This window comes from Amia ocellicauda, chromosome 7 (genome assembly GCF_036373705.1).
Source record: "Amia ocellicauda isolate fAmiCal2 chromosome 7, fAmiCal2.hap1, whole genome shotgun sequence".
Taxonomy (NCBI): domain Eukaryota; kingdom Metazoa; phylum Chordata; class Actinopteri; order Amiiformes; family Amiidae; genus Amia; species Amia ocellicauda.
Window position 1 is genome coordinate 38553797 of NC_089856.1, and position 72089 is coordinate 38625885.

The 72089-nt window shown below is 41.7% G+C and overlaps 3 protein-coding genes across 3 annotated transcripts; all 3 read left to right on the forward strand.

Moving 5' to 3' along the window:
* Positions 1 to 31093: 31093 nt before the first annotated feature.
* LOC136753917 (extracellular calcium-sensing receptor-like) lies at positions 31094 to 35557 on the forward strand. Its single transcript, XM_066710298.1, has 5 exons — positions 31094 to 31351; positions 31543 to 32349; positions 32433 to 32660; positions 33413 to 33536; positions 34644 to 35557. The coding sequence occupies exons 1-5, from the start codon at positions 31094 to 31096 to the stop codon at positions 35555 to 35557; spliced, it is 2331 nt and encodes a 776-aa protein (XP_066566395.1).
* Positions 35558 to 36273: 716 nt separating this feature from the next.
* On the forward strand, positions 36274 to 40603 carry LOC136753918 (extracellular calcium-sensing receptor-like). Its single transcript, XM_066710299.1, has 6 exons — positions 36274 to 36278; positions 37143 to 37437; positions 37688 to 38494; positions 38575 to 38802; positions 39467 to 39590; positions 39690 to 40603. Exons 1-6 carry the CDS (start codon positions 36274 to 36276, stop codon positions 40601 to 40603), a joined length of 2373 nt encoding a protein of 790 aa, XP_066566396.1.
* A 20705-nt stretch (positions 40604 to 61308) lies between these two features.
* Positions 61309 to 65557, forward strand: LOC136753919 (extracellular calcium-sensing receptor-like). Its single transcript, XM_066710300.1, has 5 exons — positions 61309 to 61596; positions 61727 to 62533; positions 62617 to 62844; positions 63164 to 63287; positions 64650 to 65557. The coding sequence occupies exons 1-5, from the start codon at positions 61309 to 61311 to the stop codon at positions 65555 to 65557; spliced, it is 2355 nt and encodes a 784-aa protein (XP_066566397.1).
* Positions 65558 to 72089: the final 6532 nt, after the last annotated feature.

Genomic DNA, 72089 nt, shown 5'->3' on the forward strand with positions numbered 1-72089 from the left:
TATAATCTAAAATAACTAGCTTCCAGCAGACAACCGTACGCATACTGCACAAGTCAACTTGCACCAAATGAGTAAACCGTGACGCGTGTATGACGTAGGAGTAGGAGTAGCGTAAGCTTAGATGCCTCTCACAGTTTAAACAAATAGGGCTGTGCAACAAACTGAAACTCCTCTGCTCTTATATCGAAATCCTCTGTCATTTCTCTTTGAGATTTCTCATTTTAGACTTCTAATTCGTGACCAGTGTTTTATTTTGCTCTATCCTCTGAGCTTCCGCGTTCGTCATCGTGTCATGCGTCGGGTCAGAGGCCATTCTTCCGCCGGAACTCGATGTGTACGGCCGTCTGAAGGAAGCTAGTTATTATAGTTAATGAAGTTTTAAATACGGATATTTTTCTTACACAAACGCATCGCTTCGCTTCAGAAGGCCTTCATTAACTCCCTGGAGTCGTATGGAGCACTTTTATGATGGATAGATGCACTTTTTTGGACTTCAAAAAACGGCCCTCCATTCACTGCCATTATGAAGCTCGGATAAGCCAGGAAATTTTTTAACTCTGATTGTATTCGTCTGAAAGAAAAATGTCATAAAGTATACACCTAGGATGGCTTGAGAGTGAGTAAATCATTGGCTAATTTTAATTTTTGGGTGAACTATCCCTTTAACAAGAGAAATTATATAAAGTATTCTAACCTATTAAACACATTTCCAAAGAAATAGTGGAGAAAGAAAAAAAGAGAGAGGGCACAAAAATGAAGATGAAAACATATTAAGAAAGAATATTAAACATGGTACATTCCTACCGGGTTTTATATTGGGGTTTTTCAATTTATGAGTAAAATAAAGCCTGTGGTAAACACGATTTATGTTGTAGAACAAAAATGTCAAAGTATCCTCAAGTCATGTTTACCACAGGCTTTATTTTATTCATAAATTTAAAACCCCATAGGAAAATCTCGAGGGAACCAGGGGATGGGGTTTTGACATCATACATGCACCACTCTATTCTGCATTAATGAAAGAATCGAGGGATTACACACACATCTCGTTTAACTTAATTGTCACTGGAATTGTAGTCCATTCCTGTGTTAAAGTCATTAAAGGGATAGTTCACCCAAAAATGAATATTCTGTCATCATTTACTCAACCTCAAGTATGCCTGTATAAATTTATTTGTTCTGCTGTACATAAAGGAAGATATTTGGAATAATGTTTGTAACCAAGCAGATCTTGCCCCCCATTGACTACCATAGTATTATTTTTTCCTTATTTATGTTATTTATTTATTTGTTATTTATGTTCAGCACCTTATGTGTACTTGGCTACCTGGATACTGTTTGGTGTACAAGATGTTGTCTCAATATAAATTGACACTGTTGTCAGCACCGAATAAAATGTTATGCTTCTCTGATTTGCTACTTCTTGTTTCTCATTTGGTTCAAATGAAGTTAAACAATGTAAAGTAGAAAACATAATTTAAAAAAATAGTTGTGTCAGAATGTCCTAACATTGTTTTCTAAAAATAAGAAACACAATGCTCTTAAAATAAGGAAATATGGCTTCAGGATGGACTGTGTCAAAATATACTGTACACTTTAAAAAGATACTTAATTCATTTAAATAAATCACCAGAATTTGCATTTTTTTCTAAGTAAGAAAATTTAAGTTATATTTTGTCAAAACAAGCAAAAAAACAGATGTATTGACTAATTTCAAGATTTTTTGACACATCAAGATTTCATTTTTTGCAGTGTGGCCTGACCAGCAGAGCAAGGGGTGGGGTGAAAGCGAGCTCTACTCTGCTATAGTACACAAGTGGGTCAAGAGGAGCCAAGCTCTTGTGCCCTTGTTTAACACAGTAACCCACACACACACCCGTGACAACATATGCAGCGGGCTACACGGGCCAGCCTGGGTGGCCTCCACTGAAACAGCACTGACTATACACAAGCCCTGTGTAGTCATGTACATGAGCACTGTGCTGCGGAGGCAGGCCGCTTGGGCTCCAGCCTTGTGAAAGCAGAGGCGGGCACCTGGAGCGAGAAAAAAGAGGGGGTCCGGAGGTGCCGCTCCAATGGTCTCCTTCTTCACACTGCTGCCTGCACGAGAGTGCGCACAACAAGAAGGGCAGGCACAGCTGGAACAGCGGGTGCATCATGCGTGGCTGCTTCCGAGGCTGCTGGCCTGGAGGAGGAAACGGGGGCTCAGGGAGAGATGGATCTCTGATCCATTGAACCCATACTATTGCTCGATAACGTGGAGGGTCTTAGGATGTGGCAGTGATGGCAGCAGCGTTCTGTAAGTGACTGGGACCCTAGGGTCTTAATGGGGTTAGGGTCCAAATTACAACTGCTCCTGTGGTTGGCAAACAGACAGGGAAGATGACCTCTCCACTACAGGGGGGTAAGATTTGATGGCCACAAGCAGCGCAATGGTGGGAGCCAGCAGAGGAGGAGCAGAGTCTCTCCATGCTCTGATGTGAGTGCCACACAGTTGGCAGGAGCATGCAGCTGTGGCACCGATCAGAGCTGCATGGCACAGCACAGCAACTGGGATGCCCTAGCGACAAGGTGGAGCACCTAGGGGGCAACAACACGGACAACTGTGGGGTCAGAGGGGGCCGAGGATAGTAGGCCACCAGCCGAAATGGGGCCTAGAACCGAGGCCTGCACACATGGATGGTGGACCGGAGCGGAGCTCTAACCCAGCAAGCTGAGGTGAGAGAGCGAGATCTCCTACAGACGCAGTCGTGGACTGTAGTGGGGGCACAAGAGATCTATTACGACAGACCGAGGCTTAGGCTGGGTGGCCGGGGCTTGGGTTTACTGCCGCTGCTGATGCTCTCTCTGTGGAGGACAAGCACTGTGGACAAAAACCAATACAGCGACTAATATGTAAATAATATATCACAATAATTATATTAAAACGAGATATATTGAATCTGAAACCGAAGCGCAGCTGGACCTCTGGGGCACAAATGGCACAGAATTTTGTTAGTTAACTAAAAAATACAGAGATGGACAAATGTGGCATTTCAGTGGGTGAACAGCACTGTTTTTTCTTCTTTTCTGCCACACCCAAATCGTTAGGATGCACACACTATGCAGCAGCAGATCAGTGGCAGGTTTCTAGCTATGATGAAATCATGATGTTTGATTCCATGATGCCCTGAGGCACAACTTGCTCATCAACACAATCTGTAAATTCTTTGAAAACTGACAGCAGTGAACTGACAATTTCATCTTTTATGAAAATCAATTATAGAACATATATATATTTTTTTTCTAGGCGTCCCCCTAGCGGCTGGGGGACCTAAGCAGCCACTTTGTTTCACTTATGTTATTTTTCACCTAGAAACTGCACTAGCAAATTTATTTCACAAAAACAAAAATGAATTTATTTAAAATTTTGACCTTTTTCCTCCATTAAAGTATATGGAAAATATTGATATGAACATTTTATGTTGAAATAATATTCAATTTGAAACATGAAATAACATAAGTAAGAATAACATAAATAAGAAAAAATGTGCGTTTGAAAGAACCTAGCCTATACGGAAACGTTTAGAGACAATTTGTACCACATAATACACACAAAAAGGCTATTTCTTCATTATAAGGGCCACAGGCATGTGGGGCCACTCAAATGAAAGCATACAAACTACATAATTAGTTTCTGCATTTTTTATTAGGCAAACTATACTGCAACACTATCACCCTGATTTTCCAAGATAAATAATATCATAATTATGAATTTTGTAATTTTTGGATTTTATCAAACACATTTCAGTGTAAACTTTTTTTAACAATATTCCATTAAAGTACTTGTGAGAATACAACTTTTAAATTATAATACAAAATTCTCAAACCCGTGTCAAATTTTCCTCCTACTTTGCAAGTCAATATCTCCACACAGCAAAGTCAGATCTTAACAATCTTGGTATGATTTGAAAACACCAAGAGACTAGATTTTTAAACTGGTCAGTTGAAATGGGTTAAAGGTCTAACTGTTTTACCTACATATCCACAACTGTAAATAAACAACATTTGATGTGTTACAGGTAATTATTTGTGTGATCAGGAAGCATTTACTTGTGAAAGGGTGTAAAAAGCCATTTGATTTGCCAAATGCATTATACTGAACTCATCCATGACAAGCATACCAACCTGGAAGAGGAGTAAAAAAAGCTGGAAGTGGAAAAAAATGATCAGATCTCAGATCTCTAAGTACTTTCGACTGGCCTAGGACTTCAAACTGGAGTTTTCATTTTTATCTGGTATCAAGTATCAGAAGAAATAATAATTGCTGAATAAAGTCCTGTTATCTAGTGACTCCCACACATACAACCCACAGCGGTCAAATCCTCTGAAAACAAGACCGGGTTGATGCGCAAGTTACCACAATACTTTAACTAATACGAACTCAGATAAGCGGTGAGGTTGATCTGCATGAATTCACCTTGAGGCTGTTTAGTTTTATACAGAGATGTAAATAGACAACATATATTTGCAAAGATAGGATAGAGACAAGCAGGGTGGATAATATTAAAAGTGAGATCTATCCAATACTCAAGTTTTGACTTGAGGCACAAAACATTAGGTTGCGTATGCAACCCCGGTTATCTGAAAAAGGAAGCACTGCTCAAGGGGGAAGGGTGTTTGCACACTGCCGTAGGAACCTGATCGAAACGTCACTCTATCAAAGCTACCATTGGCCTCTGCACTCGTCACTCAGAACAGGTCCCTTCCCACATCCTGTTCCATAAAACGTGACGACAGCGCAGGTTCATCCTCTTTTGCCGGAAGGTAGGACTCCCGACTTAGCAACCCTTGGGCAGTGCTTCCTTTTTCAGATAACCCGGGTTGCATCCGCAACCTATTGTTATCTTTCAAGTCAGAAGCACTGCCCAAGGGGGAGGGGTTACTATATAACCAAGCCATCGCAAGGGAGGAGGCAGCGAACTGATAAGGCAACTGAGGGGTACCGCTAGGAGACCTCGGTAACACATTTCCAGACAGTAATCCCAGGGGCCTCTTACCAGGAACTGTGTAGAACCAGCATATATAAAATGGGGCTACAGAGGTCAACTCTTACGCCCTCCACTCACAATAGCAAGGCCAGCTGCTCTACTAGTGCAGCTAGGAGCGAGGCCGTAATCTACTTGCACAATATATAGTGCGGGCAATCAAGCAACCTGTGTGGCCTCCACGCATATCATGGCAGTGGACCCCTGATCCATAGGAGTGGGGCCACAGACCCACTGAAAAAATCAACATAATACACAGTCAACTAGTCACCAGAGTAGCCAAACTGAACACAACAGTATATACAGCGTGGCAGCAGGAAGTTCATGCTACCTCCGCACAGCACAGAGCATCCTCGCTCAACTGACCAGTACAGAGCGGACAGCTCCACTGTGCTGTTAAAGTTACAATGTTGTTCAAACAAACTATACACCACGGGGCACAGGATCCAGCTCATGCGCCACATGCGGAACATCGGAATGGTGGCCGCTTGCTCCACTAGCAAAGCAAGGACCGAGTCCGCACCAACTCTACAATGTCATCACAAATAAACTATATACATTGCGGGACACGGGAAACTTTTCATGCACTCTCCGCACAACAATAGGAATGGTGGCTGCCAGCTCTACTTGCATAGCTAGGAAGGCCACACCAGCTCGATTGTGTCGTGACTGTAGAACCTGTCTCAAAAATAAGTGGAGAAGTCAGCAAGATAAAGCAAATAGAACTTTAATCAAGCTGACTCGGAAGCCCCACGTCAGGAAAATTCCTTCAGTGAGGACTTAATGTTTACAAACATGAGTGAAGCTTTATAGGAAAATGATGTAGAATCTTGTGGCCGTTCATCCAATCAAAGGCTTCAAAAGATGCAAGCTCTGGAAAGTTTGTAGGCTGCCCTTCCCAAGGGAGGAGGTCATCATAGAGGCAGATGTCTGGTCTTGTTACAGCATATAAACGGTACGATCTTGTGGTTTTCTTAACAATGAGGTAACATCTTTGGCTTTGAGAGGAGAAACAGGAAATCCACACACAGACAAACCCATGGGCGATACATTCGGACCATTTCCCTTATCATAGATTAAACAGAAGTGGAAGCAGAGAGAATAATTTCAATAGGATGTATCTTTAACAACCACCTTGTTGGTTTTGCTAGACTAGATATAGCTAATTTGCTGAGTCTGTATACAAAAAATTTCTAATGCTAACATCAATATAAAGCATATACAGAGTCTTCAGTGACAAACAAACTATTTACATCACGGGCCGCAGGAGCCAGCTCATGTGCCACACGCGGAACGCAGGAGCAGTTGACGCCTGCCAATAGCACAGCTAATGCAGGGAAACTACAGCTCTTACTGTGTGAATAAATGAACTATGTACACAGTGGGGCACTGGAGAAGCTCAAAGTGCCCTCCGCTGGAGGATAACAGCAGTGGTCCCCTGCTTCATGGCATAACACAGCCAGAGTAGGCCACAGACCTGCTGACCAAGGAGCTATATACACAGAAATGCAGTAAGAACAGCTTGAGTGAAATCAGCTGGGAACAGTGGCAGTGATGCTCCAGTCTACTAATCAAGAAATGTGCCGCAGACCTGCTGTTTACACAATATATACACATAACAAGGTACAGGCCAGACGCATGTGCCACCGCAACACAATGCATAAATGAACGAACTATATACAGGGTAAACTCGTAGGGCAATGTATCTGGAGGCTGCATGACACACACTGGAACACATTGACAGGGTTGTCAGCAAGTCCAGGAGCAGCTCGCGTGGGTGCTCAACTGGAAGGCATAGTCTGATGGAAGGGAAAAACATGGTTCAATAGCTCCATGCAGGACACGCTAAACAGGGGCAGACTGGGAAGACAAAACAGGAGCCAGAACCTGCAGGCTACCTGGGCTCGACTGAAGTCAACACCGGGTTTCCAATGGAAGGGACAGATCCCATCACATCCAGCCTGTAGAACTGGACAAATATAAGCGGTGAGCTCCAAGCTGTAGGCACACAAATGTCTGCCAAGGGGGCACCTTGAAAAAGGGCCCACAATGTGGAATGCCTCGAGTCTAATGGGCCACCAAGTGTTCAGACACTGGGGTCCCAGTGGACTCGTAGGCCATGGTAATAGTGCCCATGATCCAATGCGAAAGGTGATGTTTTGAATAGGCCTCAATAGGCCTATTGACATGAAATGAAGCACTTTTGGGAGGAACGCAGTGTTAGGCCGTAACGTGACCCTAGAGCCATCTCCTGCAAAAAACGAACACTCTCGATGTACAGACAGGGCGTGTAACTGGGGTGCCAAAGCGTGCCCTGCACCTGGAACAACAAGTCCGCTCTCACTGGGTGCTGCCAAGGCTCTCCATGGAGGAGGGCGATCAGGTCCGCGAACCGGAATCTGCGAGGTCACCGCGGGGCTATCAGCAGAACTGTCGCTCGTTCTCTCCTGACCATCTCCAGGACCACCGGGAGAAGGGGGAATGGTGGGAACACGTAAAGGAGACAGCGCGGCCACTTGTGAGCTAGCGCGTCGATCCCTAGGGTTCCTGAGCGGTCTTGGACGGAGAACCATAGTGGGCAGTGTGTGGACTCTGCTGAGGCAAAGAGATCCACGTCCGCCCTGCCGAACCGGCTCCACAGTTGTTGTACCACAAGCGGGTGGAGGCGCCATTCTGAGACCGGGGGGGCCTTCCCAAGAGAGGAGGTCCGCCGCCGTGTTGCACAGGCCTGGGAGGTGAACTGCTCTGATGGAGCGGAACCGTGGTTGCGCCCACAGAAGCAGATGGCACGCTAGACAGTACAGTCTGCGCGACCAGAGACCTCCTTGCCTGTTGATATAGGCAACCACCGCTGTGTTGTCCGTCCGGACCAGCACATGTCTGTCCCGCAGGACTGGCAGGAAATGAGATAGTCCAAGGAGTACTGCATGTAACTCCAGGATGTTAATATGGAGGGCCCGTGCGGGCTCCATCCACCTGCCTCGGACTCCACGTCCGTCGCAGACTGCTCCCCAACCCTGCTTGGAGGCGTCTGTCATCATGACTGCTCGGTGGTAAACTGGAGAGGCGGCCTAAAATCAGGTCCGTGTGGATCCAAACCTGCTCCCTCGAGTGAGAACAAACCAGCCAGTCGTCTTGATAATTGAGGATGCGGACCCCCTGGCAACACAAGGGGGCTAGCACGACGTCCATGCACTTGGAAAAAGTGCGTGGTGCTAGCGACAGGCAGAAGGGGAGAACAGGAAACTCGAACGCTTGGCCTTGGAAGGCGAAAAGGAGAAACTTCCTGTGCGCCTGTGCAATGGGGATGTGAAAGTAAGCATCTTTCAGATCTACCGTGGTGAACCAGTCACCGGGCTTGATGGCCTGGGACATGGTGCGCAGGTTGAGCATCTTGAAGCGCAGCACTTTGAGGTGACGGTTCAGGCGCCTCAGATCCAAGATGGGGCGGAAACCATCATCTTTCTTGGGCACAAGGAAGTATGGGGAATAAAATCCCTCGTGCTGCCCCAGCAGGGGCACTTCGCGGATTGCTCGCTTCTCCAGGAGACCGTTGATTTCGACGCAAATTGCCGCACACTGCAACGTGAGTGCAGTGAGACGCTGGCGGAGATCGGCAAGTGGGCGGGGCTGTGACCTGGGCTGTGGTCCGGCCTGTGGCCTGAGCTGTGGCCTGGGAGCCGCGGTCAGGGGGCCTCCCCACCGGCGAGCTGCCTCCCCGCCGGCGAGCTGCCGCAGACGGCCTGTGTTGCTGAGCCTGAGGTGTCACCGGGTACACTCGGGCCAGCTGCAGGGACTGCTCCCTCTCCTGGAGGGTGCGCGAGAGCTTCTCCTCCACAGAGGGACCAAAAGTAAAGCCCGGCGAGATAGTGGCGTCCATGAGGCGAGTCCTGTCCCCCTCAGGGACCTGCTGTGCCAGGATTGCCCTGTTGCCCTGGCCCCCTTGCCCCATCACCGTGACCAGCTGATCCGCCGCCGCTATCTCCGAGATAGGGGCTGGGGTGGGTGATGTGCCATGTTGTTCCGAGGGCTCTGCCAGCTGAGCCAAGTACAAGGCCAGCAGGCTTTCCGTATTTCGGAGGTGAGCCGCTTGGGCTCCAGCCTCATACGCCCTCCGGAGCAGCGTCTCCGTGACGCGACACTGCCTGTTGGGGCAGGCCAGGTTGCGTGGCTCCGCGGATAGCGGAGGTAGGGAGACGAGCGCGGCTGTGGTGGAATTTACGCAGGGAAATCCACCAAGCCCGCTTCAGCCGCGCCCTGGGTCCTGGCATAAGCCTCCCCTCTCCTGGCTAGGGCGGGGGCTGTTGCCGGATGGTCCCAGGTAGCCCTCAGCTCTTTGAGGAGGTCAGGCAGCAGCGGGAGGGCCCGTGTGGGCCACTGCGACCCCTCTCGAACCTGGACCGTGGCGGGGCAGGATCAGAGGGCCAGGGGAGCTGAAGAGACTCCACAGCCCTCTGGATGACTGCCCAGAACTCCCTGTCCTGTCCCATGGGAGCAGGAGGGGCGTCCACTCTCAACGGAGGAGGAGGGGTGGGAGCGACCAGCTCCTCCTCCATGAGCTCCGCCTCGAGCTCTGAGTCCTCGTGAGGACCCAGAGACAGGCGGTCCTCCTCCTGGGATGGGGCAGACAGACTCCCCTCAGTCTCCACCGTCATGATGTGGGGGGTGGTGGCACCTGTTGCGCTGCTTGCGCTGCCTGCGCTGCCAGGAGAGCGCAGATCTGGTCCATCCTGCTAGCAAGGATGGCCACATTGCGCTTTCTCTCCGCTGAGCCTGACCTCCTTCGTCGACGGCGCGGTGGGGAGGAGGCCAGCGAAGACCACGAAGAGGGGGAGGGAGCCCGGGGGCGTCGCTCCACCGCTCCTCCACATTGTTCGCGTGCACATGCGGGGGCGCGCGCGGCCGTGGCGGCGCGCACCGCGGGCACGTCAGGCAGGGGCGGCACAGCTGCCATGGCAGGTGCGGGAGCGACAGCCGGCGCAGCAGCAGGAGTAGGGGCGCAGCAGCGGGAGTAGGTGGGGACGCCGTCACAGGAGGCACGGCTGTCCCCAGCACTACCATCCTGGAGGAGGGGACAGAGGGGCTCGGGGAGAGGCGGCAGCAAGTGCGGCGGCGCCCGGTAAGATGGCGGACCTCCGGGAGCGCCGCAGCGGACCTGGAAGTCACGGCCAAATCGCGCCCGCTGTTGGTGCCCAGACAGACGGGGCATAAGACTTCCCCACTCCAGGCAGGCAAGGTGTGGTGGCCACAAGCGGCACAGTGGCAGGGGCGAGAGGAGCTCATCGCTGAGCGCACACACGCGTGCACAGGGAAACATGCAGCAGAGGCGCCGATCAGTGTTTGCACCGGGGGCACACAACAACTGGAACGCCTCTGCAACAAGTGGAGCGCCTAGCGGGCCCGCCGCTATAAGTGCGTCTCCACCCGGCAACGTTTATAAACACGGGGGCGCTGCGACACCAACCGCACGCAGCCTTGCTTTTGCCGGACTGAACACTGTGTATACCAGGTGCTGGATACAAGCGCCCCGTAGGCCCGTAGGCTTAACCACACCATGTGTGCCGGGGTTTCCGGGGACACCGGGTGACGCGGAGTCCGGGGTCCGCGGGGGCCGAGGGTAGTAGACCACCAGCCATAGCGGGATCTAAAACTGAGGCACGCATTAACGGACCGGGAGGGCTAGCATTCCTCGTTCTTGGCAAACCGAGAGAGCGAAATCTCCTACAGCCGCAGTTGCGGGCTGTAGTGCGGGCGCAAGCCAGCGGAGCAGCACCTCACGCGGGCGAGATCTCTTACAACACACCGCGCAGCTGGGCCATGGATTTTACTGCTGCTGCTAGCGCTCCTGCTGTGGAGGAAAAAGCCCTGTGGACAAAAAACCAACACAGCAAGCAGTCGGAATATATATATAGCACTATATAAACATGACTATTATTTTTAAAAGGCTCTTCTTGTTAACGAAACTGAAACCGAAAGTGCAGCCGGACCTCCGGTGCGCGGATGGGACAGAATCGGGATTAGCTATCAATAATAACTAAACACACACAAGACAGAGACGATGTGTAGCGAAAACGGTGGTGAACAACACTATGAAGTGAGCCAGCCAGCCGAAATACACAGTTTGAATGTTTATTACAAACACAGACACAGAGAGCTTACGTTCCTGAGTCAAGCGAAGAGGCAAAAGAAGGCGAATCTGCGCTGACGTCACGTTTGATAGAACAGGAAGTGGGAAGGGACCCGTTCTGAGTGACGAACGCAGGGGCCACAGGCAGCTTTGATAGAGTGACGTTTTGATCGGGTTCCCGCTGAAGTGCGCAGAAACCCCTCCCCCTTGGGCAGTGCTTCCGACTTGAAAGATAACAATTTTTGTTAGAACAAATAAAACAATGCAAATGCGATATACATAACTTTTTAGTTTACAATACTATACTTTATAATAATGATTTTTTGTAATAAAATCTATGCACTGATACATAACATAACATCCCAAAGGTTCTCAATTGGATTCAGGTCTGGGGAACGTGAGGCCAGTCAATGGCATCAATGCCTTCATCATCCAGGAACTGCCTACACACTCTGGTCACATGAGGCCAGGCATTGTCCTGCACCAGGAATAACCCAGGGCTCACTGCACCAGCGTAAGGTCTGACGATGGGTCTGAGGATTTCATCACGGTACCTAAAAGCAGTCAGGGTACTATTGGCTAGCATGTGGAGGTCTTTGCGACCCTCCAAGGCTATGTCTCCCCAGGCCATCACTGACCCACCGCCAAACCAGTCATGCTGGATGATGTTGCAGGCAGCATATTGTTCACAACGGCGTCTCCAGACTCCTTCACGTCTCTCACATGTGCTCAGTTTGAACCTGCTCTCATCTGTGAAGAGAACGGGGCGCCAATGGCGGACCTGCCAATTTTGGTGTTCCTTGGGGAAAGCCAATCGTGCTGCACAGTGCTGGGCTGTGAGCACAGGTCCCACTATCGGGCCCTCATGCCACCCTCACAGGAAGCTCACAGTGGAAGCTCTAAACAACGTGCGATGATCGCCCTCCGCCTCGGGGAAAGGAACATTGAAATAACACAGTGTCCAGTTGAAGGTCAGGTGTCCTCCTTCTCCACCAGCGGGTGACGAAGCTCGTTGAATATTCCGTTGAGTCTTCCTGGTGTCCCCTTGTTTAGTGGCTGGACATTTATTTGGTTGCATGTGTGAAAATAAATAAATAAGTAAGGAGAGAATTTAATTATTAACATTATTATTATTAATGGGGGGGGGGGGGCGGGGGGGTGAATACAAAATAATGTATGTGATGTTTACACAAATCAGGTATTGACACTTGGACTAGACAAGTTAAAACTATGCTTTTTACCTGGATTTGGTTTACAGAAAAATCACTAGGGATGAAAGCAAAGAGAAAATAACAATAATAATAATAATAATAATAAAATGTAGCACTACACTAGTTATACCAAAAGGGAAAAACTAATTAAAATTCACTCAAGATCAACAAATCAAAGACAAATCACTTCCGTGACCAAATCAAAGAACATGGAATCGCATATGATAACACACAAATCGTTAAACAAAATTATAAACACATTGACTACAATACCAGTTAGTAAGACGAAGGTGAGTCTCTCATTAGTATTGTTAGTCGGACATCAAATAACTATGCAGGTTAGTATACATGTCAAATAACTTCTCATTATATCTCATATATATCAGTCTCATTTACGTTTGGGTGCCGAGAAAGATTCTATAATTTCTTGTTACCAAAATTCCCCTTAATTTATTATTATTCAATGATTAAGGATAGGCAGGGCCACCTATAATCTGGTGTCTATTAATGTGTGTCAATTTCAGACTAAACAGTTAAACAGGAATGAGAAGATATTTATTTCTAAAATTGTCAAACAAAACAGGTTAATGCAGCACTCATTTATATTTAAGAAAATACTAAATTATATTACCCATTCTTAAGTTTATGACTCACAGAATAACATTTCTAATTGATTTCTCAAATGTCATGAATAATAAACTCCAACTGTTAAACTTATCTGAACTTCGTCGCAGAGAGGACTCTCTGCCTTCGGGATCAGATAAAAACACACGGCACAAGGTTTCACAGGGTGAGACGAGGTCCGTGTGGTTTGGAACAAAGGCAGTCTGGTTCAGCTTTGTCCAATAACTTCCTGAGTCAATGTTACTGGAAGTTGGGGTTTCGCGAAAGTAGAGTCTTTTCCAAACAGATTTTCCACTGGTTTGAAGGCTCCAAGGTTGTGTACAGGATTCTTCTTTGCAAGCAGGGTTTTCCACCATAGTTACTTGAAGACAAAGTCTTTGAGGAAAGCAGGGCCCTGTTAGTTTCCGAGGGTCAAGTTTCTTAAGACTCAATAGCTATTTAAATGACTGAAAACTTCTGTATTACAGTCAACTTGGTCAATTGTCCAGCTGTAGTAACTCCACTGATCAGGTGGGCACAGGCAGGCAGGTGCAAGTTCTAAAGTTCTTTACTTAGTAAAGTTCTTTAAAATAATTATTTGTACGGCTCAATCTCCTTCTCCCAATTTAATTCTTCTGCTGCCGGCAAAGACTTGGTTAGTTTCTGGTTCCGGTCTGGCAGCAGAGCTACAAGTTGAGTTGTGGCAGCGAGTTACCGGTTCGGGTGAGAGAGAGAGAGAGAAAAAGTGCTGTGCGTTACCTTTTATGCCTTTTAGATCATAGGCGATTGGTTCTTGAGTTTACGAGGTTGGATTCTGGTGCCAGCCCCCAGTCTCCTATTGGAGGAGGCTCGACTTATGCCTCATGTCAATCCATGCCATCTTTTGGAAATGCCGGTTTGCCTGGGTTCGTAGCTCTGTTTCGGGATTTTGGCTCTTGCCCGCTTCAAAGGGATTTATGAACTTCAGGCCAAATTTCCCAGACGTTTTCACAGCAGGGATTCCAAGCCATTTCAATCAATCAATCAATCAATCAAACTTTATTTATAAAGCACTTTAAAACAACCAAAGTAGACCAAAGTGTTGTACAGAAATATAAATACACATAAAATAGACCAAAATAAACAAATTATCAATGTCAATTGTCAAATGCCAAAGAAAAAAGGTGGGTTTTAAGAAATGTTTTAAAAAAAGACAATGATGGGGACTGTCTGATAAACAAAGGCAAATCATTCCACAGTTTAGGAGCTGCCACAGCAAAGGCACGATCCCCTCTGAGCTTACGCTTTGTTTTGGGCACAATCAGCAGCAATTGATCAGCTGACCTGAGAGAACGGGTGGGTATATAAGGGTGTAATAGCTCTGAAATGTAGGGTGGAGCCAGACCATTTAAAGATTTAAAACAAAACAAAATAATTTTAAAATGAATCCTAAAATGTACAGGCAACCAATGAAGCGAGGTTAAAATTGGAGAAATATGCTCGTGTTTACGTGCTCCAGTTAAAAGACGCGCTGCAGCATTTTGTACCATCTGCAAACGAGCAACAGAAGACCCACTAACCCCCACATACAGTGAATTACAGTAATCCAGCTGAGTGGTAACAAAGGCGTGGATTACTGTCTCAAAGTGTTGCCTTGGAAGAAATGGCTTTATTTTAGCCAGCTGCCTCAATTGGAAAAAACATGATTTAATGACTGCCCTAATCTGATTTTCAATCTTAAGGTCAGAGTCGATTTTAACCCCTAGGTTAGTAATAGTTGGCTTGCTGTACTGGGCCAGGACACCCAAATCAACAGGAGTGGTCCCAGCGGTGCCACCAAAAACCATCACTTAAATCTTTTTCTCACTGAAACTAAAAAAATTAAGAGACATCCAGGCCTTTAGATCATCAAGACACTTGAGTAAAGATCTAACAGTGTCAGTCTTTTTAAGAGGCACATAAATCTGACTATCGTCCACGTAACAGTGAAATGACATGCCATGCTTCCTGATTATTGAACCAAGCAGGAGCAAATAAAGAGAAAAAAAAGAGGACCTAAAACTGAGCCCTGTGGGACCCCACAAAAGAGAGGAGCAGAGGAGGACTCAAAGTCACCACAGCTAACACAAAAAGCTGTGACCATCGACCATCCAAGTAGGACCTGAACTATCCGAGCGCTATGCCCTTGATGCCCACCCACCGCTCCAAACGAGAAATCAGAATTTCATGATCCACAGTGTCAAACGCAGCAGTTAAATCAAGAAGCACAAGAATAACACAATCACCAGAGTCAGTAGCTAAAAAGATATCATTAAAAACTTTTAAAAGAGCAGATTTTGTGCTGTGTAGAGTTTTAAAACCAGACTGGAAAACTTTGAGATGTTCTCCTCCTCACTCAGCCACGTCTCAGTTACACAGAGAAGATCCAATCCCAGGGACGTGAAGAAATCCTTTAGGATAAAAGTTTTGTTCGCTAGTGATCTAGCATTTACCAGGCCAATCCTGGCAGTAGCCAGCAAGTCTGCGGTGCTAACTTTCCAAGGAAAGGCCGCAGGTCTCGTAGATTTACACCGCGGCTGCGGGGACGAGGAGAGCAGGGGGCACGGGGCTGAAACACCTCATCCAGGCCGACGACAGGTACCAGCCAGGCGTCGACAGGATCTAGTGATCACCAAGAAATTAAAAGGTGAGGCTCCACTCAGTTCTCAGTCCAGTGAGACCTGGAAAAATGCACCAAACAAGCCTTCATCTTCACCAGCCAACCGCCTGCGTTTACCACGGTGATGGTGGCGCTTACGTCAGGGATGTAGAACCGGGAGGCAGTAGAGGTAAGCTGGAATCACTGATAGGAGCGGAGGCAATGTCTTATGTCCACCATAATCAAACTTTACTAAATCTTTGGCAAAAAATCGAAGATCTAGTAATGTTTGGCGATCATAAAACAATGAAGAATCAACATTTTGAACAACAAATAACACAAACCGCACAAACCCACACAGTGTTAGCAAAAACAGATGACAAGCCAAACACACTGGTGCCATCTTGAGCATTTTAGCCCATTCTAGGTGAGCCGACTTCCAAAACTGTCACTTTGACATAGAACAGTTCATGTGTCATGGTTACCTCGCGGGAGGACCGTAAAGCTGTTAGAGACAGGACCCAAGTGCAGAGCTCCTTATAAAGGAGAGCAGAAACTAGGAAGACAAGAGCAGGACCAATGAGAACAAAGGACAGGAGCAGAAGTGCACAAGGGTGAGGAGGAATGTTAATTGATAAAATGAAAAAAGGAAAGCAGTGAAGGGAGCAGGAAAAGGCAAGGGAACATTGGCAGCCTCTAGTGGGGGAAGAGGGTCAGGGCTAGGGAACTGTGACAGTACCCTCCCCTCCACGCTCGGCGCAGCCAAATGGGACTGGACACAGCAGGGACAGAAGATCAGGAACAAAGGTAGTGGGGAAAACAGAAGACAAGAAGGACGGCAAGGGCAAGATTTCTAGAGTGGCCATAAGGCAAGGTCGGGAGGCCTGGGAGGTGGCCACAAGTCAGGGTCAAAAGGTATGAAGGACGGCCATGGGATAGGATCGGGTTCTGGAGGTCTTGGAGGTGGCCACAGGTAAGGAATGGGATCAGGAGGTCTGGGAGGCGACCTCAGGACAGGAACAGGTTCAGGAGGTCTGAGGAACGGCCACAGGACAGGAACGCATTCAGGAGGTCTAGGGGGTAGTCATAGGTCAAGGACAAGGTCTGGAGGTCTGAAAGACAACCGCAGGACAGAGACAGGATTCGAAGGGCCGGGAGTGGTGCCTTGGGAGGCAAAGCCGACGTAGCTTTGGGAAGCGGAGGTGGAGTCCTGGAAGGCTCAGGAGATGGAGACGGTGAAACAGTGGAAGGCGGTGCCGCGAAGGCCTCGGGAGGTGACGCCGTGGTAGTCTCAGGAAGCGGCGGCGCCAAGGAAGTCTCGGGAGGCGGCGCCAAGGAAGGCAGAACCAAAGGAGGCACAGTCTCAGGGGGCTGCGACAAGGAAGGCGGAACCACAGGAGGCGGCGCCAAGGGAGGCCGAGCCGTAGAAGCCTCATAAGGCAGATCCGAGGGAGGCGCAGTCTCATGAGGCGATACAGTCCATGCCTCGGGAGGCATGAAACCCTCAGTAGGGGGAGCCATAGAAGGTAGAGCTGTAAATGCCTCTGGAGGCGGAGCCTGGGAAGGCGGAACCGAAGAGACCTCGGGAGGCGGCGCCTTGGAAGCTTTGGAAGCCTCTGCCACAGGAGGCGGAGCCTCAGAAGCCTCAACCACAGGAGGCGGGATCGGGATCAGGACCTCTGGTTCAGTGGCGGTGGCTGGGATCAGGATCGGGACCTCTGGTTTGGCGGCTGGGATCGTGACCGATACTGGGACCGGTACCGGGACCTCTGGTTCGGTGGCGGCAGCCGGGATCGGGATCGGGACCTCTGGTTCGGCGGCCGGGATCGGGATTGGGACCACCGGTTCGGCGGCTGGGATCGGGATCGGGACCTCTGGCTGGGTGGCTGGGGTTGGGAACTCTGGCTGGGCGACCGGGAGAGGCTGCTGCAGGGGAAGGCGCTCAAGCACCAGGTTCAATTTGGCAATAAGCCCCTGGAGCAGCTGCGTATTCTCCCCGATCATGGCCCCCCGGGTAGCGAAGGCGGTCAGCATCGCTGGGTCCATTTAGTGGCGACGTGTTCTGTCACAGTAACCTCGTGGGAGGACCGTAAAGCTGTTAGAGACAGGACCCAAGTGCAGAGCTACTGCAATGAGCAGACAGAAACCAAGGAGAATCCAAAGGCGAGGTTGACCACACATGACCGGTTCACCACTTTTCCTTCCTTGGACCACTTTTGATAGGTACTGACCACTGCAGGCCTGGAACACCCCCCAAGAGCTGCAGTTTTGGAGATGCTCTTACCCAGTCGTCTAGCCATCACAATTTGGCCCTTGTCAATGTCGCTCAGATCCTTACACTTGCCCATTTTTTCTGCTTCTAACACATCAATTTTGAGAACAAAATGTTCACTTGCTGCCTAATATATCCAACCCACTGACAGGTGCCATGATAACGAGATTATCAGTGTTATTCACTTCACCTGTCAGTGGTCATAATGTTATGGCTGATTGGTGTATATATATATATATATATATATATATATATAAATATATATAATATGATATCACCACTTTCTAGGTGCCAAAGTCAGTCTGCAGTGAGAGCTGCCTTTCAGGGACTCGTAAGGCAATTTGCAAAGGAAAGCCAATCTGCTGCTTTGACTGCATTCCATGTGCTGAGGGAGAAGTCAGTAATACCACAGGTGAGTATATGAAAGATATGTTGTTTTTCTTCTTTCACCTTCAATGCAAACAATGTATCTACAAATATGACATAGAATTAATGTTGTGTATGTAATCAGTGCAAATCCATTACACTGAGATCTTACTTATGTGTTCTTAATGTACACTTTGTATATACTTATTGATTTATTATAGTTTCTGCAATTTAAATTGCACATTAAAAACTAGACCACCTATCAAAGTGTACAATTGGAAATAGCTAAATATTTATTCAGTTAAACTAGTTGTTTTTGATTTTTCAGATTCCAGTGATTGTTCAAAGTGCCCTGTGGAGTTCAACTCAAACCAGCAAAGAAATCAATGCATCTTAAAGCAAGTCGAATTTCTCACATTTGTGGAAATCATGGGGATATTGTTAGTTATATTGTCCTTGACTGGAGCCTGTCTATCAATAATGACAGCATTAATATTCTATAAATACAGATACACCCCAATAGTGAGAGCCAATAACTCTGAGCTCAGTTTCCTCCTGCTCTTCTCATTAACTCTATGTTTCCTTTGCTCACTTACTTTCATTGGCCAGCCCTCTGAGTGGTCCTGTATGTTGCGCCACACAGCATTTGGCATCACATTTGTCCTGTGCATCTCTTGTGTTCTGGGGAAAACAATAGTGGTGTTATGGCCTTCAGGGCTACACTGCCAGGCAATAATATTATGAATTGGTTTGGGCCCACACAGCAGAGGTTCAGTGTTCTTGCTTTCACACTCATACAGGTCCTGATTTGTGTCCTTTGGTTGACAATTTCACCTCCTTATGCACAACAAAATACAGAATACTACAGAGAAAAAATTATTCTAGAGTGTGATGTAGGATCAGCAGTGGGGTTTTATGCTGTGTTAGGGTATATTGGATTCCTCTCTGCCATGTGCTTTGTCTTGGCTTTTCTGGCTCGTAATCTTCCTGATAACTTCAATGAAGCCAAATTCATCACATTCAGCATGCTCATATTCTGTGCAGTCTGGGTCACCTTTATCCCAGCTTATGTCAGCTCTCCTGGGAAGTTCACTGTAGCAGTGGAGATATTTGCGATCTTGGCTTCAAGTTTTGGGTTGCTTTTCTGTATTTTGACCCCAAAATGTTACATCATCTTATTAAAACCTGAGAGGAATACAAAAAAACATCTGATGGGTAAAATGCCTTCAAAGTCACTTTGATAAACAATACTACAGGTTTTCTGTTCTACATAAGAACTAGGGGTGTAACAATAAAATCAAATATCGATATTGTTACCGATTTACTTCCTTATTATGTTGATCGATAATAAAAGTGGATCATCGATTTATTGTGTTTATAAAGTTACACGTTAAGCAAGCTTCTAATGTCATTGAATTTACATTACGCTACCAAGATGATGTAATAATAATAAAAGATTTTGAAATATCCGCCTCAAGTTTCCTGTTCATGGTTTACCCCGCTGTGCATTCATCAGAAATTAATTATCTTCTGGTTCATTTTCATAATTGAAAGATATCTGACGAAAGTGATACTGGATACCGCTCCTGAGCAGTCAGTTGTTACACCACCCAGTATAAAAAGCAAATACTGTCTTTATTTTGGATTTTGGACAATTGGAGGACAGACTGAAAATAAACAAAAAGTTGTATGTAAATTATGCAAACTCGAACTCCCTTACCATTCAAATACAACGCATATGAGAAGCCATTTGGAGAAACACCATCCCCTCGAGTGCAGCGAAATACACGGTAAGGATCAGAAACGGCTGGGCTTTCACATAATAAACAGCTATGATTGACAACGTGTTTTCAACACACTTCTGCTGCTGCATTATCCGGTCAACGGAGTGAAGCAATTACGAAATCTCTTGGGACTCATATCTTTGCAGATTATTTGTACATCAGCATTGTCGAGGGTGATAGTTTCAAGGAATTTTGCAGTGAAATGGAGTCGAGATACCAAATTCCGAGTCGCACAACAATTTCAAGGAACATAATTAAACTGTATGACACCACTCGTACAAATGTAAAACAAATGCTGCATGATTGTAAGGACATTGCTTTAACTACAGATGGTTGGACCTCTTTAGCCACCAATGCTTATGTTACCATAACAGCACACTACATCACTGATTGTTGGGAACTGCGAGATTTTGTTCTGCAAACCAAAGATCTTCAAGGAAGTCACAGCAGAAAATGTTGCGTTGCGTTGAGCGTTGAGTGTATTTCCGAAATTCTAGATGATATTCATATACGCAAGTCAGTAATTACTGTACCTACTGAAAATGCACTGAACTACGTCAACGCAGTAGATAGATATCTCAATTTGGTCAACATCCCATGTGTGGCTCACACAATTAACCTTGCTGTACGGAAGGGACTGAATACTAGACTGACGAAAAAAACACTTATGGCTGCACATTTCAATAAGTCAGCAACTGACAAATGTCTTCTGGAGTTGCTCGGCTTAAAAAATGACAATGTAATAATTGACTGTTTTACACGTTGCAACAGCACATACAACATGATTTGCTGAGCATCAGAACAATAGGTTGCGTATGCAACCCCGGTTATCTGAAAAAGGAAGCACTGCCCATGGGGGAGGGGGTTTCTGCGCACTGCCGTAGGAACCTGATCGAAACCACACTCTATCAAAGCTGCCATTGGCCCCTTCGGTCGTTACTCAGAACAGGTCCCTTCCCACATCCTGTTCCATAAAACGTGACATCGGTGCAGGTTCGTCCTCTTTTGCCGGGAGGTAGGACTCCCATGTGACCTTGCAACCCTTGGGCAGTGCTTCCTTTTTCAGATAACTGGGGTTGCATACGAAAACCTATCTTTCAAGTCGGAAACACTGCCCAAGGGGAAGGGGGGTTACTGTATAACCAAGCCTTTGCAAGGGAGAAGGCAGCGAGCTGATAAGGGAGCCTGCCATGAGGTGTACCACTAGGGGCCTTGGCAACACTCCAGACAGTAAGCTCAGGGGCCCCGTAGGGCCAAACCTGAGCCACCCAGGACCAAGGACCGTAGTCACGCTCTTACCGGGAACTGTCTAAAATCAGCATATACAAGGCGGGGCTACAGAGGTCAACTCTTATGCCCTCCACTCACAACAGCAAGGCCGGCTGCTCTACTAGTGCAGCTAGGAGTGAGGATGAATCTACTTGCACAATATCTGGCGCGGGCAATCAAGCAACTTGTACAGCCTCCGCGCAATATCATGGCAGCGGACCCCTGATCGCATAGGAGCGGGACCACAGACCCGATGAAAAAACAACAGAATACATAGCTGGCTAGTCAACAGAGTAGCCGAGCTGAACAGGAATATACAATATACACATATCTCTTGACAGCAAGACCTTCATGCTTGTCAGCGTGCAGCACAGGAGCATCCAACTCAACTGAATAGTACAGAGTGGAAGAGCTCTATTGTGTCTCCATGAGTGAGCTCCATGCTGCACAGGTCAGACAGAGCCACAGTCCTGCTGTTTAACATATTTATATATATACAGAGCGGGGGACAGGCCAGACGCATACCCCACCGCAACACAATGTATAATAAACAAACTATATACAGGGTGGCCTAGTAAGGCAACGTGCCTGTAGGCCGCATGACAGACCCTGGGAACACATCGACAGGGCTGTCAGTAAACTCGCATGAGTGCTCGACTGGAAGGCATAGTCCGGTGGAAGGGAAGACACGGTTCACTACCCCCCTCAGGATGCACTTAACAGGGGCAGACTAGGAGAGGAAAAGGCAGGAGCTAGAGCCTGTAGGCTACTGGGGCTCAACTGCAGGCAACACCAGGTTCCCAATGGAAGGGACCGGTCCCGTCACGTCCGAGCAAATGTAAGCAGCGAGGCCCAAGCTGCAGCCGCACAAATGTCTGTCAAGGGGCGCCTTGAAAAAGGGCCCAAGATGTGGCAACGCCTCGAGTCGAGTGGGCCACCAGGTGTTCAGGCACCGGGGTCCCGGTGGACTCATAGGACATGGTAATGGTGTCCACAATCAAATGTGAGAGGTGCTGCTTTGAAAGCACCTGGCCCTGTGTCCGTGCTCCGTAAGACACAAACAGTTGGTCTGAGCACCAAAAGTCCTTAGTGCATTCCAAATAGCACTTGAGGGCCCACACAGGGCAGAGCAGGTGAAGCCGGCTCTCTTGCTCTGAAGCGAAGGGAGGAGGATGAAAGCCATCAACTCAGTAGGCCTGTTGACATGGAATGGAGACAGGACTTTCGGGAGGAATGCAGGGTGAGGCCGTAGCATGGAGCGATCTCCCCCAAAACGGACACACAATGGGTGTACGGACAGGGTGTGTAACTCGCTCACGTGTTTTGCAGAGGTGAATGCCAGCAAAAACGCAGTCTTAAGTGATACCAGCTTCAGCTCAGATGAGTTCAGTGGCTCAAATGGGGCTTGGGAAAGTGCGTACAGCACTACATCAAGACGCCATGCGGGCAGTGAAGGGGTGCGAGGAGGCCACAGCTATCTAGCTCCCTTTAAAAACTGCACAGCCAGGAAATGAGCGTGGATGGGGACTTGCCCTGGTCCACCATTTCTTGTAGAAATTGCAATATGATCCCGATGGGGCAATGAATTGGGTCTTGACTGCCGTATTCGCACCTGGGACAAAAAGTCCGCTCTCACTGGGAGCTGCCAAGGCTCTCCGTGGAGGAGGGCAATCAGGTCTGTGAACCAGAATCTGTGAGGCCACCAAGGGGCTATCAACAGAACTGTTGCTCGTTCGCTCCTGACCTTCTCCAGGACAACCGGGAGAAGGGGGAATGGTGGGAATGCGTAAAGGAGACAGTGCTGCCACGTGTGGGCTGGTGCATCGATCCCTAGGGTTACTGACCGAGAACTATAGTGGGCAGTGTGTAGCTGTGTGTAGCTGTGATCCGGCGTGCCCGATTGCAGTGAGGATGCATCCTGAGAAACCTGAACCATGACTGCAGCGGCCTCGACTGAAGGAGGCTGAGGGGGAGGGTCTGTGATGCAGCCGCTAGGATGCCCAGCAGCCTCTGGCAAAGAGGGAGAGACACGTGCGTATGGAGGCAACTCTCTCTGGCGCCAGTGTGGCGAGCATGGCAACGGAATCGAGGCGCAGTCCGAGGAACTGTGCCTGCTGAGTTGGCATCAGGCAGCTCTTCTCTTGATTGACCCGAAGGCCCAATGCGAAGAGGCAGCCTAAAATCAGGTTCGTATGGCTCTGAACCTGCTCCCTTGAGTGAGAACAAACCAGCCAGTCGTCTAGATAGCTGAGGATGCAGACCGCCTGACAATGCAAGGGGGCTGACACAACATCCATGCACTTGGAAAAAGTGTGTGGGGCTAGCGACAGGCCGAAGGAGAGAACAGCAAACTCAAATGCTCGGCCCTCGCCGTAGCGCACCCGGAAATTGCGGCCAAATTGCGCCCGCTGTCGGTGCCCAGACAGACGGAGCATAAAACTTCCCCACTCCAGGCAGGCAAGGTGCGCTGGCCGCAAGCGGCACAGTGGCGGGGCAAGAGGAGCTCATCATGAGCCGAGTGCACACACATGTGCACAGGGAAACGTGCAGCAGAGGCGCCGATCAGTGTTTGCACCGGGGGCACACAACAACTGAAATGCCTCTGCAACAAGTGGCCCGCCTAGCAGGCCCGCCGCTATAAGTGCATCTTCACCAGGCAACGTTTATATACACGGGGGTGCTGCGACACCAACCACACGTAACCTTGCTGTTGCCGGACTGAACACTGTGTATACCAAACACCAGGTGCTGGATACAAGTGTAGGCCCGTAGGCTTAACCACACCGGGTGTGCCAGGGTTTCCGGGGACACCGGGTGACATGGAGTCCGGGGTCCGCGGGGGCCGAGGGTAGTAGACCACCAGCCGTAGTGGGATCTAAAACCGAGACCTGCATGCATGGACCGGGAGGGCTAGCAGTGCTCGTTCTCAGCGAACTGAGAGAGTGAGATCTCCTACAGCTGCAGTTGCAGGCTGTAGTGCGGGCACAAGCCGGCGGAGGAGCACCTCACGTGGGCTAAATCTCTTACGACACACCGAGGCTCAGGCCAGGCAGCCGGGCCTCGGATTTTACTGCCACTGATAGCGCTCCTGCTGTGGACAAAAACCAACACAGCAAGCAGTCAGAATATATAAGGCACTATATAAAGCTATTTGTGGCCGAAACTGAAACCGAAGCACACCAGAGCCCCGGATTGCGGATGGAACAGAGTCAGGTTAGCTATCAATAATAATAACTAAACAATGCAAATAGACACAGAAAATAAACGGTGGTGACAGCACAGCCTTGAAGCCAACCAACCGGATAATAATAATAATTATTGTAAAAACAATAATAATAATAATAAGTCTAATGCACAGATAAGGCACAGAGAGCTCACGTTCTCGATCCAGGCGAAGTGGCAAAAGACGACGAGCCTGCGCTGACATCACGTTTTATGGAACAGGATGTGGGAAGGAACCTGTTTTGAGTGACGAGCGCAGGGACCAATGGCAGCTTTCATAGAGTGACGTTTCGATCAGGTTCCTACGGCAGTACGCAGAAACCACCCTTCCTCCTTGGGCAGTGTTTCTGACTTGAAAGATAACAACAGGTTGCAGTGGCCACTGTAATCTTTGAAAAAAAGCTCTCGCATCTGGAGTTAACCAGTAACGAATGGAATGTTGTTGAAAATATACGTGACACTCTGAAGCCATTGAAAATGGCAACCGCTGCATTATCAACAGACAAATACCCCACAGCTTCAGTGGTTTTACCCCTTCAGGATATCATGATAAATCAACTTTGCATCATCTGAAATTCCTGTAATGAAGGAAATGAAAAACAAAATCTACAGTGATCTGAGTTTGAGGTACAACGAAGAACGACGATCAACAATCATGCTTTTGAACAAAATGTCATTCTTTGACCCACGCTTTCACTTTTCACCATGGTATATTTCTAACAGTACTTAAAGAAATTAGGGAAATTATTTATAGGCCGCGATGTCAAATATTCCAAATGACACTTACAACAGGGGATGTGCCAACTGACTGGAAGACAACTGACTGCAAATGTCATACCAATCCACAAGAAAGGGGACAAAACTGAGCCGGGAAATTACAGACCAATCAGTCTCACCTGCATCACCTGTAAAAGTTGCAAAAAATGATTAGACAGAAAATAGAGGAGCATCTTAATGAAAACCATATTCTTGGAGATAGTCAACATGGGTTTAGACGAGGCAGATCATGTCTTACTAATTTATTTGATTTTTTTTAACATGCAACTGCAGCTGTAGATCACGTGAAAGCATATGATATGATATACTTAGATTTTCAGAAAGCTTTTGATAAGGTTCCACACCAAAGACTGATCCTCTAATTGGAATCTGTAGGCATTCAGGGTAATGAAAGTAGATGGATTATGAACTGGTTGATGTATAGGAAACAGAGGGTGTTGATTAGAGGAGTCACTTCTAACTGGAGTGAGGTTGTTAGTGGAGTTCCACAGGGATCAGTACTAGGGTCTTTGCTTTTTCTAATCTATATTAATGATTTGGACTCTGGGATAAAATAGGTGGCTCAGCAGATACAATCTTGGCAGCACAGGCTATTCAAAGGGACTTAGAAAATATTCAGTTGTGGGTCGACACGTGGCAGATGAAATTCAATGTGGACAAGTGCAAGGTAATACTGCAGGTAACAAAAATGTCCACTATAATTACACTATGGGAGGAATAGAACTAGATGAAATAACGCATGAGAAAGACCTAGGAGTCTATGTGGATTCCTCACTTTCTCCATCCAAACAGTTTGAGGAAGCAATAAAAAAGGCAAGCAGAATGCTAGGGTATATTGTCAAAAGTGTAGAATTTGAAACAAGGGCAGTAATGTTAAGACTGTACAATGCACTAGTTAGAGCTCATCTGGATACTGTGTACAGTTCTGGGCTCCACACTTCAAGAAAGATATCGCTGCTCTAGAGGCAGTTCAGAGGAGAGCAACCAGACTTATTCCAGGTCTGAAGGGAATGTCCTACTCGGAGAGACTGAGGGAACTGAACCTTTTCACCCTGGAACAGAGGAGACTACGTGGGGACTTGATCCAAGTCTTCAAAATCATGAAGGGCATTGACCACATCAAACCAGAGGAGCTTTTCCAGGGACAGGGACAGGGACACATGGACCCGGGTAGACAAATGGAAATTGGACTTCAAGGCATTCAAAATGGAAAACAGGAGATGCTTCTTTACACAGAGAGTAGTCACAATCTGGAACAAACTCCCCAGCAATGTGGTAGATGCTGAAAATTTGGGAACATTTAAAAATAGACTGCATAGGATCCTTGGATCACTATCACCAAACGAGAACGATGGGTCGAATGGCCTCCTCTTGTTTGTAAACTTTCTTATGTTCTTATGTTCTATGTTCTGCACTCTCAGCAGATAGCAGGAAACAGCAGGAAAACATTGTAAATAAAAAGCGAGTATCCCTGGATCCAGAGCAAGTCAATCGGCTTGTATTCCTGGTAAACAACATTTAAAATATGCCCGTTTCAATGGACACTGGATTGAATATACTATACATAGTTTTTGTTTCTTTTTAGACCTTTACAATTATGTGATCTAGTTGGACATGTCATAAGGACAACACGAAGTAAGTTAAATATTGTACATTAACTTATGTCTTTTTTTATTTTAAAGTTTATATTTTGTGTACCTGGCTAATAATATATACGCACATTTTATAACGCATTTTTGTTTTAGTTTGACTTTTGACTGTCATCTCGTGTTGCCATCACCCATCATAGGGAGGTGGAGATGTTTTTCAGGGTTGCGATGATAATAAAACGTCGTAAGAGTGTAATACAGAGGGTCCTTATTTTGTATTGTATGTCAAACAAAAGTAACTAAATATTGTGTTTTTTATCGATCGATTTGAAATTGCGGGCTCGATTATCGATTTAAGTTTTTGGGTTAACCTAACACCCCTAATAAGAACATAAGAAAATGTACAAACGAAATGAGGCCATTCAACCCATCATGCTCATTTGGTAACTAAGTGATCCAAGGATCCTATCCAGTCTATTTTTAAATGTTCCCAAATTTCAGCTTCAACCACATCGCTGGGAGTTTGTTCCAGATTGTGACAACTCTCTGTGTGAAGAAGGGTCTCCTGTTTTCTGTCTTAAATGCCTTGAAGCCCAATTTCCATTTGTGTCCCCGGATCCCTGTGTCCTTACTTGTCTGGAAAAACTCCTCTGGTTTGATGTGGTCGATGCCTTTCATGATTTTGAAGACTTGAATCAAGTCCCCAAATTGTCGAATCTGTTCCAGGGTGAAAAGGTTCAGTTCCCTAAGCAAACTATTTTAGTATCACCTGCAAAGGTGACAGGTTTGCTAACTATCCCTGTGGAACTCCACTAACAACCTCACTCCAGTTAGAAGCGACTCCTCTAATCAACACTCTCTGTTTCCTATACATCAACCAGTTCATAATCCATCTACTTACATTACCCTGAATGCCTACAGATTCCATTTTGAAGAGCAGTCTGTGGTGTGGAACCTTATCAAAAGCTTTTTGAAAAGCTTAGTATGTCATATCATATGTTTTCACGTGATCTACAGCTGCAGTTGCATGTTCAAAAAATTGTAATAAATTAGTAACATGATCTGCCTTCATCTAAACCTATGTTGACTATCTCCAAGAATATGGTTTTCATTAAGATGCTCCTCTATTTCCTGTCTAATCATTTTTTTCCAACATATTACAATTAATGCAGGTGAGACTGATTGGTCTGTAATTTCCTGGCTCAGTTTTGTCCCTTTTCTTGTGGATTGGTATGACATTTGCAGTCAGTTGGCACATCCCCTGTACTTCGTGTCATTTGGAATATTTGAGTTAGCAGTCTATAAATAATTTCGATAATTTCTTTAAGTACTGTTGGAAATAGGTAATTTGTTTGTTTTTAATTCTGCTAGTCCCTTCAGTACCTCCTCCTCATTTATCCTGATCTCTCTTAGTGTTTGACTGGACTGATTGTTAACCTGTGCCATGTTTTCAGTTTTTTATTTAGTAAAAACCTCTGTTCTGTGTAATTATTTTCAATAAACATTACACAACATATTTTAAACGGAAAACATTAATAAATATTTGATTAATAGTAATATTGTGGTTCAGGTCCAGCATCTTGAGTGTGAGGATAATATAAAATATGTCAAAAGCTGCACAAGTTCTTCATGTGCAAAAAACAAGCAAGGTTGAAAAAGAAAAAAATAACTATAACTTTAAAAGACCAATGAGAACTTGTGGGAGAGATTGTGCATAGAGCATTTTAAATAATCTTTGAAGTTTTCATTGTCATATGCTATTAAACATGTATTAGTCATTCCAGAATTTGCCTTCTTCCACAGAATTCTCTTCTTCTTTCAGAAATCCGCAGAATAAGCCAGTATGTGAATGATAGACAGAGTTTACATGTGTGCATAAGGACTGAATATTTTGCAATTACAGCTGTAACCTGACTTACATTTTTTTATTTTAATTTTTATTGAATATTTATTAACATTTTCATTGAATAATAGTTTAGCAATGTAAGCTGCAACACAAATGTCAAACAGTGAAATATAATATTTCCGCCTGTTTCCCATGTACAGGTCCCCATAGTTTTTAACAATATCCATGATTTAAAAGTGGTTGTACCTCACAGGTTGGAAATGCAACTTCACATATTACCTTGCCATATGCGAATGTGACATGTTTGTTCTGACCATGCTCAGGGGGACATACTGAGGCTTGTCATACAACAGTGTTACAAGACGTGTGCTAGTTTCCCCTTGGTAAAAAGCAATAAAGTAGAATCACTGATAATCCTCACACTTCTACTAATATAATTGTATTGAAGGTATAACTTGGGCGATGTGGGGACTGGTTTGATAGCATTATTCATGGCTGTTAACAATACGTCAATGTTTTTATAGTAACCATGTGATATTTCATAATTACAGTTTTTATTGGTTGTCTCAGAAAGCAAGTCGAAGCTCTGGTTCCTGTCAAACTTATTAATTGTCACTTTCACCTCTGAAGCTTTGATCCAACTATTAAATTTAACCCCCCACCCCAGCCATTTTACTAAAACTTGTGTATTTCTACCACAACCTCTGAAGTCTAACATTTTCTGTATACGATAGACTCTGTCAACATTTGGGTTTATCTTTTGTAACTCTTCTGTGTAAAACTGTCCTTTTATATCATCACCAGCATAATCTTTTAGTTTGTAAACAGGTATTACCCCAGGCACACATTATTTGACTATGAATGTTTCATCTGTGAATGTCTGCTCATACCTTTTTCAAATTTCCCCTTTATTTTTGAGACCCTAACATGATCACCTTCTTTAAACTTAAATGTTTTTAGAGTGTTGGTCTTTTAAAAATGCCCCATACACGGTCTTCCATACCCTTAGGGCATTGTCAGGGGTGACATCTACTGGATGTTCCTTGACAGATCTGTGGAATGTGTGATTGTAACTATGAAGCAGGTCTGGTAAGATATCCACATATCTGAAAGTGTTTATGGATGTAAAGTACTTTGATTTTATAGTTCTATTGAACCTCTCTACAATGCTGGCTTTCACTTTACTGTTGGTCACAAAATGTACAATTCGATGCTGTTTGAGAAGACATTGAAAACCTTGGTTGAAGAATTATTTTCCCTGGTCTGTCTGCAGTTTCTTTGGAATGCGCCCTTTGGTTATTCTTTAAAAAGTCGCACACACTTCCTTACCCGTTTTATTTTGGTATTGGTATTGCCCAGGCATATTTGGACAGCACATCTATACAGGTTAGAATGCATTTCATACCGTTATTGAACTTTGAGAACTGACCCAATTCCACCAGATCAGCCTGCCATTGCCATTCAATGTCTTATACCAGTATCAAGTTCCTCTTAAACCGTACCCTCACACTGTGTATGTATATTGATCCGATAACCATTGTGGAACATGCTCTCTTTTTGCATGGGTACCCTTTGCGCTTCTAAGTAATGTATCAACTCCTCCAAAACTACGAGCTTCTGTAGGTGTATAACAGATCTCTTTTAGGGTGGGGGACTAGAGGTGTGAGAGGTTCCCCTCATTAAAAGAAAGGGATTGTGTAGTTGTCACCTGTGACACTGACAATTTAAAATGAGCTTTTTAAAAAGTAATGCTTTTACAGTGTGGGTTTATTATAGGGACTCATATGAACTTGAAATAAGTGCTTTTAGTTAATCATCAGCATATTTGTCATTAAATCAAATTATCATTGCACTTGGCTAACCTTATTTTTAATTTGGCTAATCTACCTCCTGAGACAGATTCAAACACTGGATTTACCTCTGAGAATTAATGCCTTAGTGAAACTAAGAAGCTTCTTTTAATTTATTCCAAGCACCTGCGATTTACAGTGTAGTATAAAAATGCATAACGTCTGTGCATTTTGACTAGAAACAGAGAAATCACTTTGAAATGCTACTCTTGGCAGAACTAGTATTCATTGCTCTCTTCATCAGAGCAGAGAAGCCTGTCTGCCGACCACAAGGAGCAATAGAGTCCCCTCTCATTGAACAGGATGGAGATATTATAATAGGAGCGATATTTACATTCCATAACAACCTTATATTTAATAATCCAACATTTGAAACTGTTCCAGAAGCACTACAATGCAAAGAGTAAGTTATAAAACTGTTGCTTGCATGTTTGTTTTATTATGAATAAATTGACGTGTATGGATTATTATAATTACTATTATGTATTTTTTGACATAGTCCATACATTAGAGAATATCATGTAGCCCTGACTATGATCTTTGCCATTGAAGAAATAAATTACAGTACAGAGATTCTTCCTGATGTGTCTCTGGGATTTAAGATATATGATGCGTGTGGTTCCACAACTTTGGGGATAAGGGCAGCAATGGCTTTAATGAATTGGCAACAGGACACAATTGAATCAGACCTGTCCTGCAACAAATCACAGACAGTCCCTGCAATAATAGGACAGACTGGTTCCCCACCATCAATTGGAATTGCAACAACTGTAGGACCATTTCATATACCAGTGGTGAGTAATATGTTATTGTTATTCTTCAATACAAACAATACTACAGGACTAATATGAGCAAACAACAATACATCTCAAATGTCAATATGCATCTTCAAACTTTCATACATACACATATGAATAGAACAATTAAGACATGACAAGAATTGAAGGTGATTTATATGATATATTGTTCATCTTCTTTGTAGGTAAGTCATTTGTCTATGTGTGCATGTCTGAGTGACAGAAACAAGTTCCCCACCTTTTTCAGAACCATCCCCAGTGACTACCATCAAAGCAGAGCCCTGGCTCAGCTTGTGAAGCACTTTGGATGGACCTGGGTTGGGGCCATCAGGAGTGACAATGATTATGGAAACAATGGGATGGATACTTTTATAAAAACTGCCCAGCAGGAGGGGATTTGTATTGAATATTCTGAGGCCATTTACAGAACTTATTCTCATAAGAAATTTCTTGAAATTGTGAACATAATAAAAAAATCATCCTCTAAAGTTATTGTTGCCTTTGCATCTTATGTAGATATGGAGTTTTTGGTAAAGGAACTGCTCTTTCAAAATGTCACAGGCTTCCAGTGGGTGGGCACTGTAGCTTGGATTTCAGATAGGTATCTTAGCTCAAGAGAAGGTTATAAAATATTAGGTGGGTCAATTGGGTTTGCAGTTAAGAATGCAGAAATACCAGGACTGAAAGAATTTCTACTGAGTGTCCGTCCATCTGGTGCCCCTGGAGATGCTAGGTTCAAAAGACTATGGGAAAGTCTTTTCAAATGCACTCTGACTGCTCAAGAGGATGATGCTACTGATAACCTGTGTACAGGGCAGAAGAATGAACTAAATAACAAATACAGTGATGTATCAGATCTCTCCATACCAATTAATGCATATAAAGCAGTGTATGCTGTAGCACATTCATTACATGCTCTGAAAAAATGCAAAGATGGCCAAGAACTATTTAATGACAAGATGTGTACTAAGAAAAAGATAGAACCTTTGCAGGTAAGTTAAAGCCTAATAACATATTACATTAAAAGCAATGATAGATGTATAATTAATATTGCTAACAATCTGTTTTCATCCAGGTACTGCAATATTTGAAAACAATCAATTTTACTACCAGGAATGGAGAAAGAGTCTCTTTTAATGAAAATGGAGATCCAGCAGCACGATATGCATTAGTGAACTGGCAGCTTAACGAGGAGGGAAACACCACATTTGAAATGATTGGTCTATATGATGCCTCTTTACCAGAAGGACAGCAGATTGTAATGACCAATGTGAGCATAGTGTGGTCAAATAATCAACATAAGGTAAGATCTATAAACATGTATACATACTAGACAAATTGATTCTGTTCTTAAATAGAGTGTACATCATGTAATTAATTTTAAATGATCTATTTCTATGAACTTTTGATACCACACAGATTTTAAAATGCAAGTCTTTGTACTACTACTTCTTATAGTTCTTGTAAACAAAAACATAAAATGCCTTTTATGTAAATAAAATATTAAATGCATCTCCTCCTTGCATTCAATAGAAACAAAAACATGCCAATTGTAGCCTACTCACACACTATATATTACATCATGTTCACACTTTCCAGGTGCCAAAGTGAATCTAAGTTAACATTTATTTTGAAATAATAATGGGAAAGTGTGTCTGTGTCTGCATGAGAGAAATAAAATTAACCTTTGGGCCGGATTAAATCAAAACTTTGACCCACGCACAGGGTCAAAGTTTTGATTTTATGTACAGGTTTGTAGTTTGTAGTTTTGCCCTTTATTTTGATTAAAACATGATAGTCGTGTTCAATACTACAATGAGAATGTGGATACAGACACTCTACCTATGCAATATGTATATATACAGTACATATATTTATATATATATATATATATATATATATATATATATATATATATATATAAAGAGAGAGACAGACAGAGAGAGAAAGAGAGAGACACACACACACACATATATATATATATATATATATATATATATATATATATATATATATATATATAAATATCCATTACATAATATCACCACGTTCCAGGTGCCAAAGTCAGTCTGCAGTGAGAGCTGCCTTCCAGGGACTCGTAAAGCAATTGTCAAAGGAAAGCCAATCTGCTGTTTTGACTGCATTCCATGTGCTGAGGGGGAATTCAGTAATACAGCTGGTGAGTTTATGATATAAATGTTTTATTTTTTATCCTAAATGCAAGCAAGTTAGAGACAAACATGACATCTAGAAAAAATGTTAAAATATGTGTATGCAATTCCTAAATGTAGACCATATTGAAGTGTTCATAATATTCAGCATGTTTATATTAATTGATTGGATATAGGTCCAGCATTTTACATTGCATATTAAGAACAAAACATATGGAAAAGCCCTGGGCCAGGAGAACAAAAAAAATACTTTTGAATTTCGACTTAAAATAACGATATTTCGAGTTAAAAACTCAAAAGTGTGACTTTTAAACAACTCATTTCTAGAGAGGAAAGACAGGCAACTGTAAGGAAGCAATACTGTGGATTGCGTATGTATGGCTCGTGATGTGGAAATGAAATGACTAATAGTGATAATGGCTGATGATAGTGACATTATAGATTTTCTCTGGGATCGGGGGGGTTGAAGAAAACCTACTTGGAGTTCTTCAGGAACAATATTCCAAATAACATTTGGACCTCTAATGCGATATTGTCATCTTTGTTAATGGCGTGCTCACCTGAGTTGTGCACCCTGTGGATCTATTACATTTAGAATCTGTCTTATTGTATTCTGTGTCACAAAAAACTGTTTTTAAATTGCACGTAGATGTAACCACTGATAGCCCTGCATCTCTCCTGATTTCACAATATTATTTTGTATAAACTTCATCATTTGAACCAAGTCCGAATAATTTTTTTTCCTGTAAAGTTCAGGTTTTCAGGAAACTCTCTAAAATGTTATGTAACTAATAATAAACACCATGACCATGTGCTAACATTTCCAATATCTCCATATTACTAAAGTCCAATCTAAAGTAGAATCTTACAAGATATAATATTTGAGGCATTTTGTAGATTTTGAGGCACAATGCATTCCTCTCCCATTGGCATTTGCTGGAGCTACATTATTGGAGTTTTAAAATCGAAATTTCAAGTTTAAAAGTATAAACTGGAAAGGTTTTTGTTCCTATCACCAGGCCCAAGAGCTCTTCTGTAAGACCACCTATCAGTGTGCAATTAAAAAAAAAATTGAAATATGTAATCATTTGCAATATGTATTCATGATGTTTCAGATTCCAGTGATTGTTCAAAGTGCCCTGTGGAGTTCAACTCAAACCAACAAAGAAATCAATGCATCTTAAAGAAAATAGAATTTCTCACATTTGGGGAAATCATGGGGATATTGTTAGTTATATTGTCCTTGACTGGAGCCTGTCTATCAATAATTATAGCATTAATATTCTATAAATACAGAGACACTCCAATAGTCAGAGCCAATAACTCTGAGCTCAGTTTCCTCCTGCTCTTCTCATTAACTCTGTGTTTCCTTTGCTCACTTACTTTCATTGGCCAGCCCTCTGAGTGGTCCTGTATGTTGCGCCACACAGCGTTTGGCATCACATTTGTCCTGTGCATCTCTTGTGTTCTGGGGAAAACAATAGTGGTGTTAATGGCCTTCAGGGCTACACTGCCAGGCAATAATATTATGAAATGGTTTGGGCCCACACAGCAGAGGTTAAGTGTTCTAGCTTTCACACTCATACAGGTCCTGATTTGTGTCCTTTGGTTGGCCATTTCACCTCCTTTTGCCCAAAAAAACACACAGTACTACAAAGAAAAAATCATTCTCGAGTGTGATGTAGGATCAGCAGTGGGGTTTTATGCTGTGTTAGGGTATATTGGATTCCTCTCTGCCATGTGCTTTGTGTTGGCTTTTCTGGCTCGTAATCTGCCTGATAACTTCAATGAAGCCAAATTCATTACATTCAGCATGCTCATATTCTGTGCAGTCTGGATCACCTTTATCCCAGCTTATATCAGCTCTCCTGGGAAGTTCACCGTAGCTGTAGAGATATTTGCAATGTTGGCTTCCAGTTTTGGGTTGCTTTCATGTATTTTTCTCCCTAAATGTTACATTATTTTATTAAAACCAGAAAAAAATACCAAAAAACATTTGATGAGTAAAATGACTTCAAAGTCACTTTAATAAACAATACTAAAGGTTTTCAGTTTTGTGTAATTATTTTCATTGAACATTACACAACATATTTTGAATGGAAATGTGGTTCAGGTCACACATTTTGAGTTTAAAGATAATAGAAAATCATTCAAAGCTGTCAAAGTGCTGCACAAGTTTTCCATGTGCATAAATGTGTTAAACAAATGAATTATTTAACACATAAATACTTCCACTCATTATAGAAGTAAAATTAATATTATTAATAATAACACAAAAATATGATTAGAACTTGTAGTAGAATTATTAGCATGATTATTATTATTAGAAATAAATGTGTTGTTATGATTAGCATAGTTCTTCATAATATATTTACAACCTACAGTATTCAACTGATGGAAATCAAAATGAAAACAGCACAACATATTGGTAGAACTTGTAATGTAGACAAAAGCACACACAAAGAAGAAGAAAAGAGGCTGCATATATAACATTAAAATCCTGGTGAGAGCATTTTAAATACTTTATGAAGTGTTCATTATTATGTGCTACTACACATTTATAATTTAAACATCATCATTTGTGATCAGTATAGTCAAACCCCTAAAGTTTACCTTCAATTAAGTTAAGAAATATCAATCAATTAATTGATTTATATTTGGTATAGTGTCCTTCACAGAGTTCCCACCAAGTAAACAGCACAACCTTGTGTCTTTAATACAAACATATAAAGTAAAACATTAGTCATGAAGTAGAGAAAAACTAAAACATTTACAGAATGAAAGACTAAAAGGAAAGAATAAAGGTTAAGGCTTAGGACCAATAATTGCCTCCCCTGAAGGGAGTGAAAAATTAGGAACACTTCACAAATTTGCATGTCATACTAGCACGAAATACATGTTTAAAAAAATGAAATGCATAATAAACTACTATATTACTACATATATATATATATATATATATATATATATATATATATATATATATATATATTATATGCATTGGAATGTTATATTGATCTCAATAAGTATGAAATAATAGATGCATACATTAACTAGAATGTGTTAAATTCATTATCATTAAATACAATACAATTTTCATTAAAATAAAAGTTAATCATTGCACTTGGCTTGCTTTTGATCTGGCTGTTCTTTCTCCCTAGACAGATCCAATCATTGGATCTACACCTGAGAATTAATGCCTTAGTGAGACAAAGATGTTTCCCTCAATTTACTTCAAACACCTGTGACTTGCAGTGCAGTATATAAACACTGCAATTATGTGTATTTTGACTCTAAACAGAAAGATCGCTTTGAAATGTTACTCTTGGCAGAGATAGTATTCGTTGCTCTCCTAATCAGAGCAGAGAAGCCTGTCTGCCAACAACAAAGATCAATAGAGTCCCCTCTCATTGAACAGGATGGAGATATTATAATAGGAGGGATACTTTCATTCCATAACAACCTTATATCTAATAATCCAACATTTGAAAGTATTCCAGGAGCACTAAAATGCAAAGAGTAAGTATACAACTTTTACTTGCATATTTGTTTTCTTTTTAATAAATTGAAATGTATGCATCATTATAATTACCCTTATTTATTTTATGTTATAGTCCATACATTAAAGAATATCATGTATCCCTGGCTATGGTCTTTGCCATTGAAGAAATAAATAACAGTAAAGAGATTCTTCCTGATGTGTCTCTGGGATTTAAGATATATGATGCATGTGGTTCCACAATTCTGGGGATAAGAGCAGCAATGGCTTTAATGAATTGGCAAGGAGACACAATTGAATCAGACCAGTCCTGCAACAAATCACAGACAGTTCCTGCAATAATAGGACAGACTGGTTCCTCACCAACAGTTGGAATTGCAACAATTGTAGGACCATTTCATATACCAGTGGTGAGTAATATGTTATTTTGTTATTTATAAAATAAAAACAATACAAGAGAATAATGCAAACAACAATACAAATAAATCAAAAATAACTTTTTTAAGAAGTATGTTATTGTTACATTTGAGAAATGATTTTCAATATTTCATATGTCAATAAGAATCTTCATACTTCCATACATAAAAATATACTTAGAAAAAATAATACATGGCAGCCATTAAAGGTAATTTATCTTATCAATGTTTTTTGTACATGTAGGTGAGTCATTCTGCATCATGTGCGTGTCTCAGTGACAGAAAAAAGTTCCCCACCTTTTTCAGAACCGTCCCCAGTGACTACCATCAAAGCAGAGCCCTGGCTCAGCTTGTGAAGCACTTTGGATGGACCTGGGTTGGGGCCATCAGGAGTGACAATGATTATGGCAACAGTGGGATGGATATTTTTATAAAAATTGCCCTGCAGGAGGGGATATGCATTGAATATTCAGAGGCCATTTACAGAACTTATTCTCATAAGAAATTTGTTGAAATTGTGAACATTATAAAAAAATCATCTTCAAAAGTTATTGTTGCCTTTGCATCATATATAGATATGGAGTTTTTGGTAAAAGAACTGCTCATTCAAAATGTCACAGGCTTACAGTGGGTGGGCAGTATATCCTGGATTTCAGACAGGTATCTTGGCTCAAAAGAACGTTATAAAATATTAGGTGGGGCAATTGGAGTTGCTGTTAAGAATGCAGAAATACCAGGACTGAAAGAGTTTCTAGTGAGAGTTCGTCCATCTGGTGGCCTTGGAGATGCTAGGTTCAAAAGGCTTTGGGAAAGTGTTTTCAAATGCACTCTGACTGCTCAAGTGAATGATGTTACTGATAACCTGTGTACAGCACAGGAGAATGAACTAAATATAATGTACAGTGATGTATCGGATCTCTCCATACCAATTGATGCGTATAAAGCAGTGTATGCTATAGCACATTCATTGCATGCTCTGATTACATGCAAAGATGGCCAAGAAACATTTAATGACAAAAAGTGTACAAAGAAAAAGATAGAACCATTGCAGGTAAGCACAATACTTATTTATGTTATTGAGAGTGATGATAGATATAGAATTCATACTGCTAAGAAATTGTTCTAATCCAGGTACTACAATACTTGAAAAAAGTCAACTTTACAACCAGGAATGGAGAAAGAATTTTTTTTGATGAAAATGGGGACCCAGCAGCACGATATGCATTAGTGAACTGGCAGCTTAACAAGGAAGGAATCACAACATTTGAAGTGATTGGTCTGTATGATGCCTCTTTACCAGAAGGACAGCAGATTGTAATGAACAATGTGAGCACAGTGTGGTCAAATAACCAGGATAAGGTAGGGTCTACTACTAATTCATTTTTTTTAAATTGAGTTCACCACTTGTAATGAATTTCAAATTATCATATATTTCTAAAAAGCATTTATGCCACACAAACTTTGAATGGCATGATTTGATGCTAATGCTTCCTATTCTTGTAAATGTAAGGACCAATGGAAATGCATATCCAAATGCCTTTCAAGTAAACAAAAAAATTGAATACATTTCCTTCTTGTATTAAATTGACAGAAAAATATTTAAATTCTTTTGCCTCAAGCATTTCTGCTATTAATCGTGAGCAAATCATTTTTGTTAAATCAATCTGTTCTTCCATGCTCAAATTGTATCTATTTTCTTTAATTACTTTTTACTTATTTAATGTTGTTAACAAATTAAAAATATAAATATAGAAAAGGTTCAAATGAAGCTAAAGCTGAAGGTAAAGTAATCAGCGGATTTAAACTTTCAACGTTAAACTTTATTTAAGACTAGCAGACTAGACTTTTAATGCAATGAAAATCGGAGTGAAAGTTTTTAAATGGTGTGAATACGCTCGACTTTGTGTTTCAACTCTCAAAATCATATTTGGTTTATGACATTATATCCAAATTTGCATTGTATCAGATCAAGTTATAGTGGGGTACATATAAATATATTTAACATAATATCACCACTTTCCAGGTGCCAAAGTCAGTCTGCAGTGAGAGCTGCCTTCCAGGGACTCGTAAGGCAATTGTCAAAGGAAAGCCAATCTGCTGCTTTGACTGCATTCCATGTGCTGAGGGAGAAGTCAGTAATACAACAGGTGAGTATATGAAAGATATGTAAGTCACCCTGTATAAGAGCATCTGCTAAATGACAAATGTAATGTATTCAAGTAAACTACTTGTTCTTCATTTTTCAGATTCCAGTGATTGTTCAAAGTGCCCTGTGGAGTTCAGCTCAAACCAACAAAGAAATCAATGCATCTTAAAGAAAATAGAATTTCTCACATTTGGGGAAATCATGGGGATATTGTTAGTTATATTGTCCTTGACTGGAGCCTGTCTATCAATAATGACAGCATTAATATTCTATAAATACAGACACACTCCAATAGTCAAAGCCAATAACTCTGAGCTCAGTTTCCTCCTGCTCTTCTCATTAACTCTGTGTTTCCTTTGCTCACTTACTTTCATTGGTCAGCCCTCTGAGTGGTCCTGTATGTTGCGCCACACAGCATTTGGCATCACATTTGTCCTGTGCATCTCTTGTGTTCTGGGGAAAACAATAGTGGTGTTAATGGCCTTCAGGGCTACACTGCCAGGCAATAATATTATGAAATGGTTTGGGCCCACACAGCAGAGGTTAAGTGTTCTTGCTTTCACACTCATACAGGTCCTGATTTGTGTCCTTTGGTTGACAATTTCACCTCCTTTTCCTCATAAAAACACACAATACTACAAAGAAAAAATCATACTAGAGTGTGATGTAGGATCAGCAGTGGGGTTTTATGCTGTGTTAGGGTATATTGGATTCCTCTCTGCCATGTGCTTTGTGCTGGCTTTTCTGGCTCGTAATCTGCCTGATAAGTTTAATGAAGCCAAATTCATTACATTCAGCATGCTCATATTCTGTGCAGTCTGGATCACTTTTATCCCAGCTTATATCAGCTCTCCTGGGAAGTTCACTGTAGCTGTGGAAATATTTGCCATCTTGGCTTCAAGTTTTGGGTTGCTTTTCTGTATTTTTACCCCAAAATGTTACATTATTTTATTAAAACCAGAACAAAATACCAAAAAACATGTGATGGGTAAAATGCCTTCAAAGTCACTTTAATTAAAAAAATCTAAATATTTTTCTTTCTGTTTCATTATTTAGATGTACATTCCACAGCATATACTGAATGTAAATGTCAATAAATTGTTGTTTGATTGTAAGATCATGGTTCATGTCCTATATTCTGACTGTTAGGATAACAGGACATTATTTTATGCTGTCAAAGAACTGTTTCTCCATGCCCAGCCTGATTGAAATGCTTTAAACAAATGCATCTCAACAAATAATCCTCGTGGGGGGTGGTGTTGTTGTATCTTCTTCGTAATTACATTATCCTTCAAAAAAGGGGCATACATACGTTAATAATTCTCTTATAATCTCTCATTAAAATAACAAGCATTCCAATGATAACCATACAGAAACAAAACCTATATTTTCAATGACACCATTAACCCCAAACAAAACTCAGTGGTGTTTCTTGTAATGTAGTGTAATTTTAGATGTAATTTTCCCAAATCCTTTAACAGTTATTATGTTTTTTTAAATTTGTTTTTAATGTTCCTAGATCTCACAGTGATCAAATAAGGAAGACATGGTTTATGCGACAGTACAAAACAAAAGTTGGTAAAACATTTATTTGCAGAGCACAAACAGATGAAATGCAAATAGGCTGACATTAAATTAAAGATTAGTGTCTAACTGTCTAAGCATTCTTTTCTCTTCAATCATAATGAGGAGAAATTAATAACTTTAATTAATAATTTAATTCAGAATGATGAAGTTTGCTCCATGTAACCGTGTTTTTCAGAGTAACATTAGCATAGCTACCTACAATTGTCTGATAGATAAGATTGAATAAAAATCAGCTAGTGGCTACATTATAAACTAGCTGGTGTTCAGAACGAAGGTGAACATTTTGATAGTTATAGTAACTAAAGTGTAAACCATCCTAAATCAGAGAATAATTTAATGTTTACACTACTTAGCTGGTGAAAACTTGAGAAGCCTGCGCGGTGTCAGTTGCTGCTATAAAGTGATTCACAACACTGTGAATCCATGATGGGGACGAATTGATGTGCTCCCCACGTGCGTGCACTTAGAGGGAATAACAAAATTGAATCTGGATGAACACTGATGAAAATTGGATGAAGCCGACAAAGTCGACTCGTGTCAGAGCATTCATTTTGGCAAAAAATTATATTTTTATTCAATGAAATATCGGGACCCCACAAGTTCAAAGTTTTCTCTCCTATGGGGGTTCCCTTACCTCTTATGGGGGGTCCCCAATTTTGATTTGTGCTTTCTTTTGGTTTGATTTTGTATGTTTGCCCACTGACAAAGAAATGATCAGTCTATAATTTTAATTTTAAAAATCCAGAAAACACAAATAAACACATTTCACACATTTCAAAAAAGTTATCAATTGATTAGGATTAGGCCCAGAGCTGGATTGCCTGATGGCTTGGGGTCTGTCAGACGTGGTAGTGGCTACTATTCAGTCGGCGAGAGCTCCCTCTACGAGGTCGCAGTACTCCTACCGCTGGCGGAATTATTCACACTTGGTGTCAGGAGAAGTCTCATGACCCAGTTCATTGCCATATAGTTGTCATTCTGCAATTCCTGTAGGAGCTGTTGGACCAGGGAAAATCCCCGTCCACGCTCAAGGTTTATTTGGCTGCCATCGGCTATGCTAGATGTGCTGGAGGTCACTGCTGTTTTGTCCAGCGTAAGGCACTTGAGTTGGTTCTTGTTGGTCCGCTGTGTATATAGTTCCATTATTAATAATTGAACTATCCAGCAGTGGCTATCTAGTCTGGTTAGCCCGCTGTATGTTGAGCACGGGGTGTGAGACTCCGCCCTGTGCTTATATGGTGTGGTCTTGGTATTGGCCCCGTTCTTAGCCCTGCTAGTAGAGCAGGAGGCCACTATTACTAGGCTTCACGGTAGGCTACTAGGTACTAGGTACTAGGTTCTTGTTGTCCGTGGATACACCATTGATTATTTCTTCCCAGTTCAGCGTGACTGTGGTCTTCACGTCTGGGCAGCCCAGATGTAGTCCCAAGGTGCCCCTATGGTCTCTATCATAGAGTTGGTACGGCTCCTAGTAGGTACGCCTCAGGGCAGGCTCTCTTACCAGCTCTCTGCCTCCTCCCTTGCGACGGTTTGGTTATACTGTAACCCCTCCCCCTTGGGCAGTGCTCCTAATTCGAAAGATAATGATAGGTTGCGTATGCAAATGTGGTTATCTGAGAAAAGAAGCACTGCCCAAGGGTTGCAAGGTCACGCGGGAGTTCTAGCTCCCGGGAAAAAGAGGAAGTATTTGTGCAGACGTCACCTTTTATATAAACAGGAAGTGGAAGGGTCCTGTTTGAGTGACGGGCACAAGGGCCAATGGCAGCTTTGATAGTCAAAAGTCTTTGATGCATTCCAGCAATGCACACTGAAAACCCCTCCCCCTTGGGCAGTGCTTCTTTTCTCAGATAACCACGGTTGCATATGCAACCTATCGTTTTATGCAATCAAGGTGAGTGGGGGCCACCCCTGTAGCTCCCAGAAACAAAGGCATATGCATTGAGCCTTCACGATATAGCCCCCCATTGTAGTCTATGGAACAACTACTGCAAATCCCCGCTAGTGGTATAAATACAATTTTTTATCCTATGCTTTCCCGGCCCCCCAGAAGCTGGCATTCACTTGCTTCAGCCTTACATCTCGTACATTTGTCACCTTTCAGTTGATTCCTTGGAGAGGCAAATAGATACGCTACATTTTAAACGTGATGTCTGGAAGGAGCCTTTATTTATACAGTTTATTTATTTATGTACAGTATGCGTTCTGTATGGAAACTAGGCGCCGCCTCCAGAAGCCGCAATACACCTGCTTCAGCCTTATTTCTCTCAGCTCCCAGGGGCTGCACACTGCATGTTTTAACCCTTCAGCTCGGCCTCTCCAGAAGCCCATATTGCTTTAGCCTTACTGGTCTCATTTTTTCTCTCTTACAGCCTCCATTTCTCGCATTTTATGTGATCCTATCGAGGGGAAAAATTGATTTTAAACGTGTTGCGTTTTGAAGGTGCCTGATGTAGCCTATATTTGTATATATTTCACATTTAAAATATAGCTGAAGATGGGGTAAGATAATAGGAATAGAGTGGACCATGGGACGCTCAGGGATCGGTGTAGAGTCAGCTAAATGTCTGATGCTGCATCTGGTTACTGAGTCTCCTGTGGTGGACTACCAGCAATAACATGGCAACCACAAGGAGGAAATGCACAGAGAACCATATGACTAAAAAAGAGTTGTCTGACTATGAACAGAATGTACGTGCCTCAGTCTTGAGTGGAAAAAGGAACTTGTTCTATAAAGACAGTAAATGGGAACAGAACAAGTGCTATGAAAGATTGTATATCAATAATAAATGCCTTACATGGAGTTGTTTTTCTTATAGCGCATGTCAGCTATGAGGTCTGCTGCTAAAGAGGAACTGAAAGATTTTATACGCCATAATCATATATATGTGTCATGTCTCATGTATCACCAACGTGAGTCAAGTCTGCCTAAACTGTCTATACCCCAGCAACAGAAGTGGAGCAGACCCTCTGGACATCTAAAAACTGCCAGTGGATAGACGTCCATTGCGTCACATGCATTTATGTATAACTATGCCTGATTGTGGAATGTAACTTTTGAGAAACTACACCGAGACCGCCTCACAAGTCGACTTGTGTTTGAATAAACTTCTCTGATCAACGCACTCTAACTCCAGTCTAAGTTATTGAAGGGAAACGCCCAGCTGGGCTATTGCTGCCATTTCTTCAGTAGCCTATCAATTTTTCGCCTCGATATAGCATCACATAAAATGGAAGAAATGGAGTGCTGTAAAAGATGAAACTGAGACCAGTAAGGCTAAATCAATTTGGGCTTCTGGAGGCGCCGAGCCGGATACGTGTTTAGGAGTTACCCAAGTCAGACACAGGACAGGTGAGAGAGAGCTATTTTGTTGTGTTTTTACTTTCAGAAAGACTTAGCATTCCTAATCTTGTTTTTAGATTTGCCTTAATTGAAGTAAATCTTATTCCTAGTTTGCCTTAATTGTAGTTAATTCAGTCCAGCTGTTGTGTGATTAGACTAGACTGAAGAAAAGGTGACCTAGTTTATTAATCTGGAGGTGGAGTCAGTGAGTCAGTGAGGTGTCAATTGGTGGCCAGAAGCTTAACACAAATGTTTTGGTCAAGCAGTTGAAATAGGGGACAAAAACCAAGAGACACTGTTTAGGGCACCAACAACTTATTAAATTTAGAAGCATGTGGCCACTACAGTGTCAGGTTTGCAGAATTATTGCCTTCCTGGATGAACTCATCCAAGAAGATTTCATTTCTGAATGTTGTCAGCATGTTGAAGCATGTTGAATGTCCATGATCTTGAGGCCCAGCTTGTTGATCTGCACTGTGTTAGTGATATGGAAGAATTATTAAATTAGCCCATGAGAGAGATGCTGTGTACGGCAAAACCTAGGAGAGTTGAGACATTAGAGCAGAAAAGTGTACAGAACTGCTGGGTAACAGTAGCTCGTAACCTCAGAAAAGGCCGTGCACAACCCTTAGAGACATCCCAAGAGCTAGAAATGCCCAACAGGTTCCAACTGCTGGAAACCAAGTTGGACAGTGACAGCTCAGAGGGTGATGGGAGGGCAGTTGAGCACCAGAGCACCATGGTGCCCACTCGATCCTTAGAGGTATAGATCAAACTGTGTATTCTAGGAGATCCGCATGGTATCTTGCCTGCCTGGTGCTCAGGTTGCAGATCTCCCTAAACTAGTTGATGGGCTACTGGCCAAAGCCGGGGGAAATCCACTGGTCATGGTCCACATTGGAACCAATGACATAGGAAAAGGTAGGGCAGAGGTGTTTCAAGACAAATTTAAGAGTTTCTCTCGGGGAGGCCCCCCGATGTCAGAATGGCGCCTCCACCCACTTGTGATACAGCAAATGTGGAGCCAGTTCGGCAGGGCGGACGTGGATCTCTTTGCCTCGGCAGAGTCCACACACTGCCCACTATGGTTCTCCATCCAAGACCACTCAGCCCACACGTTCCCCCATCTCCCGATTGTCCTAGAGAAGGTCAGGAGAGAATGAGTGACAGTTCTGCTGATAGCTCCATGGTGGCCTCGCAGATTCTGGTTTGCAGGCCTGATCGCCCCCCTCCGCGGAGAGCCATGGCAGCTCCCAGCGAGAGCATACTTATTGTCCCAGGTGCAGGCCACATTTTGGCACCCCAACCCGGGCCTCCTCCAGGTCCGCGGCTGGCCCCTGAGCGTGAGCAATTGATTGCCTGAGGTCTGTGAGACGCGGTAGTAGTCACTATTCAGTCAACAAGAGCTCCCTCTACAAGGTCGCAGTATTCCTACCGCTAGCGGACGTTTAGTACCTGGTGCCAAGACGGCGGTCAAGACCCAATACATTATTTCCATTGGGGTCATATTACAATTGCTACAGGAGCTGTTGGACATGGGCAAGTCCCCATCCACACTCAAAATGTATCTGGTGGCCTTCTCCGCATGTCATGTCTGGATTGATGGTGAGCCCCCTGGGTCTCATTTCTTGGCTGTGCAGTTTCTAAAGGGAGCTCGACGGCTGTGGCCTCCTCACACCCCTTCACTGCCTGCATGGTGCCTTGATGTAGTGCTGGACGCACTTTTCGAAGCCCCATTTGAACCACTGAACTCAGCTGAGCTGAAGCTAGTGTAACTTAAGACTGCGTTTTTTGCTGGCAATCACCTCTGCAAAATGTGTGAGCAAGTTACACTACCTGTCCGTACACCCATCGTGTGTCCATTTTGCAGGAGATGGTTACAGGGTTATGCTATGGCCTAACCCTGCATTCCTCCCGAAAGTGCCGTCTCCATTTCATGTCAACAGGCCTATTGAGTTGATGGCTTTTCATCCTCCTCCCTTTGCTTCAGAGTAAGAGAGTCATCTTCACCTGCTCTGCCCTGTGCGGGCCCTCCCTATTTGGAACGCGCTAAGGACTTTTGGCACTCAGACCAACTGTTTGTGTCTTATGGAGCACGGACACAGGGCCAGGCGCTTTCAAAGCAGCGCCTCTTGCATTGGATTGTGGACACCATTACCATGTCTTACGAGTCCACTGGGACCCCGGTGCCTGAATACCTGATGGCCCACTCGACTCGAGGTGTTGCTACATCTTGGGCCCTTTTTCAAGGCACCCCCTTGGCAGACATTTGTGTGGCTGGCAGCTTGGGCCTCACAGCTTACATTTGCCTGGTTCTACAGGTTGGACGTGACGGGACCGGTCCCTTCCATTGGGAACCCAGTGTTGGCTGCAGTTGGCTGTAGTCTACGGGCTCTGGCTCCTGATTTTCCTCTCCCAGTCTGTGCCTGTTAAGCGCAATGTAATGTAAGTACATCTGGTAATGTAAGTAGATGGATTATGATCTGGTTGATGTATAGGAAACAGAGGGAGTTGATAAGAGGAGTTGCTTCTAACTGGAGTCAGGTTGTTAGTGCTCTTATTTTGTAAGTCGCCCTGGATAAGGGTGTCTGCCAAGAAATAATAATAATAATAATAATAATAATAATAATAATAATAATAATAATAATAGTATTGGGGCATGTGTTTTTTCTAATCTATATTAATGATCTGGACTCTGGGATAGTTAGCAAACTTGTCAAAATAGGTGGCTCAGCAGATACAATCTTGGCAGCACAGGCTATTCAAAGGGACTTAGATAATATTCAGTTGTGGGTCGAGACCTGGCAGATGAAATTCAATGTGGACAAGTGCAAGGTATTACATGCAGGTAACAAAAATATGCACTATAAGTACACTATAGGCGGAACAGAACTGGAAGTAATGCATGAGAAAGACCTAGGAGTCTATGTGGACTCATCACTATCCCCATTCAAACAATGTGGGGAAGCAATAAAAAAGGCAAACAGAATGTTAGGTTATGTTGTCAAAAGTGTAGAATTTTAAACAACGGAAGTAATGTTAACACTCTACAATGCACTAGATAAACCTCATCTGGAATACTGTGTACAGTTCTGTGCACCACACATCAAGAAAGATATTGCTGCTCTAGAGGCAGTTCAGAGGAGAGCAACCAGACTAATTCCAGGTTTGAACGTAATGTCCTACTCGGAGAGACTGAGGGAACTGAACCTTTTCACCCTGGAACAGAAGAGACTATGTGGGGACTTGATTCAAGTCTTCAAAATCATGAAAGGCATTGACCACATCAAACCAGAGGAGCTTTTCCAAATCTGCAGGGACACACAGACCCAGGGACACAAATGGAAATTGGGCTTCATGGCATTCAAGACAGAAAACTGGAGACACTTCTTCACACAGAGAATTGTCACAATCTGGAACAAACTCCCAAGCGATGTGGTTGAAGCTGACAAGTTGGGAACATCCATAAATAGGCTGAATAGTATCCTTGGATCATATAGTTATTAATGGACACCAAATGAACACGTTGGGTCGAATGGCCTCCTCTCGTTTGTAAACTTTCTAATGTTCTTATTACAACTTTTTCACTGTATGATAACAGATCAGTATCTCTTTGCTTATCCTTTTTAACACATTATTTATGAAGACCAAAGCTCACATCAAAATTATCCTCACCAAAATGCTCACCTAAATTTCCTTTCTTTTCCTTTCCTTTGCTTTGCTCATGCTTTTTCAACAGTATATGGCCATATTAGTGTGTGTATATCCATATAAAAAAAAACAGCTGAGCCCATAGTAATGGAAAGTGTTTATAGTATACATTGGTTATCGTATACCTTCCCTTGGAACTGTACAGGCTTTCTAACTCATGTTCAAAGTTCAAGATGTACCGGTATGTCAATACCCATTTGGACTCAGTGAGCATTCAATGTCTAAATGTTCCAAAGGAGAAATGCATCTCTTTAAAATTATAAAATGCTACTACACTGCTAGTCTAACACTGAATATTGACTTATTTAAAATGTTATCTAATTATCACAAAATGCAAAAAATGGCAGGAACTTATCAGATTAATATGTTTTTAATTCATCAGCATCATTATATTCTATTTAAACTAAATGTTAAAATTGCACTTGGCTTATTCTTGAACTGGCTAAAAATGTTTCATATATAAAGTGTAATGTTATCCATTGGCCATGGAAGGGAGCAAAACAAAAACTCCTACATGATGACAAACTGTAATAATAGAAAATAAAACTCTGGGGGTCCATTGCCCAGCCAAATATGGAACACACTTCTATAAAAACTGCATTACAGACTACTATATTCCTACTCTTACATTGAATATGGATTTTAACCAGTGTTCTGGTCATCACAAGAAGTATAAAATCAGAGAGACTTGTATGAATTAGAATAAACAGGTTTTCATTCAGCATCAACATCACTTAAAATTAAAACAAAATTTCATCATTGAACTTGGCTTTGCATATCTTTGATCTGGCTGTTCTCCTACCCTAGACAGATTCAAACACTGGATTTACCTCTGAGAATTAATGCCTTAATGAAACTAAGAAGATTTTTTTAATTTATTCCAAGCACCTGCGACTTGCAGTGCAGTATAAAAATACATAGCGTCTGTGCATTTTGACTAGAAACAGAGAAATTACTTTGAAATGCTACTCTTGACAGAAATAGTATTCATTGCGCTCTTCATTAGAGCGGAGAAACTTGTCTGCAGGCCACAAGGAACAATACAATCCCCTCTCATTACACAGGATGGAGATATTATAATAGGAGGGATATTGTCATTCCATAACAACCTTATATCTAATAAGCCAACATTTGAAACTATTCCAGGAGCACTAACATGCAAAGAGTAAGTATACAAATTGTATTTCCATGTTTGATTTCTTATTAATAATGTGAAGTGTATGGATTATTATAATTACTTTGATGTATTTTTTTAAATAGTCCATACATTAAAGAATATAATTGTCACGGTCTCCCCTGCTTCTACCTTAGTTCACCACCAGAGGTCTCCCTCTCCCGAATACTAACTCTAGTGCTTCTCCTTTCCTTTGTCCAGTTCAACCAGTTCTTCCACATTCTTTCCTTCCAGGTGCAGTTGTTCTGTCCTCCTCTCCTGTCATTGGTTAGTCATTCATTCACCTAGTTCAAACCCTCTTTGCTACACAGTATTTAGGCTCAGGGGGCATTATTGGGTGAACATGATGAAATGTTAAGACCGATCAACTCCACTTTGGAACAGCTACTGAAAAGACTGCCTGCTTTATCTCCCGAATCCACCAGACAGACAACACCAGAAGCACACCCTGGCCCTTCAGCTCCTCCAGTTCCCGACAGATCTGTACATCTGGCTATTCCAGACAAATATAACGGCTCACCAGACCGATGCGAGGGTTTTATCTTACAATGCTCTTTGTATTTTGCCCATCTACCAACTTCCTTCCCTTCTGATGACGCCAAGATTGCCTTTATCATTACGCTACTTACCGGAAAGGGTCTTCGGTGGGCATCAGCTGTATGGGCTCGTAGAGGGGAAATAACACGATCTCTCCCAGCATTTCTTGAACACTTCAAACAGGTTTTCCATCATCCGACAGCCGGGAAGGACGCTGGTGAACAACTATTCTCTCTCCGTCAGGGTACTTCTTCTGCCGCCGACTATGCTTTGGAGTTCCGGACCTTGGCTGAGATCAGCGGATGGGGTGAGCCTTCATTAATCACACTCTTTCATCGTGGATTGCGTGATGATTTACAAGCAGAATTAGCTTGGAGCAATTGATACAATTAGGCATCAGACTTGATAATCTAATGAGATCCCGAGACAAACGATCTGTATCTACTACATCCCGGTCATTCAATAGATCATCTTTCAAGTCTAGCCTTGACACAGATCCAGAACCCATGCAGATAGGAAGGACTCGACTACCTGCCAAGGAAAGACAGTGGAGACTTCAACAGCGCCTTTGCCTTTATTGTGGTCAATCTGGTCATTTCCGTGACGCCTGTCCTAGTTTGCCAGGATCTACTTCGGCAATTCCACGGAAACCAGTAAGTACCTGTACCCTGATATCACCTGCTCAGTGTATGCTTTCAGTACGCATTCAGCTCCACAATCAACACGTCTTTCTGTCTGCATTAATTGATTCGGGGTCGGCAGGAAACTTCATAGACAGAAGAACTGCAAAGCGTTTGAAACTTCCCCTCACACCATTCCTACCACCACTTAATGTCAGAGCAATCAATAACCAACCCATCGGTTCCAGTCCAGTTACACAGAAAACCAAGCCAATCACCATGTCCATCGGAAATCGGCATTCTGAAAAACTGCCTTTTCTAGTGATCGACTTTCCTGGAGCTGATATAATACTTGGACATCCTTCGCTCGTTCATCATAATCCTGTCATTTCTTGGATCAAGGGGACTATTATTTATTGGGGAGAACATTGCTTTATTAATTGTCTTACTTCACCTTGCAGAGCCACCCACATCGAGAGTCCGTTTCTGTCAACTCCGCTCGAATTCCCACCGGAATACAAAGACTTGGCTTCCGTATTCAGCAAATCCCAAGCCTCCTCTCTGCCTCCACATCGTTCTTGGGATTGTGCCATTGATCTTCTCCCTGGTTCTACTCCACCTCGGGGCAGAATGTATCCTCTCTCTCTTCCAGAATCGCAGGCCATGGAAGAGTACATTAAGGAGGCTTTAGCACAAGGCATAATTCAGCCATCCACTTCACCTGCTGCAGCAAGCTTCTTCTTCGTGGGAAAGAAGGACGGAGGTTTAAGACCCTGTATTGATTATAGGGGACTTAATGCAGTTACAGTTAAGTATAGGTATCCTTTACCTTTAGTTCTGGCTGCCTTAGAACAGGTAAGAGGAGCTCGATACTTCACGAAACTTGATCTGCGTAGTGCTTACAACTTAATCCGAATTCGAAAAGGTGATGAGTGGAAGACTGCTTTTATTACTAACACTGGACATTATGAATATCTAGTCATGCCTTTTGGTCTGGTCAATGCACCTTCCGTCTTTCAAGTTTTTGTGAATGAGGTGTTACGTCCCTATCTTCATCGCTTTGTGATTGCTTACATTGATGACATTCTGATTTACTCCTCTACTCTCTCGGAACATATCTCCCAGGTTCGACAGGTGCTGAAATGTTTGTTGCAAAATGGACTCTATATCAAAGCAGAGAAATGTGAATTTCATCGACAGCGAGTTGCCTTTTTGGGATATATCATCGATGCCAGTGGAGTTCACATGGATCCCGAAAAAGTAAGAGCAGTAACTGAGTGGCCGCAGCCTCAAACAATTAAGGAGTTGCAACGTTTCTTGGGTTTTGCTAACTTTTATCGTCGCTTCATCCGAAACTTCAGTTCAGTCGTATCTCCTCTAACCTCTTTATTAAAGGGCTCTGCTCGTCGCTTATCATGGATGGATTCTGCTGAGGTCGCCTTTGAGAAACTTAAGTCCCTGTTTACCACTGCTCCAGTCCTCAAGCATCCAGACCCTAATCTCCCTTTTGTGGTAGAAGTAGATGCTTCTGAAAACGGCGTCGGGGCAGTGCTCTCTCAAAGACACGGTCAACCACCAAAGCTCCATCCCTGTGCGTTCTTCTCAAATAAATTATCACCTGCAGAAAGGAATTATGACATCGGTAACAGGGAACTCTTGGCAGTAAAGTTGGCTTTTGAGGAGTGGAGGCATTGGCTGGAAGGATCCAAATATCCATTTCTAGTACTCACGGATCATAGAAATCTGGAATACATTCGAGGAGCAAAACGTCTCAACCCCCGTCAAGTACGCTGGACATTATTTTTCACCCGTTTTCAATTTACTTTGACTTATCGCCCCGGATCTAAAAACACCAAGGCAGACGCTCTATCTCGCCAGTTTGACTCGGTTCATGAACCCCTATCCGATGATCCAATTCTACCCTCAACTTGTATTGTCACCCCAATCAACTGGAATTTCTTGGATGAACTTCAAAGGGAGCTTTCCACCAATCCTGCCCCTTCTACGTGTCCTTCCAATAAAATCTATGTACCTACATCCAAACGTTCTACTCTCTTGCAATGGATACATTCTAACCCCGCTTCTGGACATCCAGGAATCCATCGTACTATTACCTTGATCAAACAAATTCTGGTGGCCCACTCTGGTACAAGATACAACCCAGTTTGTTAATGCTTGCTCCATCTGTGCCCAGTCTAAATCTTCACGACATCCCCTCTCTGGTCTCCTGGAGCCTCTTCCAATTCCACGACATCCCTGGTCTCCTATTTCTATTGATTTTGTTACTGATCTTCCTAGCTCTCAAGGTTATACTACCATTCTTGTAGCAATTGATCGTTTTTCAAAATCATGTCGGCTTATACCTTTACAGAAGCTTCCCACCGCGCTTGAAACCGCTGAACTTCTGTTCCATCATGTGTTCTGCATTTATGGGATTCCTGAGGACACTGTTTCCGACCGAGGCCCTCAATTCACCTCCCGCGTCTGGTCTGCTTTCTTCAAGGCTTTGAATATTAAGGTCAGTCTCACCTCCGGTTACCATCCACAATCTAATGGTCAGACTGAACTTCTTAATCAAGAGATCATGCGCTTTCTTTGTTCTTACTGTAGCACCTCCCAAGATGATTGGAGTCGTTTTTTGCCATGGGCTGAGTATGCCCAGGATTCCCTGACCAGTTCTTCCACAGGCCTCACCCCCTTTCAGTGTGTCTTAGGATACCAACCGCCTCTGTGTCCTTGGAATGAGGAGTCTACAGACATCCCAGCAGTTGATGATTGGTTCCGTCGCAGTGCAGATGTCTGGAATGCTACACCCATCCGTCTCCAAAGAACTATTAGCCGTCAAAAGACCTTGGCTGACCGACACCGACAACCTGCTCCACAATACCACCCTGGACAGTTGGTTTGGCTATCTACTAGGGATATTAAACTTAAACTCCCATCCAAGAAATTGAGCCCTAGCTTTATCGGTCCCTTTCCTGTCCTCTGCCAAATCATTCCTGTTACCTATCATCTCCAGTTACCTCCTCACTACAAGATAGCTTCCTCATTTCATGTTTCTTTGTTAAAACCTGTATGCCCCGATCCCTCCTCTCCTTCTGATCTTCCTCAGGATTCTTCTTCTTCTTCTTCTCCTCCGCCTCCTCCTCCCTTGGATCTAGAAGACGGTCCAGCCTATGCTGTCAGAGCCCTGTTACAGTCTCGTCGCCACAGAGGACGCATGCAGTACTTGGTCGACTGGGAGGGATATGGTCCAGAGGAACGTTCTTGGGTTCTAGCCTCGGATATCCTGGATCCGTCTCTCATTATGGACTTTCACAGGGCTCATCCCACTGCTCCTGCTCCTCGGCCTCGTGGCCGGCCTCGTGGCCGTCCTCGCCGCCGTCTTCATCGCTCTGGTCCGGCCGAGGCCGATTCTGGGGAGGGGGGTACTGTCACGGTCTCCCCTGCTTCTACCTTAGTTCACCACCAGAGGTCTCCCTCTCCCGAATACTAACTCTAGTGCTTCTCCTTTCCTTTGTCCAGTTCAACCAGTTCTTCCACATTCTTTCTTTCCAGGTGCACCTGTTCTGTCCTCCTCTCCTGTCATTAGTTAGTCATTCATTCATCTAGTTCAGACCCTCTTTGCTACACAGTATTTAAACCCCTCTGTTTCCTAGCTTCTTCGCGAAGTCTTGCATTCTCTTCTGTATCAATTCCGAGCCTTGTTTCTTGTTTGCTTAACCGTGTATTTGACCTTTTGCTACCCTCTCTCATTTACCCCTTTTTGGATCTCCCTACTAGCCTGTTTGCCTGATCGATTGACATTGGATTGTCCTTGTTATCTCTCTCTCGTTTTGCCCTTATCGGATTATCTGCTTCATATCAAAGCCTGCACTTGGATCCTTTCCTTTGGTCCTTGAGGACCTCACAATCATGTAGCCCTGGCTATGATCTTTGCCATTGAAGAAATAAATAACAGTACTGAGATTCTTCCTGCTGTGTCTCTGGGATTTAAGATGTATGATGCGTGTGGTTCCACAACTTTGGGGATAACGTCCGCAATGGCTTTAATGAATTGGCAAGAAGACACAATTGAATCAGACTAGTCCTGCAACAAATTACAGACAGTTCCTGCAATAATAGGACAGACTGGTTCCTCACCAACAATTGGAATTGCAACAACTGTAGGACCATTTCTTATACCAGTGGTGAGTAATACATTACTTTGTTATTCTTTATTACAAAGTAACAGTACTACAAGATTAATATGCACAAACAAAAATTCAAATACATTAAATATAACAATAAGACGTTATTGTTACATTTGAGAAAATCTGTTCAACATCTCATATGTCAATTCACATCTTTCAAACTTCCAAACATACACACAGACATCCATCCATCCATTTTCAAAACCACTTATCCATGTGGGTTGCGGGGGACGCCAGAGCCGATTCCAGCAAGCATAGGGCGCAAGGCAGGAACACACCCATGATGGGACGCAAGTCCATCGCTGGGCACACACACACGCGCGCACGCACACACACACACAGGGCAATTTAGCGTGGCCAATTAACCTAACCTGCATGTCTTTGAACGGTGGGAGGAAACCGGAGCACGCGGAGGAAACCCACGCAGACACGTGGAGAACATGCAAACTCCACACAGACAGATACCCTGAGCCGAGACTCAAACCCAGGAGCCCTGGATACACATAGACATAGAAATATTAATACATTACAGGCATTACAAGTAATTGACCTAATCTATTGTTTTTCTTACATATAGTTGAGTAATTTTTCTATGTGTGCATGCCTCAGTGACAGAAACAAGTTCCCCACCTTTTTCAGAACCATCCCCAGTGACTGCCATCAAAGCAGAGCCCTGGCTCAGCTTGTGAAGTACTTCGGATGGACCTGGGTTGGGGCCATCAGGAGTAACAATGATGATGGTAACAGGCGGGATGGATATTTTTATAAAAGTGGCCCAGCAGAAGGGGATTTGCATTGAATATTCAGAGGCCATTTACAGAACTTATTCTCATAGGAAATGTGTTGAAATTGTGAACATTATAAAAAAATCCTCTTCAAAAGTTATTGTTGCCTTTACATCATATATAGATATGGAGTTTTTGGTAAAATAAATGCTCATTCAAAATGTCACAGGCTTCCAGTAGGTGGGCAGTATATCCTGGATTTCAGACCGGTATCTTGGCTCAAAAGAACATTATAAAATATTAGGTGGGGCAATTGGGTTTGCAGTTAAGAATGCAGAAATACCAGGACTGAAAGACTTTCTTCTGAGTATTTTACTACCAGGAATGGAGAAACAGAGTCTTTTTGATGAAAATGGGGATCCAGAAGCACAATATTAATTAGTAAACTGGCAGCTTAACAAGGAAGGAATCACCACATTTCAAATAATTGGTCTGATGATGCCGCTTTACCAGGAGGACAGCAGATTGTAATGAACAATGTGAGCATAGTGTGGTCAAATAACCAACATAAGGTAGAGTTTATAACTTTTTATTAGAGTTCACCAACCACCTGTTTCTATTAACCATTGATACCACAAACACATTTTGTATGGTATGTCTAGGTGATACTGCTTCTGACAGTGCTTGTAAACATAAGGACTGATCCAAATGCCTTTCAAGTAAACAAAACAAAACATTAAATTGACACATAAATATTCAAATTCAGATCTACTCATACACACCGATCAACCATAACATTATGACCACCTGCCTAATATTGTGTAGGTCCCCCTTTCGCCGCCAAACAGCCCTGACCAGTCGAGGCATGGACTCCACTAGACCTCTGAAGGTGTGCTGTGGTATCTGGCACCAAGACATTAGCAGCAGATCCTTTAAGTCCTGTAAGTTGCGAGGTGGGACCTCCATGAATCGGACTTGTTTGTCCAGCACATCCCACAGATGCTCGAGGCCAAGTCAACAAACACATTGAACTCGTGATTCATCAGACCAGGCCACCTTCTTCCATTGCTCTCCGTGGTCCAGTTCTGATGCTCACATGCCCACTGTAGGTGCTTTCAGCAGTAGACAGGGGCCAGAATGGGCACCCTGACTGGTCTGCAGCTACACAGCCCCATACGCAACAAACTGCGATGCACTGTGTGTTCTGACACCTTTCTATCAGAACCAGCATTAACTTTTTCAGCAATTTGAGCTACAGTAGCTCGTCTGTTAGATCGGACCACAAGGACCAGCCTTTGCTCCCCACGTGCATCAATGAGCCTTGGCCGCTTTTCCTTCCTTGGACCACTTATGATAGGTACTGACCACTGCAGACCGGGAACACCCCACAAGAGCTGCAGGTTTGGACATGCTCTGACCCAGTCGTCTAGCCATCACAATTTGGCCCTTGTCAAAGTCGCTCAGATCCTTACGCTTGCCCATTTTTCCGGCTTCTAACACATCCACTTTGAGGACAAAATGTTCACGTGCTGCCTACTATATCCCACCCAATGACAGGTGGCATGATAAGATTATCAGTGTTATTCACTTCACCTGTCAGTGGTCATCATGTTATGGCTGATTTTTTTATTTTATTTTAAAAGCTTACTTAAAATATAGTGTATAAACAACAGGTACTAAACACTGCTAAATGCGACCATATAGGCTAGGTTTCATCATACATCAATCAATAGGTCTGTGTATAATGGTTAGGAAAATTAAAATTCACATGATATATCAGAAAACACTTTAATTACACATCCTTATGAATTGTTTTAAGACAGTATTTTGTTATTGTAGCAGATTGGATCATGTCTCATAAGATATATTAACTGTTTTTAACTTTAACTAAGTGGTTTGAAAATATTTTGCAGATGGACGTTTTTAATTATAGAAAATCAACAGATTTAAACTGTCTGTTATAACCAAGAGTTACAGATGCAATGAAGATCGTAGTGAAAATGTTGACACTTTCTAGGTGCAAAAGTCAGCCTGCAGTGAGAGCTGCCTTCCAGGGACTCGTAAGGCAATTGTGAAAGGAAAGCCAATCTGCTGCTTTGACTGCATTCCATGTGCTGAGGGAGAATTCAGTAATACATCAGGTGAGTAAATGAAGGATATATTTTTTCTTCCTTTCACCTTAAATGTAAACAATTGAAAAACAAATGTGACTTATAGAACAAATGCTGTGAATGTAATCAATGTGAGTCCTTTACACTGAGACCATACAGATGTGTTCTTAATGTACACTCCGTTTATACTTATTGATTTAATATAGTCCCTGCAATTTAGATTGCATATTAAGAACCAGACCACATATCACAGTGTACAATTGGAAAAGACAACATAAGTATTCAGTTTAACTAGTTGTTTTTCATTTTTCAGATTCCAGTGATTGTTCAAAGTGCCCTCTGGAGTACAGCTCAAACCCCCAAAGAAATCAATGCATCTTAAAGAAAGTAGAATTTCTCACATTTGGGGAAATCATGGGGATACTGTTAGTTATATTCTCCTTGACTGGAGCCTGTCTATCAATAATGACAGCATTAATAGTCTGTAAATACAGAGACACTCCAATAGTCAGAGCCAATAACTCTGAGCTCGGTTTCCTCCTGCTCTTCTCATTAACTCTGTGCTTCCTTTGCTCACTTACTTTCATTGGCCAGCCTTCTGAGTGGTTCTGTATGTTGCGCCACACAGCATTTGGCATCACATTTGTCCTGTGCATCTCTTGTGTTCTGGGGAAAACATTAGTGGTGTTAATGGCCTTCAGGGCTACACTGCCAGGCAATAATATTATGAAATGGTTTGGGCCCACACAGCAGAGGTTAAGTGTTCTTGCTTTCACACTCATACAGGTCCTGATTTGTGTGCTTTGGTTGACACTATCACCCCCTTTTCCTCATAAAAATATAAAGTACTACAAAGAAAAAATCATTCTCGAGTGTGATGTAGGATCAGCAGTGGGGTTTTATGCTGTGTTAGGGTATATTGGATTCCTCTCTGCCATGTGCTTTGTGCTGGCTTTTCTGGCTCGTAATCTGCCTGATAAGTTTAATGAAGCCAAATTCATCACATTCAGCATGCTCATATTCTGTGCAGTCTGGATCACCTTTATCCCAGCTTATATCAGCTCTCCTGGCAAGTTCAATGTAGCTGTGGAGATATTTGCCATCTTGGTTTCCAATTTTGGGTTGCTTTTCTGTATTTTTACCCCAAAATGTTACATTATTTATTAAAACCTGAGAAGAATACAAAAAAACATCTGATGGGTAATGTCACTGTAATGAAAAAAATCCTTCCAGTTTAATTTTAGATGTACATCACACAACATATATTGAATATAAATGTCAATAAATTGTTTTTTGATTGTAAGATCGTGGTTCACGTCCTGTATTCTGACTGTTAGGATAACAGAACATTATTTTATGCTGTCAAACAGCATGGATATGCTGTTTCCCGAACCTGATTGAAAATTGAAAACAAGAAATGCACTCTTTCACAACAAAATGTATATGTATATACACAGTACTGTGTAAAAAAAGCTGTAAAGCAAAAATGCTTTCAAAAATAGACATGTTAACAGATTATATTGATCAATTAACTAAATGCACCCTTTGCCTTCAAAACAGCATCAATTCTTCTAGGTACACTTGCACACAGTTTTTAAATTACAGGACTACAACATATACTATACTATACTGTATTATATATTATACTGTAGTACCTTGCAATGTACTATATTAGTACTTCATACAGTAGTACAGCAAATACTATAGTACACTATAACACTACTATGGTAGTGCTCTATACTACAGTATACTGTTGTACCTTGGGCCATACTATAGTATTTACTAAAGTACTCTTGGTAATGCTATGGCTTTCTGTATGCTAAATTATACTCTTATACATTGCAATGTACTATACGTCCTACAGTAGTACAACAAATACTATAGTATACACTGTATACAGTATACACTGTTGTATGCCATAATACAATATTAAACTATATTATACTGTGGTAACTTGTGATATACAGATGTCATAAACTATAAGGTGCTAGAGTATTTACTATAATAGTATTACAAATACTACAGTACTATATACCTACTATAGTACAATAAATACTATAGTATATTGTTTTGTACTATATTATACTGTAATACCTTCATCAAGTACTGTGATATACTATATACTATATTATACTGTACAACCTTGCAATGTACGATAGTACATACTACAGTACTACAACAAATACTGTAGTATAATGTATACTATATTATACTGTAGTGCCTTGCAATTTATTATTGTAGTTACTATAGTAGTACAACACATACTTTTGTACACATGTACAACTCATATAGTACTGAAACATCCTGTCACTTGCAGACAAAGTTTCTCCAGGAACTTTAGCATTCTAGTTATTATTGTATCTTAAAGTCCTTGGTCACAAATTAACCAATGGAAATATATTCTCAAATGCCTTTAAATATACAAGATACTGCATATCAAATTGAGAAATATTAATCGATCAATCAATTTTCATTTGGTACAGTGCCCTTCATAGGTGTCCCACAGAACTCGTCACACAACACAAGCTTGCATTATTAATACAAAAAGTAAAGTAAGCCATTGGGCAAGGAAGGGAGAAAAACTAAAACTCCTACAGGATGACAGACTGTAATCAGAGTGTGAAATATACAATGACATGAGGGCAACCAGAGGTGTAGATAGAGTATCGTTTGCAGTGCTAGCAGAGGGGTGGTGTTGAGGGGGGGAAGTGCTGATGGAGTGTCCTCTGCGGTGCTAGCAGGGGGGTGGGGGTGCAAATGGTGTTTTGTCCCTGGTGGTAGTGGGGTAGTGGGGGTGGATGGCAGGTGCAGATGGTGTTTCCATCACCTTTCACCTCTTTTGGGGCGGGTGGGCAAGTCTTAATTAAGGGGGTTAATCCCCCCCAATCCCCCCCCGTAATTCAAACCCTAACTGTAATAGGAGAAAATAAATCTCTAGGGGTCAATGGCCTATGCCAAATGGTTGCCTCTCCTCCAGGGAGTAAAAAAAATATGGAACACTTCACAAATCTGCATGTCATCCTTGCATGAAATACATAAAAACGTAAGATGCTATATACATTACTATATTACTACTCTAACATTAAATATGATAATCTAATCTGTTCTGGTCATCACAAGAAGTAATCTATTATAGAGACTTGTATAAACTAGAATAAAGAGATTTTAATTAATCATCACCATAATTTTAAACTAAAACTAAATTTAATCATTGCACTTGGCTTGACATATTTTTTCTCTGGCTGTTCTCCATCCCTAGGCAGATCCAAACATTGAATATTCCTCTGAGAATCAATGCTTTAGTGAGACTAAGACATGTCCTTCAATTTACTCCAAGCACCTGCGACTTGCAATGCAGTATATAAACACTACAATTCTGTGTATTTGGACTGTAAACACAGATAGCACTTGGAAATGTTACTCTTGGCAGAGATAGTATTCGTTGCTCACTTCATCAGAGCAGAGAAGCTTGTCTGCAGGCCTCAAGGAACAATAGAATCCCCTCTTATTGCACAGGATGGAGATATTATTATAGGAGGGATATTTTCATTACATCTCAATTTCATATCTAATGAACCAACATTTAAAACTATTCCAGAAGCACTACAATGCAAAGAGTAAGTAATACAACTGTTGCTTGCATGTTTGTTTTATTATCAATAAATTAAAAGTGTATAGATTATAAAATGTATTAATTTTCAAATTTCCCAATAGTGCATACATGAATGAATACCATGTAGCTTTGGCTATGATCTTTGCAATTGAAGAAATAAATAACAATACAGAGATTCTTCCGGGGGTGTCTCTGGGATTCAAGATATATGATGCATGTGGATCCATAACTTTGGGGATAAGGGCAGCGATGACATTAATGAATGGGCAAGAGGCAATGCAATCAGACCAGTCATGCAACAATTCACCTGCATCTGTTCCTGCAATAATAGGACAGTCTGAATCCTCACTAACAATTGGAATTGCAACAACTGTAGGACCATTTCATATACCAGTGGTGAGTAATATGAAAGCATTCATACTTCAGTACATACACATACAAATAAATAAGTAAAGACACACACATACATAAAGACAAGAAAGGCAACAATGTTATGTATCTAATCAATTGTTTTTCTTCCATGTAGGTGAGTCAGTCTGCTACATGTGCGTGTCTCAGTGACAGAAACAAGTTCCCCTCATTTTTCAGAACCATCCCCAGTGACTACCATCAAAGCAGAGCCCTGGCTCAGCTTGTGAAGTACTTTGGATGGACCTGGGTTGGGGCAATCAGGAGTGACAATGATTATGGTAACAGCGGGATGGATATTTTTATAAAAGTGGCCCAGCAGGATGGGATTTGCATTGAATATTCAGAGGCAATTGGTGGAACTTATTCATATAGGAAATTTGTTGACACAGTGGACATTATAAAAAGATCCTCTTCAAAAGTTATTGTTGCCTTTATCTCTCCTTTAGATATGGATATATTGGTAAAGGAACTGCTCATTCAAAATGTCACAGGCTTCCAATGGGTGGGCAGTGAATCTTGGATAACAAACAGGTTTCTTAGCTCAAAAGAAAGCTATTCAATTTTAGGTGGGGCAATTGGGTTTGCTGTTAATAATGCTGAAATACCAGGACTGAAAGACTTTCTACTGAGTGTCCGTCTATCTGATATCCTTGTAGATGATAGGTTCAAAAGACTTTGGGAAAGTGTTTTCAAATGCACTGTAGCTGCTCAAGAGAATGATGCTGCTAAGAGCACATGTACAGGGAAGGAGAAAGAACTATATAACAAATACAGTGATGTATCGGATCTCTCCCTGCCAATTAATGTGTATAAAGCAGTGTATGCTGTTGCACATTCATTGCAATCTCTGCTTACATGCAAACATGGCAAAGGAACATTTAATGACAAAAGGTGTACAAAGAAAAATATAGAACCTTTGCAGGTAAGCTAAAGCTTTATAATTGATGTTATTGCGAGTAATGATAGTTATAGAATTAATATTGCTACTAACTTGTTTTCATCCAGGTACTCCAATATTTGAAAAAAGTAAATGTTACAATCAGCAATGGAGAGCAGATATTTTTTAATGAAAATGGAGACCCAACAGCACGATATGCATTAGTGAACTGGCAGCTAAACAAAGAGGGAATCGCCACATTTGAAATGATTGGTCTGTATGATTCCTCTTTACCAGAAGGACAGCAGATTGTAATGAACAATGTGAGCATAGTGTGGTCAAATAATCAACATAAGGTAAGGTCTTAAAACATGCAATAATGCTAGACTAGTTTCCTACCTTTTTAATTAGAGTAAACAATCTGTAATGAATTTAAAATGATCATCACTTTCTAAGAATCGTAGATATGACACGAATATCAATTTCATGTGGTGGTACAACTGCTTCTCATAGTGCTTGTAAACTATAGAACCTATGGAGATGTACTCTCAAATACCTTCAAATATAAAAATATGTAATCAATTTCCTCCTTGGATTAAATTAACAAAATAGCATGCCAATTATTATCAATCCATATTATATATTTTATATTTTATCATCACTCTGACACTATAGTTGCCAAAGTCAGTCTGCAGTGAGAGCTGCCTTCCAGGGACTCGTAAGGCAATTGTCAAAGGAAAGCCAATCTGCTGCTTTGACTGCATTCCATGTGCTGAGGGAGAATTCAGTAATACAACAGGTGAGTAGATAAAATATATTTTTTATTTTAATTTATCTTCCAAAATGCCAATATATTTTACATGACAGAATTACTAATTTTTTTTTTTTTTGCATGTTTAAATGTAAATCATCAATGCAAATATTAACACTTAATTTGGTAACACTTTACAGTAAGTCTCAGCATTTACAATGTATTTACATAGTAGGTACTTAGTAACATCTGTAGTTACTCATAGGAATAGTGTAATTATGCGTTATTACTTATTATTATTAATTGTATTTAAAATGTAAAAATGATTGGCAATATATGTAAGTACACAATTGTGAATACATTGGTAAATACGTTTTTTTTCACAAATGTGATTACATATAAAACAATTTTCCATAAAAAAAATGCTAAATGTGATTTATGTACCCAACTTACTTTCAAAGATATTACCGTGACGTTATATATTTCACAGAGCAAACAGTAGCATGGGAACAAAACAGAAAACATTATATAGCACAGGAACCTTTAAACCAGGAACCTGTCTATAATATTGCAGGCATTTTGTAAGATGCTAGCCAATATGTACACTTCCAGTCAAAAGTTTTAGAACACCCCCATTTTTCCTTTTTTTTTTTTTCTTTAATTTAAGCAGTTCAAGTCCAGTGAATAACCTGAAATGGTACAAAGGTAAGCGGTAAACTGCCAAAGGTTAAAAAAAAAAAAAAAAGTTTAGGTTACCAAAATATGAAATATAATGTACATTTCAGAGTTATATACTGTGTTACTACACCCTCGCATTAATTAGCAGTGTTATGCACAGCTCCTGTGCATGGAAGTTATATTTTATTCCTACAATGCACACATCATTTGAAATCTTATTCTCTTGAAAATAGGCTTGTTTTGTTCAGGACAACCTAACAATTAATCCAGTATATATATTGTAACAACTTAGGGGTTCTCCCACACCACAGTGCAGCAATCTTACCGCATCCCTAAGAGGGCTAGGCCAGGGGTTAAATTGTGTTAAACAAAACAATTCCATTATTTATTTTTTATCTGCAATTGTATATTTGTTCTATGCTTTAATTTCAGACTACATTGAAACATTAAACTGTGTAAATTTCTATAAAAACTGGAAAAATGTAGGTGTTCTAAAACTTTTGCCCGGTAGTGTACATTCAAATTATGCATAATTAAAATATACGTATGAGTAACTATAGATGTAGTTACTGAATAACTACTATGTAAATACATGCTAACTAAGGGGACATAAAGTGTTAACCTTATTTCTTATAGATATGTTCTTAATGTAGCATCTCTTTATTCTTAATGAATTGATATAAGTACTGTAATATACAATATTAAGATTATCTACTTGTTATCATTTTTCAGATTCCAGTGATTGTTCAAAGTGCCCTGTGGAGTTCAGCTCAAACCAACAAAGAAATCAATGCATCTTAAAGCAAGTCGAATTTCTCTCATTTGGGGAAATCATGGGGATATTGTTAGTTATTTTCTCCTTGACTGGAGCCTGCCTATCAATAATGACAGCATTAATATTCTATAAATACAGAGACACCCCAATAGTGAGAGCCAATAACTCTGAGCTCAGTTTCCTCCTGCTCTTCTCATTAACTCTGTGTTTCCTTTGCTCACTTACTTTCATTGGCCAGCCCTCTGAGTGGTCCTGTATGTTGCGCCACACAGCATTTGGCATCACATTTGTCCTGTGCATCTCTTGTGTTCTGGGGAAAACAATAGTGGTGTTAATGGCCTTCAGGGCTACACTGCCAGGCAATAATATTATGAAGTGGTTTGGGCCCACACAGCAGAGGTTAAGTGTTCTTGGTTTCACACTTATACAGGTCCTGATTTGTGTGCTTTGGGTGATAATATCACCACCTTATCCAAATAAAAATACAAAATACTACAAAGAAAAAATCATTCTAGAGTGTGATGTAGGATCAGCAGTGGGATTTTATGCTGTGTTAGGGTATATTGGATTCCTCTCTGCCATGTGCTTTGTGCTGGCTTTTCTGGCTCGAAATCTTCCTGATAACTTCAATGAGGCCAAATTCATCACATTCAGCATGCTCATATTCTGTGCAGTCTGGATCACCTTTATCCCAGCTTATATCAGCTCTCCTGGCAAGTTCACAGTAGCTGTGGAGATATTTGCAATGTTGGCTTCAAGTTTTGGTTTGCTTTTCTGCATTTTTACCCCAAAATGTTACATTTTTTTATTAAAACCTGAGAAGAATACAAAAAAACAACTCATGGGTAAAATGCCTTCAAATTAATTTTTATTAAAAATCTTGAATGTTTTCCAATCTGTTTAATTATTTTGGTGTACATGACAAGACATACTTTTAATGTAAATGTCAATACAAATTTGTTTGATAGTAATATCTTTGTAAGTGTTTTATCCTGTCCGTTAGGTTAACTGAAAACTGAGTGTTAAGATGTAAAAAAGTGCACAACCTTTCCATGTCGAGACTGATTGGAGACTGCTGAAAATGTTTACAAAAAATGCACAGTCTAATAAATATTACCACTGATAATAGCAATATTTATTACTGTTATTACTATTATTATTATTATTATTATAAATGTGTTGTTGTTATTGTCAGCAGTTCTACAGTGCATTTTTAGAACCAATTATGTTAGACTGACATAAATCACACTGAAAACAGCACAACTTAATGGCACCTACATAAAAATGAAAAAAGTTTCATCTAACACATTACAGACAATAGAGTTCAGTAATAAAGTACTGGGACCGGCAGTCATATCACTGCCACCTGCTCCTACTCCTGCTCTACTTACAGGAGGTTTGGCAGGGGTGAGGCCCAGTGTGAGTTTGAGAGAGAGCATTGGCCTACAGCAAATCAAATAATATATGAAGTGTTAATTTTCATTTGTGATACAAATGCAACTATGTATATTATATATGCATAAAATGTTTATATATAAATCTTTCACTTTGCATATAATGCATACATAATAATGTGTGATCAATATGGTCTGCCCCCTAAAATGTATCTACAACTGTATCAATTAAGAAAAAATATAATATTTAAAACACATTACAGACTACTACATTGCTACTCTTACATTGCATATGAATTTGTATTTATTGGTATGATCGAATTATCACGATAAGTAATACATCATAGACAAAATACATGGACTAGAATAAACTGTTTTTAATTAATCATAATTTTAAATTATAGAAAATGTTAATCATTGCACTTGGCTTAGCTTATTTTTTTATCTGGCTGTTCTCCCTCCCTAGACAGATTCAAACATTGAATTTACCACTGAGAATTACTGCTTTAGTGAGACTAAGAAGTTTCCTTCAATTTACTCCAAGCACCTGTGACTTGCAGTGCAGTATATAACCACTGCAATTAAAGTGCAGACATAGCACTTTAAAATGTTACTCTTGGCAGAGATAGTATTCGTTGCTCACTTCATCAGAGCAGAGAAGCCTGTCTGCAGGCCTCAAGGAACAATAGAATCCCCTCTCATTGCACAGGATGGAGATATTATAATAGGAGGAATATTTTCATTACATCTCAACATTATATTTAATAATCCAACATTTAAAACTATTCCAAAAGCATTTGAATGCAAAGAGTAAGTAAAAAACTTTTGCTTGCATATTGTTTGTTTTCTTATGAATCCATACAAAAATTATGGATTATTAAAAGTATTATTTTTCAATGTTTCTTATAGTGCTTACATTATTGACTATCATATAGCCCTGGCTATGATCTTTGCCATTGAGGAAATAAATAACAGTACAGAGATTCTTCCTAGTGTGTCTCTGGGATTTAAGATATATGATGCATGTGGATCCATAACTTTGGGGATAAGGGCAGCGATTACATTAATGAATGGGCAAGAGGCAATGCAATCAGACCAGTCATGCAACAATTCTCCTGCATCTGTTCCTGCAATAATAGGACAGTCTGAATCCTCACTAACAATTGGAATTGCAACAGCTGTAGGACCATTTCATATACCAGTGGTGAGTAAAATGTGTATTCATTATTTTAATCTCTCTCTCTCTCTCTCTCTCTCTCTATATATATATATATATATATATATATATATATATACACTCACCTAAAGGATTATTAGGAACACCATACTAATACTGTGTTTGACCCCCTTTCGCCTTCAGAACTGCCTTAATTCTACGTGGCATTGATTCAACAAGGTGCTGAAAGCATTCTTTAGAAATGTTGGCCCATATTGATAGGATAGCATCTTGCAGTTGATGGAGATTTGTGGGATGCACATCCAGGGCACGAAGCTCCCGTTCCACCACATCCCAAAGATGCTCTATTGGGTTGAGATCTGGTGACTGTGGGGGCCAGTTTAGTACAGTGAACTCATTGTCATGTTTAAGAAACCAATTTGAAATGATTCGACCTTTGTGACATGGTGCATTATCCTGCTGGAAGTAGCCATCAGAGGATGGGTACATGGTGGTCATAAAGGGATGGACATGGTCAGAAACAATGCTCAGGTAGGCCGTGGCATTTAAACGATGCCCAATTGGCACTAAGGGGCCTAAAGTGTGCCAAGAAAACATCCCCCACACCATTACACCACCACCACCAGCCTGCACAGTGGTAACAAGGCACGATGGATCCATGTTCTCATTCTGTTTACGCCAAATTCTGACTCTACCATCTGAATGTCTCAACAGAAATCGAGACTCATCAGACCAGGCAACATTTTTCCAGTCTTCAACTGTCCAATTTTGGTGAGCTTGTGCAAATTGTAGCCTCTTTTTCCTATTTGTAGTGGAGATGAGTGGTACCCGGTGGGGTCTTCTGCTGTTGTAGCCCATCCGCCTCAAGGTTGTACGTGTTGTGGCTTCACAAATGCTTTGCTGCATACCTCGGTTGTAACGAGTGGTTATTTCAGTCAAAGTTGCTCTTCTATCAGCTTGAATCAGTTGGCCCATTCTCCTCTGACCTCTAGCATCAACAAGGCATTTTTGCCCACAGGACTGCCGCATACTGGATGTTTTTCCCTTTTCACACCATTCTTTGTAAACCCTAGAAATGGTTGTGCGTGAAAATCCCAGTAACTGAGCAGATTGTGAAATACTCAGACCGGCCCGTCTGGCACCAACAACCATGCCACGCTCAAAATTGCTTAAATCACCTTTCTTTCCCATTCAGACATTCAGTTTGGAGTTCAGGAGATTGTCTTGACCAGGACCACACCCCTAAATGCATTGAAGCAACTGCCATGTGATTGGTTGGTTAGATAATTGCATTAATGAGAAATTGAACAGGTGTTCCTAATAATCCTTTAGGTGAGTGTATATATATATATATATATATATATATATATATAGAGAGAGAGAGAGAGAGAGAGAGAGAATAACAATAAAGTGAAAAAACATTAGAAATATATTGAATATAACATTTCATATTTGTTCCACAGCATTTATACTAATCTAATTTTGACTATATCACTGTAACAAGTAGTACATGGGTAACACTTAACAATAAGTCTCCCACTTACAGTATATTACATAATAGGCAATCAGTAACTACATCTGTACTTACTCATAAGAACAGTGTAATTATGCATTTTTACAATTAACGTAACGTGTAAAATGATTAATGGTATATGTAACTACACTATTTTAAATACATTTGTAACTACCAGTTTTATATGTAATCACATGTTCATTATAAAAAAAAAACAGTTACAAACATAGTTATTACATTAATAGTGGACGAGTTATTAATAATAATGTTAATAATGACAGTATTAATAGTAATGATAATAATAATCATTACCATTTTCATTATCATGATCATCATATTGTTTGTGTATATTTATAGAAGGATGTACCATAAATTAAGCAAATACACATAATTATATAAAACAAGCCACGCACACATACATAAAGACATGAGAGGCAATAAAGCTAATATATCTAATCAATTGTTTTTCTTCCACGTAGGTGAGTCAATCTGCTACATGTGCGTGTCTCAGTGACAGAAACAAGTTCCCCACCTTTTTCAGAACCATTCCCAGTGACTACCATCAAAGCAGAGCCCTGGTTCAGCTCGTGAAGCACTTTGGATGGACCTGGGTTGGGGCCATCAGGAGTGACAATGATTATGGCAACAATGGGATGGATACTTTTATAAAAACTGCCCAGCAGGAGGGGATTTGTATTGAGTATTCTGAAGCCATTGGTGGAACTTATTCTTATAGGAGATTTGTTGACACAGTGGACATTATAAAAAAGTCCACGTCTAAAGTTATTGTTGCATTTGTCTTTCCTTTGGATATGGATATGTTGGTAAAGGAATTGCTCATTCAAAATGTCACAGGCTTCCAATGGGTGGGCAGTGAATCTTGGATAACAAACAGGTTTCTTAGCTCAAAAGAAGGTTATACGATATTAGGTGGGGCAATTGGAGTTGCAGTTAAGAATGCTGAAATATCAGGACTGAAAGAGTTTCTACTGAGTGTCCGTCCCTCTAGTGCCCCTGGAGAGGCTAGGTTCAAAAGGCTTTAGGAAAGTGCTTTCAATTGCACAATAACTGCTCAAGACATATATACTACTAACAACACATGTACAGGGAAGGAGAAAGAACTAAATAACGAGTTCAGTGACGTATCTGACCTGACATTACCCATTAATGCGTATAAAGCAGTGTATGCCATTGCACATTCCCTGCAAGCTCTGTTTACATGTGAAAATGGCCAAGAAACATTTAATGACAATAGGTGTACACAGAAAAATGCAGAACCGTTGCAGGTAAACCAAAGTATTATCATTTATGATTTTATAATTTTTTGAAATTATAGATGTAATTTTGCTATTAACTTGTTTTGATCCAGGTACTACAATACTTGAAAAAATTCAATTTTACAATCGGCAATGGAGAGAAAGTGTATTTTGATGAAAATGGGGATCCAGCAGTATGCATTAATAAACTGGCAGCTTAACAAGGATGGAATCACCACATTTGAAATTATTGGTCTGTATGATGCCTCTTTACCAGAAGGACAGCAGATTGTAATGAACAATGTCAGCACAGTGTGGTCAAATAATCAAAATAAGGTAAGGTCTTAAAACATAATAATGCTAGACTAGTTTCTTACCTTTTTAATTAGAGTGAACAACCTGCAATGAATTTGAAATGATCATCACTTTCTAAGAATCGTAGATATGACACGAATTTAAATTTCATGTGGTGGTGCTACTGCTTCTCATAGTGCTTGTAAACTATAGAACCTATGGAAATATACTCTCAAATACCTTCAAATATAAAAAAATGTAATTAACTTCCTCCTTGGATTAAATTAACAAAATGCCACTTATTATCCATCCATATTATATAGTTTATATTATATCATCACTCTATAGGTGCCAAAGTCAGTCTGCAGTGAGAGCTGCCTTCCAGGGACTCGTAAGGCAATTGTCAAAGGAAAGCCAATCTGCTGCTTTGACTGCATTCCTTGTGCTGAGGGAGAAGTCAGTAATACATCAGGTGCATATATGGATCAAAGTCTTATTTTAATCTACCTAAATGCAAATCAGTTTGACACTTAAAGTATGAGTTATTTTAAAAATGTAAAACAATAAATGTGTAGGTAATCAATGCAAGTCTTTTACTATACCTTACAGACATGTTCACAATGTATCATGTGTTATATGTGTTGCAATTAATAACCAGGCCATGTGTCATGTGTCTGCATTTTATACAATATAATATTTATTTAACTAATCTACTTATTTTTTATTATTTCAGATTCCAGTGATTGTTCAAAGTGCCCTGTGGAGTTCACTTCAAACCAACAAAGAAATCAATGTATCTTAAAGAAAGTAGAATTTCTCTCATTTGGAGAAATCATGGGGATATTGTTAGTTATATTCTCCTTGACTGGAGCCTGTCTATCAATAATGACAGCATTAATATTCTATAAATACAGAGACACTCCGATAGTCAGAGTCAATAACTCTGAGCTCAGTTTCCTCCTGCTCTTCTCATTAACTCTGTGTTTCCTTTGCTCACTTACTTTCATTGGCCAGCCCTCTGAGTGGCCCTGTATGTTGCGCCACACAGCATTTGGCATCACATTTGTCCTGTGCATCTCTTGTGTTCTGGGGAAAACAATAGTGGTGTTAATGGCCTTCAGGGCTACACTGCCAGGCAATAATATGATGAAATGGTTTGGGCCCACACAGCAGAGGTTAAGTGTTCTTGCTTTCACATTCATACAGGTCCTGATTTGTGTCCTTTGGTTGGCAATTTCACCTCCTTATTCACAACAAAATACAGAATACTTCAGAGAAAAAATCATTCTAGAGTGTGATGTAGGATCAGCAGTGGGGTTTTATGCTGTGTTAGGGTATATTGGATTTCTCTCTGCCATGTGCTTTGTGCTGGCTTTTCTGGCTCGTAATCTGCCTGATAACTTCAATGAAGCCAAATTCATCTCATTCAGCATGCTCATATGCTCAAATATTTGCGATCTTGGCTTCAAGTTTTGGGTTGCTTTTCTGTATTTTTACACCAAAATGTTACATTATCTTATTAAAACCTGAGACGAATAACAAAAAACATCTGATGGGTAAAATGCCTTCAAAGTCACTTTAATAAACAATCCTACATGTTTTCCTTTCTGTGTAGTTTTTTGATGTAATTTATACCTCATACACTGAACCAAAGTAAACGCAACATGTAAAGTATTGTCCCATGTTTCATGAGCTGAAATAAAAGATCCCAGAAATTTTCCATACACACAAAAATCTTATTTATCTTAAATTTTGTCCAAAAA

Bases quoted from the DNA above. Each gene is read 5' to 3' on its own strand.
- LOC136753917 (XM_066710298.1), top strand. From the start codon at position 31,094: ATGATCTTTGCCATTGAAGAAATAAATTACAGTACAGAGATTCTTCCT. The intron at 31,352-31,542 runs GTGGTGAGTAAT...TCTTCTTTGTAG, and splicing joins TAGGACCATTTCATATACCA to GTAAGTCATTTGTCTATGTG. The intron at 32,350-32,432 runs GTAAGTTAAAGC...GTTTTCATCCAG, and splicing joins AAAAGATAGAACCTTTGCAG to GTACTGCAATATTTGAAAAC.
- LOC136753918 (XM_066710299.1), top strand. The intron at 38,803-39,466 runs GTAGGGTCTACT...ACCACTTTCCAG, and splicing joins GGTCAAATAACCAGGATAAG to GTGCCAAAGTCAGTCTGCAG. The intron at 39,591-39,689 runs GTGAGTATATGA...TTCATTTTTCAG, and splicing joins AGAAGTCAGTAATACAACAG to ATTCCAGTGATTGTTCAAAG.
- LOC136753919 (XM_066710300.1), top strand. From the start codon at position 61,309: ATGAATGAATACCATGTAGCTTTGGCTATGATCTTTGCAATTGAAGAA. The intron at 62,534-62,616 runs GTAAGCTAAAGC...GTTTTCATCCAG, and splicing joins AAAATATAGAACCTTTGCAG to GTACTCCAATATTTGAAAAA. The intron at 63,288-64,649 runs GTGAGTAGATAA...ATCATTTTTCAG, and splicing joins AGAATTCAGTAATACAACAG to ATTCCAGTGATTGTTCAAAG.